The following is a 72,089-nucleotide window of genomic DNA, read 5'->3' on the forward strand; positions in this document are numbered from 1 at the left end:
CCAATACAAGCTGATTAGAAGTTTCCATAACAGAAAAACTAGCCAAATTTGACCTCCAACATATCATAATGCCACCTGATAAACCATTAGATGTAAATAAATAAAAATCCAACATATCTCCTATGAATCTTTTAAACTCCAAAGAATCAATAAACGAAATTTTGGTCTCAAGAAGGCCAACAAAAATTGCATCATTCTCTTTTATAATTTCCTTCAAATATCGGGAGGCCTCAGCTTTTCTAGCCCCCCTACAATTTCAGAATATGAATGAGCTCATTTTGGATTAGAAGTGGGTAGGGATCCACTACCTTTCCTTTTATTCAATTCACCTTTCCTGGATTTAGAAGTTAAACTGACATTCCCCAATGATTTTAGTTCTTTTTGAAGTTTAAATTTGATATCATTAGTAGCTGGAATCTTAGCTGTAACAGGGGAAGTAGATAATTTATTGCCTTCTTCAATAATCTCCTTCTTATTAGAATCTGTGCTCACAATAATTCCTGGATCATCTATAGTGATTTCCAATTCCAGCTGTCTTTCTTCATTATCATGCAATCAAAGAATTTGTTTGAGTAGAATTAACAAATTCCTCTTCATTCACATTTTGAAGCAATGAGAACCTATTTTTACTCTCAAGAATAACAGGAGCTTTCATATTCATAATATTTTCTGTTAAAAATTCAGCAGAATTGCTAACAGAACCTGATTTCATCAAACCAACTTCCATGTTTTTAAGATTTGATATATGATACGGAATACCTGAGTTCGCAAGTAATCCACTAGGATTTATTTGAGTTTGCAAGCAACCCTTCCCCTCTGAAATAGTTGAAATGGAAGGAGATTTATCCTTCTTCAAATAATCATCCTGAGAACATTCCTGGATGTTGAAATTGCTATTCAAAGAAGAAACAGAATTCTGAATTTCAGAATTATTATGTGATTCAATGATTTCACCTTCTTCTATGATGGAATGTAACAAAGCTGGAGGCTCATTTCGCAGAGCATTTTCCTGTCTGGGATTATACTTTCCGAAAGATTTCTTCTTCTTGAATTTAACATGTACCCAAGGTCCTAATTCATCATGTTGATTGGCATATCCTTCTTCTTGAATCAATTTTTTATCACCACCATTTGAATTGGTAACAAATATATTTAAAGAAGGACATTTGTTCTTCAAGTGTCCAATTTTACTACAGTGGTAGCAAAGAGAAGTAATCTTCTCATATTCTACTTTTTGGAATGATCTACCACGTATTCCTTCAATCCAAACACCTCTTGGTAGCTTTTTGTCAAGGTCAATGCGAACACATACACGAGCATATTCCCTCTTTCCCCATTTAAAAGAATTGCCATCTAGATACAAAGGAACTCCTATCATAGATGCAATTCTATAAATATTATGCTCATCCCAGCAGTGTAGAGGTAAACACGGCATACGAATCCAAATAGGTGCTGTAAGACCTTTAAGAGATTTGGGGGAAAAAGAAGGGGACCATCTATCCACTCCAATAATATTTCTTCCAATATACCAAGGACATCCTTCTAGTACTTCTTCAACAGCATCAGGATTGGTGAAAGAACAAAGTATCCAATCAAGACCCAAGGTTGTAAGATGAAATTTCCCAAATATGGACCATTGCCTCTGGAGCTCTTTACTGCAGATCGAAAATGGTATATTGCTACCCAGGACTTTGATAACCAAAGAGTTTCTCAAAACTTGTGAATTAACACTTTTAAGTTATGGATTCATAATAACAGCAATCCCGTCGTCAATAATGGGAGTTGAACTCAAATTATAATTGAGTTTGATGTGTTGTGTTTTCTCCACGCATTAGAAAAATCATTTTTAGGACCAGAATTAGAAATCTTAGTCAAAACCTTTTCACCAACAATAGCTTGGATAAAATTCTTAACAAGTAGATTAGTGCAAAGATCAGATGATTGCTTTTCATTAGAATGTGAAGAATTGTTAACTTTATTATGGTTATTCGCATTTATCTCTGGCAACAGGTCAAAGATTGCATTTGAACAACTGAATTTATTAACAAAAATCTTCACATCTGATGAAGAAGCTTCCACATTGTTAGAATTTCGATTTAAATTTGCACTATCTTTGTTAAGACACGGAGTAATACAAGCAGGCTGATTCATAATACCTCTACCTTTGCCTTCCACAAAATCAGCAGTCTTCTTCATAGGTGAATCACTTACCTCTCTGATAATCAGAGGTCTTGCGGAATTATTAGTTTGAACAAAATCTTTGATCGAGTGCAGGAACGAAATATCTTCTACTCTAATATTCCCATCTGAACCTCCATTCATGTTAGACGTGCCGACCGATGATCGGCGGTCTTCCTCCATCATCGCCAAAAGCTGGCGACGGTGATAGCAGAAAAAACAGGAAGACTTGAAAGTCAGCAGTAGTTTATTGTTAGCAAGCATATTTCCTTGTGGGTTAGACACTCTATTATATTACTTGATTTAACATGTATACTTGTATATATTCAGTGGTGTTTTATTATTATTTATATCAAAGAAAATCTAAGCATGATTTAGGGGTGATAGAGGCCCAAAATTTTATATAATTCAAAGTTTACTCCATAGGTTCCCTTAAGTTATTTGCACCATTGCTGGGGAGGTATTTTGCATTTTGTAATTTTAACTATACTATTAAATTAATTTCTTAGTTAGACTTACTTATATCTAATCTTTTCTTTTTTATTTGATGATTGCATATTCATTGTTGCATGCTTTATAAACATAAAAAAGAACCTTTGTTGTTTGACACGAAAATAGAAAGAACACTTTCAAAAATTCAATAAAACTAAAGAGATTATAAAAATGGCAAAACTTGTATTAGATCAAGATCATTTTAAATCTCTTAAGAATTATGCTAACCCTTTAATAGATAAAATTCATCAAAGCATTAATGGACCTATGATCCAAGCTAATAATTTTGAATTAAAACTCGGCATAGTTCAAATGATTCAAAATTCTCAATTTGTGAGAAATCCTTTTAAAGATCCCAATTTACACTTCGCTGGGTTTTTAGAAATTTGTGTAATATGTAACGATAATGGTGTTAGTGATGATGCTATTAGACTTATATTTTTCCTATTTTCTCTAAGAGATAAAGTTAAGATGTGGTTGAATTCTTTACCCCTAGACAATATAACTACTTAGAATGAGTTGGGTCAGAAGTTTCTTGCTAAGTTTTTCCCACCTTCAAAGACTTCAAAACTTAAAAATAATACCACTTCTTTTACCTCGTTTGAAGGAGAATCAATTTATGAGAGTTTGAAGAGATTTAAGAAAATGCTTATGAAATGCCCTCACCATACTTTACTTGATTGATTAGTTATTCAAATATTTAATAGTAGATTAAAAGGATCTCTTAGAAAAATCAAAGATATTGTACTTGGAGGATTGTTAATATCTAAGCCATTTTAGGAAGCATATGAATTAATAGAGAAAATTTCTACTAAAATTTTCCACTGACCTACTGATAGGATAAATCTCAAGAGAGTGGCAGGATCATATGAATTTTAGGCTTTGTCAATTTCAACTGCACAAGTTGTAACATTTTTAAGAATTTGAGCACAATAAAAGAAAATACATAATTCAGAATTGAGTTATCTATGCAATTAGAGGATCAAAAGTTAATTAAAAAATAGTAATATGTAATGGATGGAAAATATTCATTTGATTTGATGATAAAATAATCTCTACTCCAATACATAAAATTCAGGTTTAATGAACCATCCAAAATTTGATTGGTCAAATAATGTTACTGGGAATAAACAATGGAATTCTAGTCAAAATAATCAATGTGTAACTTGGAACAATCCTCAGCTACATACTGTTGATTCTAGACCTACATATAATCCATGATTTATTCAAAGTAATTAGTTTGGAAGAAGAAAATCACCATTGGAAGATATAGTGATGCAGTTATGAACTCAACTACAAAATTAAGCTACTTTAATTTAAAATTTAAAAAACATAATTAAGTCAGTTTGTAATTTTAGCCATTAGTAGACCACTGGATCATTGCCCATCAATATTGAAGTTAACCCAAAGAAAAAAGAAAAAGATCTAAGTGATAATCATTTGAAGATTGGTAGTAATATACCCAAGCCAAATTAATAAATCTAGTCAAGTATAGCTGAAGACTATAAACTTAACATTGTATGGTAGGCAACCTAGCGTTTGATGTGTTATGTACTTGGTAGATTAAATTTAGCATTAATACTAATTAGTTTAAAAAAACTAAGGGAGTGAAAGGAGCACCATAGTGCTGATTACAGCGTCATTACACTTGGTTATGCTACAGTGGTTTAATATTTAAATTTTGGCTCTTCTGTGCTTGTAAAATTTTTAAAAAGGGTAAGTTAAGCATTTAATTTTGTATCCATATCAATCCCTTTTTAGTGTAGTATTTAGGAGTATTTTCCTTTCCTTTATAGAATTTTTAAATTAATGGGTGGAAAGAAATGAAAAAATATAATTCATCCTAAAAAAGAAGTGAAGTACCCTTAAAGAATGAAGATTCCTTCTCTAGTCTAAACATTCAGAATTCTGTAATAGTTGACAAACTTTATGAATTCAGAAATGATGTTTATGAATATATAAAAATCTATAATTCATAGATGAAAAGATGCAAGCATTACCATGAAAAACCTAAATCTAGATGGACTAGACCTTTTACTATAATTAAAATATATCCTAATGGTGCCATAAATATTTAGGATAAATTGAATTTTCATATCTTCAAGGTTAATGGCCATATATTAAAATCTTATGGATGAGAAGAATTACGAATAAGAAAAATTTTGAATATGCATATAAAGAGTTTTTATTTTCTATGTATTTTAATATACATGTGAATGCGACTCTTTTTTTTAATCTTTTATGTGTGAAGGATTAAGTGATGTAATGATCGGAGTTTTAGCTTTGAAAGTCAATAGATTATGATGGTAAGAGTGGTGCCTTATATACTAGTTATCTTATCCTTTGTGTTATAGTTTTATATGTATCACATATTTTGTATATTTCTATCATTCATATGAAAATATATGCATTTATTATTAATATTTTTGTGTGTTGTTGTTTACATTTGATTAAATTCTCCTTATGCTTAAATTTTTATATTATATTCTATTAATATCTTTGCATTCTAATTATTTAATTAAACCTAATAAAAATAAAAATTAAAAAGTTAAGAAAAATTAAACTAATAATAAAATCATAGATCTTAGTTCAAATGAATACTGTTTTATAATTCATAAATTGGAAAAATTAATAATTAAATAACTTAGATCATTTAAATTACTGACCTAACTTGAATTTATAAGTTATACAATTATACACTGATCTTTGAATCGAAGAAGAATAATTAAGGTTAAAGAATAGATATGCATAGATTAAAATTGAAAATCATAAGCAACCTAAATTTGGAATTAGCAATCTTATTAAATCTTTACATTAAACTCATTAAGATTATAAAAAGATTTTAAGTAAAATCGATATTCAATTTCATTAACTCTGTACTCCACAAAATAAAAGTGAAAAGAGTTAAAAAAAAGAAAAGAAAAAGAAAAGAATAGAGAAAGTAAATACAATCAAAATTTGGTATAAGATAAAAGCTTAGAGTTTGACTGCAATCTTATACTTAAATTCACAAATGATAGGATAGAAGAACTAGTATAAATGCTGGTGAACTTATGAAATTTTAATTTTAACTATAAACACATCTAATCTTTAAGCTACATTATTCAATTCAGAATTTAAAAGTCAATAATTACATTCATAACATATAAATTTAAATTAAGCAATAATAAGGATGACTATTAGGATAATTACTAGTATTTTTTTAACTAGAATTATAATTCTATTCATTTCTACTACTTCTAGACCATGATATATTATTTTATATTTTAGTAATATCAATTTTTATTTTAGTTATTTGATTAATCATAATTATAGATTTTTTTATTTGATTGAGGATAAGCAAGAGTCTAAGTTGGAAATAATTTGATAAGTATAAATTATATATTATTTTATATTTTTTATTTTTAATAAAAATGTGATATTATAGTTATTTTTTTGTAAAAAAATAAAAAAAATGGCAGAAAATTCTAAATAGTCAATAGCAACTAGGTGTTCGATGAAATAACACCACAACGCCTTCTTTAATACCATTGAGGCTTCCCAATTATGACATTGTGGCACTAAGTTCTCTGTTTGTAAGTGCTACGACAACAACATAGGCAATTCCATAGCATTATAAACATCATAGCATCAGAAAGTCATATTGGCAGTGTTATTTCAATTTTTGAATGTCGTGGTGCCATAATTTCTCATATCTTGATGATATTTTTGCTACGTGGGCACCACAACATTCGAACATCAATAGAACCACAACATTATAGTCGTAACTTCCAAGGCTATGATCTCTCAAAGAAATGATGCAATTGTTTACTAAATAACTGATTCACATTAGTAAGTGCAACGGTGGTGTAGAAGTTTTAGTGTTGAGCCGCTAGTTCACTTTAAGGGCATCGCGGTGCAATTATTTCAAGCACCGTAGCACCATATGTCTTTTTTATATATTTTTTATAAAAAGTTCTGATGTTATGTTTGTCAGAGAGTTCATCCACTTGTATAAAATTTAGTACTTTTTAGAGTACTTCTCTAATTCACTCTAAGAGTAAAATCTAAGGCTAGGGAAGTATAAGATATAATTATTTTGAGTAATTAGACTATGTTTCTTGAAGCAACTCTACAAGTTAAAGGAGAAATAATGTAGAGGAGATATTCTGATTCTTCCTAGTGATATCACTCTCTTATATTTTAATTCTCCCATGAGTTTAATGAAATTGAGTTTGTTAGTGATTCATGTTATGTTTGGTTGATTATCTTATTTTGGATTTATACAGTAAAATACATGTGAAGTATTAATGAAGGCTCTTATTCTATAACTATTAAAAGATGTTGTTTGCTCTTTATTTAATGCACATAGTGGTCATAAAAATTCAATGTGCTGCATAGCCACGATGGAGGAATAAAAGAATAACTAAGAGTTTTGAGATAGTATGTTTGTATGCCTTGACATAATATGTATAATGATTTAGGTTCTTAAGGAGATACTTTAACTGTAGAAGGTCAGCAAATATCCTTTTCACCTCTACAAGCTCGAAAGAGATCTAGGGATGTATTTCTTTGAATCACATTACCATGAAGAATTTTATTAGAATATATATGCAATTTAAATTCATCAATCCAAAATACTTTAATAAAATATTAGATCCAATATTTTTACTATTTTATTCAGTTAGAATATTCAAAAATTGTTATTTTTATTTTGGTAGGATAATTATTATAATTAGAGTAAACAGTAAGAGTTTGTTGTAAGCAAGCATACTTCATCATGGGTTTAACACTACTCTATCACTTTATTACTTGATTCGACATGTATACTTGTGTATATTAAGTGGGGTTATGTTATTTTTTATATCAAAAAAAAAAAAAAAAACTAAGCATTATTTAGGGGTGATAGAGCTCTAAATTTTTATATAATTAAAAATTTCACTCCATTTCCCCCATCATTATCCAAGCTACATAGCTTTTCTACACAAATTTAGATGATTTGCTAGGGCAACCGACTCTAGCCTAGGCAAAGCCAGTGGTGCGTTTTACTTTTTAGGTGCTTTTCTTGGAGAGTACCTTATATATTTATTTATTTTTGGCAATCTAAATGCCATACATACTAAATTCCCATTGGTGCACTCAAGCTCTTTAAGGATTACATTAGAAGCATTAGGTTATTACACATCTACTTTGCACCTTATATGCTTTTATATTACTTTAAACTCTTGTAACTCCTATAAGAGTTAAAGTTGAATGTACCTAGGAATAATGTAAACATGTATAAGTTATCATAAAATTAAAATATATATAGATCGAGTTGTACAACATCTTGAGTTATAAAAAATTTAAATATACATGCTTATACATATATAAATTGGGCTCCAAAATATGATATCCTTTTCTTTGGAGGATACTCTCTTTTAGAATTCCATAGAATATTTAGTGCTTGAAGATCATAAGCAAGTATATTTGAATATATATATATATATATATATATATAGTAGGATTAGAAATTGAGGTTTGTTGTATTAGAGCCTGACCACTGTTCTTTCTTGCATGGTTTGAGTATATTCCAAATTATCAAATCAATGAATAAAAAAATTAATTTTTATATTCAATATTTTATTATTTATATTTCTTTATACATTACATTCATATGGGTGATAATTTGCATTAGTGGGTAGAAATTTTCTTAGGTTTCTTTTGGTGTACATATTCCAAACTTTGTAGCAACATGTATATTTGTTCTAAGATGATACAGTATTGGATACTATATACACAACCCTTTTATCCAATCATAAATATATGCACACATTTTAATTTTTATAATGATTGTTAAACCAAACTTTTATACCCATCGTAGGTAAGGTAGCACTATCCTCATTGCACTCAGGGGATGCTACGCTTTTCCTTTGGATAGGGTAGTTATGTTGTCAAAATTTCTAAGAAATTTTTTTGGTTGGAAAATTTAACTAGGAAAATTAAATAAGATAAAATTTAGAATTCTCAGCGAGTCTTCTCGCTAGTGTTATTAAAATTAAAAGTTAAAACTACTCATCTTGTGTCATAAATTTGATATTCTTATTAATCATTTTATCTCTTAGGATAGAGCTTAGCCTATCACACATTCCATCAAATGTGATTGATTGTGCATTAGGATTGTTAACTGACAACTTACTCCAAGCAAGTATAAGTTCATATTGTAACCACCTCTTTAGTCTTGCATATATCTATTCAATTATTTTAAAATAAAAGGGTCTAAATCTAAATTTTGAGGATATCTAGAGAAATTATAATCTAAATCTTATATATTAAATCTTGTTAGCTCAAATATTTCTTTAGATCAATACGTCTTTGAAAATCTTTAGTCTTCACTTTAATCGAGAGTATTCTCTTAGGAGATATAATTAACCATAAAAGTTTGCCCCTATAGGGAGTATATAACTTAGAATAAAATAAATTCTATCTTAGCTTCTTTCTAATGTAGGGGAAAGATTTATGAAATGAAGACCTAAACTTTAAACATTGAATTAATTTCATAATTGAAATATTAGTGAATGTTTCTTTTATCCTTTGAGACTAATTGATTATTATCTATATATTATTCAATCATGAATAAAAAGTTTCTCTTCTCAAATCGATAGTGAAAATATTTGTCGATCCTTATAGATTGTACAATGTCAATCTATGCAGATTTGATTAAAGACTCAAAATATAAATTTAAAGCAAATATTGTGTTACATTGTATTTGGACGTTAAATTAAATTTGTCCACAACTCCTTGGGAGAAGATTCTCCACTAAGATAGGAAACTTAAGTGCTAAGAGTGCCCAAGGAGAGAAAGTCAACCTTAATAAAAAATGAGGTTAGCAATTCCAAAAGTATAATTTTTCCTCTTTGATAGCACTTTAACTAAAATTATGAAACATAACTCATGCAATCCGATATGTATGATTGAAATTTTCTTTTCTCATTTTTGTGGGGTTCAATATCTCTTGCACTAGAATGAGGATAACAGTGTAATTCATAACTTAAACCTATACATTATGAATCTTTGAAATATCCTACTAAATGGAAATATCCAAAAATGGGATGAAGCTGGAAGTTTTTCTTTCTAACTAGATGGCATTATGATAGTTGCCATTCTCGTTTATGTGATGGCACATTTAACGCTTCTTTAAATTTAGCCATTTATAATATTATTTGGCCAATCTGGTGTGGGCTACCAGAAATGATAATTCATACTCAACCTAAAAGCTACTTGATTGCCTCGATCCAAATCTCCTCTATAGATAGTTTCATTTTGTTGATGTTAGAAAAAAGTACATGTATCATTTTTTGGGAATGATTAATTTTGTTTCACTTTCACTCCACTCCAATGACAATTAATTTTTGGTTTTCATTTTGAGTTAGAACTGAACTTGCATATATTAAAGATTTAATTATTGCTCCTTGTTTCTCTCATACTTATAATTTTTTATGTTATTTTTTAACCAAAAAGATCAAATATTTACTTAGAAACAATGATATCATACATCAACAAAATTCCAAAAAAATTTATAAACAAGACTCAAAAGGAAAAAGATGAGAGAAAGAACAGAATGGGATATTAGTTTAAGAGTCCGCCAGCTTCTACTCGACCCAATTTATATCTAAATTTTTAAGTTTCGTGAGCCATTTTTGTGTATCTTGCGAAATAATTGGCTTATGTGATGTCGTTCTTTGGTCCACGGTCTCCTTAGAAGATTTAGAATCTAGTTGGTTATCTCCATCACAATCAGCCTTTCTTCTGGAATGCCTAATCTCAAGAGACAGAAGGCGTGAGACTTCTTGCAAACCGCCCCATTTCTCCAGTGCTCGGGCAATGTCATAACGCCCTGCACGCTCAAAAGATTTTCTACTGGGCATGTAGGTAGGATCCATTCCCTGTTGGAAAATAAGAGGCTATAGAAAGAGGAAGAATTTTAGAAGAGAAGAGGAACACTTATAAAACTCACTTTTATTTCACTCTTGAACTCTTGATTATACTTCTTACATAAACACAAAGACTCCACACCTATTTATACTAGTGACTTCCCCCTTAGGATTGTGCCAACACATTTTAATCCAATGGCTAATATTGACTCTCTAGATTATTCTCCTATCTTCTTTTACAAAAGTCATTAATTGCATATTCTAGAATACTCTAAACAACTCTTTTTAGAATATATTTCTAGAATCCTCTAAAACATTCACCATAAAGTAGAATTCTAGAGTTTTCTAAAGACTTTTCTAGGCTATGGGCTCAATTAGAAAGCCCACTCAATCAAAGGCCCAATTAATCAAGTTTAATTTTCAACATTCCCCAATTTCGCTGGAATCGACCTATCTCTTCTTGCAGATTTTCAAGGCTATCCCAGTAGCCTTTAGGTTTCCTTTGTTTGTAAACTAAGGAAAGGTTCATAAAACTCGCAATCTTCCTAAATCCACCCAACCGAGTGACTGCTTTCTCTATATCCACTCTTCCATGCAAGCGAAGGTGTTTCCTCATGGGCATGAAACCTTCTTGACCATATTTTGATATAAATCTAACAATTTCAGCTTTAAGGATATTTAAATCCTTCTGCAATTCTGGAACCTTAGGCCTGCGCTTCAATGCATTAGAAGAAGTAATTCTAGAAATATTCTCTTTTAGCAAATTTTCATTCAGATACACATCATCCTCAGCTGGGGATACTGCTTTATTTGGAGTATCACTCATAACAGTTACTCTATTTTCAACAAAATCACGTATAGCACATAAATTTGATGGAAGATCTTCATACACAACCGCTTCCACAATTGCCTCTGACAGAAAAGTATCATTGTACATTTTTGACTCTACACTGTATTTGAGCAAAGTGTGCTGATCCCCAAGTTGTTCCAATATCCATTTTCCTTGGAATGAATCAAAATCTCCTTCAACCTGCTCAAACTTGATCTCCTCCTCATGCTTTTCATGCAAATCCAAAACAACGCGTGCATGAAAGACCATATAGAGTAGACCTTTGCAACCTTCCCGAAGAATGCGAACTTTGCTATTATCGCGGAGGAGAATCTTACTGATAGCTAAATTTGGAACAATCTCTGGTAGTGTCTCATAGGCAGTTAAAACGTTCCAAACTTCATGAACTGGCGCCTTGACAGTAATGCTAGCAACCACACAACGATGAGAACCACCATTTTCCAATAGGCCATCAAATCTACGCAAATGGACTTCATCTGCCATGCATGACCTACTATCTAATATACAGACTTTTCCAAACACGCCACATTTGCTGTTGAAATCATTATTACTTGAAGAACGAACAGAAACAAAGGCATGACCCGCATAAGTTTCCTTTAGCATTGCCGAAGGCAGGATATCTGTCTCCCATAGATCATCAGAAAAATTCATGGTTCGTGAAGGAATGGTAGGTGGGAGACTTGAACCCACACCATTTTCTAGCGAAGGAGAAATTTGGCCATCCTCAATACATTTTTCAGCCCTACAAGCCACGGCCCGAAGGTTAACTGGAAGATCAGACCTGATAATTCTCTCAAGAAATATGGCCGGTAAGTTAAATCTTGGGATCACACTAACTTCATATGTCAAAATTGTTGTTGACGACCTTGGGCCAGTTTTGATAGACCATTTCCCTTCAAATTTCATAAAATCTCCATCAACCATAGTGAATTGTAGCTCCCTTCCATTATCCAATTTAGTAAACTCCTGAAGATCCAAGACCACTCTAACCTCGATGTGCCAGTACAAAGCCCTTTGCAGGCCTCTCTGCTCCAGCCATATTCTACCTCGATGCGGGCAGGGAATTCTTCCACTATAGATGAGATTTGGGATGAAATCGGCAAGCCGCTCATAATCAGTGAGCACCGTCCACACCGTGTCCACATCGGCATGGACGAGAACTTTAGCCCTAATCCGACGCTCTCTCCATGAGACTACATCCACCTTGTAGGGGACCGGACGCTCCTCTTCCTCGTCCTTATCGTGCTCCGTCCTCTTCGCGTGGGACTGAAGCCTCCATTGCAGCTGCTGATAGGATTGAGGGGGTCCTCCGCTGACGGAGGCGGAAACGAACACCCTAGGGCAGGCGGAGAGTGTCCATGAAGGTGACGGTATGATCGCCGGAGCTTTTTGTTGGCGTAGGTGAGGAGAGAGGAGGCGACAGGATGGATTTGGAGAGCCACAGGCTCTCATAGGAAGGAGTAAGAATGGAGAGCGAGGGTCATTCGGAAATGCCAAAACAAATTAATTCCTTCTCTCATACTTATAATTGCATCTCTTTTTGATAGAATTAGGGCTTATAAATTCACAAATAAAGTATCATTTATAACCTACACAATCAAGTAAAGCTATACCATCCGAGCATTATATAATACAAAATTACTAGGTAGCATAAACCTTAGGCCCTATGCATCAACCACACCGCACGTGCGATCACTGGGCAAAGTAGAAAAGAAGTTGGAAATGCTGAGAGGGAGAAAGCAAACAATCACCCACAAAGCTATGCTTGAGTCGATGGACCCTTCCCCTGCCTCATACTCATTTTGATAAAAATTACCGCATTTATCTATTTTATCTAAATAAATCCTCGTTCAATCTTCGCTTCTCTCGAAAGAAGAATATTTCTATATGTTCATCTGTTTTATTTTTTTCAAAGGCTGGCATTCTTTGTGGATTTAAATATGGGAGAAATATTTTTCAACCAATTTCTTTATGAATACGGGTCGCCTAATTTATTGAATGATAAATACACAAGGACAGGAAGTTCTTGCGATGTTGGGAAAACCAGTAAATTTTATGAAATTTGTAGATTCTAGATTTTTTTTTACATGTTTGAATGTTGTGTGTTCATTTTGAGTTATTCTTGAAACCAATTAGATGGCCTGTTTGAGTTTCGAGTAGGCATTGTGTGCCTTGCTAACTTTCGTTGATGGAACACCTATTTATTTATCCACATTTTAAACCTGGATGGTTATGAAATTTGTTAGAAAGTATTATTTATCATGGATTATTCAGCTTATGTCATGACTTGACTATCAGACATATGACAAACCTGGATGACTCTGAAATTTGTTATCAACTATCCTTTCCATGGATTGCTTATTTAATGTCAAGATAAGGAAGAAATAATAGCTCTTAGGGTCTGTTTGGCAACTAGCAAGATTTAGCTATTTAGAATTTAATAAATAATGGAGTTGTTAAATCTTGAAACTGTTTGTTAAGTTAAGTGATGAATCCTATTAAATTCTTTGAAAATATTTGACAACATAATAAAGGATTTACGGTGGTTAGTTCATTTAAAAATTACATTTGTTATGTTTTCAATTTAATTTACATATTAAGAGTTATTTATTAATTTTAATTTAAATTATCATAAATAAGTTATAATGATAAATTAATAATATAATTACAAACTAGTTAAATTATTATATAATTTAATAAGTAATTCAAATTAAATTAATCAGTTCATTATTTTTTGAAATAAGTAATTATTTAAGTAATACTCCTAAAAATTCTTTAATTATTTAAGTGTTCTTTAATTAGTTTTAGTGATTAACTGTACTATTAAGTACCTCATTATTGGTTTAAATATTCTACAACTCATTAATTATTTAATTATTATTTACATTGTTAATTATTTAATTAATAATATCTACTTAAATTTTAAGTGCAAATTACCTATTAATTTCAATTTTAATTATCATTAATAAATTACAATTGCAAAAATAAAATAATTAAAGAATAATTTTTATGAAATTACTTTTTAATTTCGATATAACTATAATTTTAATTATTTCTAATTTAATTATTAATTTCAATTATGATTATCATTAATAACTAATCATTATAAATAGTTTAATTAGAATTTAAATTATTTATTAATTAATGAATAATTAATTATTAATTATATATATATTTTAATTAATTTTAATTTAATTACGTCCTATGATATCTCCGCCGATTTCAGCCGTAGGCCGTAGGGTTTGCTTTTACAATTTCCTCTTCTCTGGTTGTTCCCTGTTCGACTAAGCCTGCTTGGCGCGTGAGATAAAATTTTGAACGAATCGATAAAAGATTTCGGCTTTGTTCGGGACGGCTTTCTGACTGCCGTTCCTTCAAATTGGATCGGAAGTAACGACGACGACGGAAGGGAGCTCGCTCATTGCGAAGGTAACCATATTCTCCCTTTAGCGCGTTTCTTCGGCCAAATCTCGTAAATCCGCCGAACTCCCGGATTTTGTAATCCGGGATTTACCGCAAACAGTGGTAATGGAGGATTTATTCCGTTATGCCAAGTCGAAATCCTTTTTGGCAGAATTTATTGGCGGGATTTTCGCTAATCCTGCTCAAATCTTCCGTAAGTCCTATTGCCAAACAGCCCTTTGGTGTTTGGATGAAGCAGATAATTAATTGGAGGATACGAATTTTCTTATTTGAGTATATTTTTCATGTTATTTCTTGATTCAAATACCCCCTTCTGATAAATTCTTAATCCTGTTTCCATGTCTAAGCAGCTTATGCAGGAAGGCAAGATGTGGGGTATTACATATGCTGGGAACTCAGTTTTTCTAACAGCTCTAGGATCTTTTGAACGCCACACAGGCTTCTTTATCTACAGATAGTTGGCCTCCAATGACATGCAAAGAGGTCTATTCCTCTGAACAGTAGAGACTTCCTTTCGAGTGCCTATGCTCTCCGAATCGTTCATGGATAACCTTCCTGTGGAAGTTGTTGGTAACATTCTATCCCATCTAGGAAGTGCAAGGAAAGTTGTGGTTGCCTCTTCAACTTGCCGCAAATGGAGAGAATCCTTTAGGAAGCACCTCCACACCCTTTGCTTTTCCTCTGATGATTTCCCTGCTTACCGTGATCTCACTACCAGGCGGCTTGAAATAATCATAACGCAGACTATATTCCAAACAATCGGCCTTCAGTGCCTTTCGATCCGTATGGATCATGTACAGGAATTCTCGGCTGCACCTGTGATTGCTTGGCTCATGTATACGAGGGAAACCCTGAGGAGTCTATCTTTCAATGTTTGCACCGTGCCTACTGTGAACATTTTGGAGAAATGTGGTCGACAGAAACTTGAGGTGTTAGATTTGGACCACAATTCCGTCTTTGGGGTTGAACCAAGCTACCAGAGATTTAATTCACTGAGATCTTTTTCCCTTAGACATGCTAGTGTCTCCGCTTTAGATTTGAGCCTGCTATTAGCTGCCTGTCCAAAGATAGAGACTCTCACACTTGTATCGCTGGAAATCGTGACATCAGATTCACTATCATCAATGGAACTAAGCAGCCTAACATTGAGGAGCTTATATGCCAAAGCATTAGCTGTCGATAAAATAATTTTGGAGGCTGATAATTTGGAGAATTTGCAATTAGATACATTAAATCTTGACCTGTTTGAGCTAATTGGAAAAGGTGCCTTGAAAATTTTTAAGCTTGATGATGTCAGTATCACACATTTGGATATTGGTGAGAGCATGGACCACTTGGAGGTCATAGATGTCAGCACCTTTACAATCACCTGGTCAAAGTTCTACCAGATGCTTTCCAGGTCATCTAAACTTAGAAAACTCCGGCTTTGGGGTGTAGTTTTTGACGATGAGGATGAGATGATGGATTCAGAGACTGTTGCTATTTGCTTCCCTCACCTTAAGCATCTTTGCTTAAGCTATGACACAAGGGATAGCTTGTTTAATAATGGTTTACATGGCTCATTATCTCTTAAAAATGTTACAACATTGGAACTGGGATGGTCGGTAATAGGTGAGCACTTTGGTCAATGGGTTTTCGGGATGGTTGATAGGTGTCCTAACCTTAATAAGTTAGTCATTCACGGTGTTCTATCTGAGGCAAAGACTCGAGAAGAATGCCAAATGCTTGCAAATTTTACCTCATCTGTATTTTCGGTCATGAGGAAATACGTACATGTTGATGTGCTTTTTGAATATGAATGAGTATATTCCTGCAAAGGTTCATATCTTCGTTCTTCATCATTTGTACAAAGATGCACATCGTACTCAAGGTAGAGTGCCAACCTTTTTGTCTTTTACTGTTTGATGCAACTTACCTGGTCAGATCTGGTGCTTATAGTCTTTTAATTTTAAAATCTTTCTCGTATAACGTCGTTTGGAATTTATATAATTTAATTATTACCTTCATTTACATTTTTCATTTTATGCTACATAAATTAATGTTTCACCTGCTTTACATTATCTCTTTTTGTTGATTAACGGTCATTTTATTTTTGCACTATTCATGCTGTTTTTAGGCGTCTTATGATCCATGACTCTTAAGATGCTTAGCTAGCCAGAATATTAAGAAAAATAGTGCTGTTAATTTTCTGTTTAGCTATAAATTTAACATCTTGTACTTGGTGCCCTCTCTTGTTAATACTTGACACAGCGGTGCAGTTCGACAATTTAGAAAAACAAAAAACATGATCACAGGTTTTTTCAGTGTGCTACAAGCCACCAAGTTGTTGTATATTATTTTTTAAGGAGCTTTTTCATTAATGCTACTTGGCTATCACGTTGGTAAGTTGGAGCAGTATATTTTTGTTTATAGGTTAGTTCTAGGCAGCTCTGAAATTCTTTCAAAATAAAACAGTTGTGCGTTCCTAAGGCTTTAAAATAGACAATATCTTGGGCTTGTTTCAAAATATGATAATCGAACACCTGCTAAGTGTATTTTGATATTTGTGTTGATGGATCTAGTATATAATCATTATCAACAAATGTACATAGCTTTATTTTTTTTAATATCTTATTGAATTTAAACTTCAGCAAAATAGTGTTTCAATTATTCTAGACAGGTGCAAGAAGGTTGAAATATATGTAATCTTTGTGTCTTTTATTTGTTCTATTTTTGGAAGAGAAAAAATTATTTTTGTTGGGTTTGTTTATATTATCTTTAATTTTATCATGCATGTAAGCAAGCGCTCTGCAATCAGGCCATTTGCAATCTAAAATGTGATGTGAAAACTGACTTGACTCAGAAACGGGCATTTTTCAGTGCTCCACATAGGTACTTCATTCAATATAATCTGCGAACAACCTGGCTTGATCTCCATACCATTGGGATCAAGGACTCACAGTTTTTGAATTGCAATTTGTTTAAGAATTTCTGCCATCTGAGTATCTGATTTACATGTGCATTGAAAATTACGCATCACTTTGCATTTAAAGATGATGCTTGACCTGAAATTTTTTTCATTAGTTAGTTACCCAAACTCAAAACTAGTGAGATTCTAGGAAAGTATATGCGTCTGATGAATATACAAATACAAGCTTCTGGTAACTTGTAGATTCCAACGTAATATATTCAAGGACTTTATGTTGATTCTAACGTTCAATTGATAACTTGGATTAGTTGAATGCACGCATCAATTTATTTGGAAACTACCAAGTTTTTGTTGTAATTTGCTTATGTTTGACAACATGGAGATGCATGCAGAAATATCTGAAACATTTTGACTTGGAACTGCTTTGTTTGTGTCTTGAAATTGACATAATCATTGTGAGTTCTGCATTTCATTTCATGCATTTTGACATAAGTTCTATGATCGACAACAACAATAAAAATAACATCAAGCCTTTGTCCCACTATGTGGCGTTGGCTACATGAATCCTTTTTCTCTATTGTGTCCTGTTAAAAGTCAAATTCTCGTTTAAATCTAATAAAGAAAGATCATTTCTAATATTTTCTAACCAAATCTTTTTAGGTATACATCTACCTTTCTTAATATAAGTCAAATCTAATACCTCTACTTTCCTAACCGGGTCATTGGAAGGCCGTCATTTTATGTAACCAAACCATCTAAGACGACTGTCTCTAATTTTATCTTCCACTGGAGCTACTTCCACCTTTTCACATATATGCTCATTTTGTATCCTGTCTCTAAGGGCAAAACCATCATCCACCTGAGCATCCTTATCTCTACAACACTTAACTTAGTACTATGCTTTTCTTTTAATGACCAATATTCTGCACCATAGAGCATTGTAGGTCTCACCACCATTTTATAGAATTTTCCCTCAAGTTTGATGGGGACTTTTCTATCACACAATAAGCTTGATGCATTCTACTTCAACCATCCAACTTGAATTCTACTAATAATATCCCCATTTATTTCACCATCACTCTCATTAATAGATCCAAGATACCTAAAATGTGTACTCTTATTAAAATTCTGTATATGAAAAGGAGTCGTCCCTTTTGAAGGGCTATAAAGAGGAGTCAAGTCGACCTTGCGTGCAAGAGGTTGTATCATTTTGAATCTACAAGTTGCAGAGGAGGTTAAGTCATCACTAGGTGCAAAGAACTTTAAAGAGGAGCCAAGCCAAGTGCGTTACTGTGACGGTTGATATGAGCGAGTATTAAAATTCTAATTAAAAATAATATTAATATATTATAAAAATTAAGTAATGTTTATAATAGTTTTAAACAATAAAATAGAGAAACAAAATTGGATGTGTTGAATATGCTTTGTGTTGTAGCCCAAAAATAGCGAAATAGTTCACATCATTTTGATACCTTGTACCGTGCTATACAAATAGCACAAGGGGTTCACTTTGTCGCATTATAGGCAATAGTAAGTACTATGGGTATTCTTGTTTTAATGGTCCCAATCGTGCTCATATTCATCGCAAAGAGAGGGAGAGATGAGCATCATACCAAAGAGGCTCTCCAACTGAATGAAGATCTTATGTATCTTGGAAGCTAATGATACATCGATACTTCTCTTCAAAATGTATGCAGTGTTCAACACGTATGAGATACGACACATATTTGATTCATGTTAGATATGCTAAAGATATGTTTGATTAGACAAATATTAAAATTAAATTGGACCCGGATGTCTTAAATATTTCATAATTTTTTTTAAATATAATTTCTTGTATTTTAAATTTTTATTTATTAATAAAAAAATAAAATTCTTATTTCCTCTCCTTAATCTCAAAACAATCACCCACACTCAATACTTCATTTTTTGAACATTCTCATCTTCATTTTTTACTGGCAGGTTATGGCTAGAGTTTCACAATAATACACTATATCTTCTCAACATCAGCGTCCCACACTGTCATAATATCAACCTTTCAAAATCATCTCAATATCGATTTATGAAATTATCTTGGCATTAATGCTTAATGCTAGCAAATTTTAAACTCACAATCATGCATACGCGCCATCTTGACATCTTGTCTTTGTCCAACATCATCTCAACATCGACGTCAATCATTCAAAATAATCTCAATATTGATTTTTGAAATAGTCTTGGCATTGATGCTTAATGCTAGCAATTTTTAAACTCACAATCATGCTTACGCGCCATCTCGACATCTCGTGTTTGCCCAACGCCATCTCAACATCTATGACATATGCCGTCTTGATATCGAAGGCAACGTCATCTCAACATTGATGCCTGATGCCCATTGCACAACATCGATGCCAAACTCTCAATAGTATTGTTGTCTTTCTCCCTCGATTCCTAACACACGAAATCTATGCTCGACTCTCGTAATCCTAATATTAATTATTTTAAGTATAAATATTAATTAAATTATTTATTATTTCTTAATTATTAGTAACATTCTACTTATTTTAAATGTTATTTTTAAGATATAAAAATGATAATATCATGTTTAATGTATCAGTGTCTTATATTTTCAATAATTGATGTGTCCCATGTCTGTGTCACTATCTCTGTATCCGTGCATCATAGTTAGAAGATTGATAATAAATGATCATGTCATGGTTTATTCATTCCATGACTAATGAAATAGAATTAAACATTTTCCTATCCAATCAATTGAGAAAATATAATCAACATCAAACAAGAAATATTTCTACATTGAAAATGCATCTAAGATATCTGAGATTGAGTGCATCCTTTATGATTGAAGAGCAGGGAATATTTCTTTCACTCGATACTTAAAAAGTCTCAATTGACTCTGGGAACAATTAGATATATTTGAAGAACATACATGGGATTGTCTTGAAGATGGATTTAAATATAGAAGGATTGTTGAAAAGAAATGTCTATTTAAACTTCTTAATTGGTTTTAATAAGAAGTTTGATAATGTTCAAGGAATAATTTTTGCTCAAAGGCTTCCTTAGTTCCTTTGTGCCTTTACGAAGCATTTGCCGATATAAGAAGACAATAATGTCATGGTGAGTGCTTAATGGTTTCCCATGGATATAAGTATATAACACAACACTTCTTGTTCGTGAAGGTTAATGCCTAAAGAGCTACATGCTAAAGTGATATAATCTTTGGTGTGATCATTGTGGTAGATCCGATCGCCCAAAGGATACTTTAGTCAACTAGAAACCCTCCAAACCAAGAGAAGAAATAGGTAAAAAAAAAAGCTTCGGTGAAAGAAAAAAAAAAAAAAAACTCTGATGGAATCGAGCCATTATTCTTAAACAAAGAACAAATTGAGTTTATCCGAAAATTGTTGGGATAAACTCAAAAATTTTTTACTTACAACTTTGCTATTGGCTTTATTGAAATAAAATAATAAAAAAACATAATTTCTCTATTTTTCTCAAAGTTAAAATAAACCTTGAATGTCTAGATTTTAAACTTAGATTACTCATATCATATGATTAGAAATCATAGTTGTTCTCTTAGATCAGACCAACAAGAACAAGAACAACAACAAACCTTTATCCCACTTTGTAGGGTCGACTACATGAATCTTTTTTTTCTCCATTGTGTCTTAATGAGAATCAAATTCTCATTTAAATATAAGAAAAAGTTTATTTTTTAAGACTTTCTAAACAAGTCTTTTTTAATCTACCTCTCCCTTTCTTATAATAGGCCGGATCTAAAACATCTACTCTCTTAACAGGGTCATCACATGGCTGAAGTTTTATGTGACATTACCCATGGTTTAAAATTGCGAAATAAAAGGCACGCCTCAAGTAGTGCCTCAACGCAATATTGTCCCTTTAAGCCTCAAAGCCGACGCAATAAGTTCAGATTTTGAGGCTTACGCCTCAAGTTTACTGAGGCGCGGGCGCCTCGCCTCATATTTTTGAAGCGCCACCTCTAAAACAAATTAACCTAATATATTTTTATTCAGTTCGGCCCCCCCAATTGCCGACGTGGATTGCCTAGTGAGATGTTGACGTGGCATTAATATTTAAACCCTGGTAAAGGTAAAATGACAGAAAAATTTCATAGTTCACGCGGCGTTTCAGTTTTCAACTTTCGGAATATGTTTCAAGCATTCACTCCCGAGCAATTTCAAGCATTCACTTCTTTCTCAGATATCACCCCCAAAGAGAAAGGTAATTTGCTGGTATGTTTTCTGTTCAAGTTCTGCGTATTTTATGCTTATGCTATGCGTAGGTGTTCAGGGTTTTGAAGTTCTTTGTATTTTCTGCTTACGTTATGCGTATGCGTTCCATCTCAAAACATTTTAAATGTTTGATACTTTGATGCCATCGTATTTTCTCTGTATTTAGAGTTTATGACTTTATGTTGAAATTTGAAACCTAAGCCCTAACTAAATTTTAAGTTTTTAACAATTAAACCCTAAACTTTTAAAATAGAGTAGTTTGTGCTAATTTTGCGTGTAGGAAATACGTACGTTGTGCATAAACACTGAGTACTCTATGCGTATGTTGTGCGTATACTGCGCATACTTGTGCGTATACTGCGCATACTTGTGCGTATGTTGTGAGTACTCTATGCTTATGTTGTGCATCTTTTGTGTGTATCTTTTTTTACTTATTTTATATGTTTTTAATTTTTATTTTTCAGATATATGTTCGTTCTATTACATATTGATGCTATGTTTTGATTTTTCGAACAATCTGTGATAATTTTGCTCAGCAAATTTCTCTTGAAGTCGTGGACACATTAAAACGTTTAAAAATTATACAATTTTTGTAATTTCCTAGGTTTGAACAAAATGTCCCACTTATGGTACTGTGTTTTTAAGGTCAATTGAAGAATCTGATCAGGTCAAAGATGCTGAGTTCATATTTAGATTATTAGATAGCATTGTTGATGAGGTTGGAGAACATTTGGTTGTACAAGTTGTAATAGATAATGCAAGTTCTTATAAGGCTGCAGGTAAAAATTTATGGAGAAGAGGAATCTGTACTGGACTCTTGTAGGTGGAATTTTTTTAAAAAAGTTTTGAAAAATATTAGTTCTCTTTGAGAATTTTGAAATTGAGATTGAATTCTGATTCTAAAATCGAATTATCCCATTAAAAAAAAATTATATCACCTCGGAAAGTGAAAATATAATTTCAGGGCGGGTTTCAGATTTAGAATTATGAATCTCATCTTGAGTATTGTGACTGGATGCTAAAGAGAACTTCATATGGCCCCGAAGGGTCAAAATGAGGTTCAACTGAATATCCAGCTATAATATTCAAGAAGTGTGATCGTGAAGTTCACATCCAAAGCCTTATCAAAGAAAGATGTATCTTTCCAAAGGGAAATAATACCATTCAATGATAATTCTTTGAATGTGCTAATAACGATCATCTTTTGATCTTTCCCAAAGGAATTCAATATAAATTTTAATTTTTTTTTAAATCAGGTGCGTGTGTAGTTCTAAATCTCATACGAGCCAAGCCTTTGTAGTTAATTACATCGTAGGGATACAGTCCCCTACGAAAACTCTCAATTAAAATAGCGACAAAATTTCGTTAGATTTTCTAGGAGTTATATCAAAAAGAGGTGAATTTTGGAATCACATAAGTGAGTGGATCAAAATTGAGCAGTTATTATCAGAATCAAGGGAAGAAAAGTAGGGGACACTTTGAGATTCCTGAACCATCCGGAAGTGTCCCAACTTTATCTAAGTGTTGGGCTTTACATTTTGGACTGAGAGAGGATTTATTTAAAGTTGAGTTTTTTATTAGAAATTTGAGATTATATTCTCGGAGGTTGGGGTCTTATAATCAAAGATCTGCCCCGGATCTTAAATCTAAATTTGGACGCTGGGCCACAGTCGTCCGAACCTAACTAATGCAGTGCAAGATCTAGACTTACCCCAGCCTGGATTGAGGAGCCAGCTAACCACCTAATCAATTTAAAGTACATGAGTCCAATCTTTTATGAAAGATTGACAGGGACGTTTTATTTAAAGTTTTAAAGAGCTGGGGCCAACATCTAAAGATTTTTTCTAATTGGTCTCTTTGACTTATGTTGGGTGCAAAATGCTAAAGACTAATGCAATCAGAATTTTGACACTTTTAATTTGTTTATAATGCGATGCATACTTGTCAACAACTTCAAATCAGATATGCTTGAAAGTTAAAAAACAGGCTTAGAAAATAATTTTTTTAGAAGATTGGGCTTCCGTAGGTTTGGCACCTCGTCCTCATAGGTCAGACTATCCGGACTCTACCCGCAGTGGGGAAGAGTCTAAAGCAAAGAAAGGAAGAGTGCAGAAATATGCATGCGACCCTGGGGTCGATCCCCGTCTAATTCCTTAAATTCTTTATCTTTCTATGTTATTTAGACTCGTTAAAATTTTAAACTTTTAAATTATGAGTATAAAACTTTTACACCCTTACGAGTCTTACATATTCAGGCGAAAACAAAAGCGGTACAAATGGATAAGAGGGCTATTCCTTTAAGGGGAAGGCCACTCTTTCCTCTTTGGATAGGGAAGAAGTGATTCAAATTTGGATTTCTAATTAGAAAATGACTACTCCCCTAAAAGTCATCATTTTCTCTTTGGAATCCAACATTTGGATTTATGTATCCCAACTCAGAATTCCACTTTCATAACACTTAACTCTTGCACAAATTATATTTGATATGAAATAAAATTCTAGACTCTCCTACAGGGTTTTCCTAAGCAGTTAATAAATCAAAAATATTCCCAAACAGTTATATATATGCAGAAAAGTAAATAAACACACTAGCCACGCTCTTTTATTATTTGGGGGCTTAGCAGCTGAAGCACCTGTGCAAGCTTTTTTATAATTGATTTTTATTAATTTAGCCCCTTCTTTATTGCCCTGTATGAGCGTGACTACCTGCAACAAACTATGTGAACATCCAGATCGTTCCTATCCTAAGGATAACCTAGTCACCAAATACATAAATAACTTACAGAGTGCAGTAAAAGTAAGCAAACAAAGCAAATATAGTCATCCATAAAATGCATTAAACCACGAAAAATCTGGCACACAACAGGAAAGTAAACACTGGCTTAACCTAGATCTAGAGTTGGTTGTCCTAGCAAACCATCTAAAGTGTCTATAGAAGGTCGTGTGGCTGGAGTAGATCCTAAGCTGGGTAGTTGATTAAAGTTATCTAAAGATTTCAGTTTTTTAAGGCTTAAGGGAAGATTTAGATTAGAGTTTAGATATTAGTATGTTAAGAACTTATTTAAATATATTTTAAAAGTTGAATGATTATTACCTTTGTTTCACATTGAGGCCGTGAAATTTATTTTACCTTCCTTGGGGCTAAGCTAATAGCCTCGTAGGCCTGGGTTAACTAGTAGTAATCGGGGTTGATTAGGTTAATTTAAATTGGTTGAAATTAAAGGAATGGATTAATATTAAAAAGAATTAATTACTGATTTTAAAAGATTTGTTGAGCATTTTATTAACCAACTTATGAAATTCTGGAATTCAAATGAATTAATGAATTTAGGGATCATCTAAATGCACTAAGGGGTCAAAAGTTGACTTTTAAAATTAGAAAGAAATTTGAAAGTTTCAGATTTTTAAAAGAAAGTAGACCTTATTATGAGTTGTTAGACTAGTAGCACACTCAATTTGGAGTTTTGTATGAAAAGTTATGAATTATCGAAGTTCTGACTCGATTTTGACTTGAGTTGACCAAAATGTTGACTTTTTGACTTTGACTTAATTTTAAAAATTTGGCACTTAGAAAATACTAGACCCTAAATGGAGTTGAAAGACACTAAGTTTGACCAATTTGAATTTTTTCTGTAATTAGTTATGAATTTTGGAAGTTTGATATTTATTGGAATTTTAAAATCTATTCAATTAGAAAGGTTTTGAAAGTTTTAATTCAAATCAACTCCAAACTTGATGGAATCACCTTCAAAGGTCAAGAATGACCCAAGGACGTGTTTCCAAGTGTTTAGAATTTATTTGGATTTTTTTAATAATTTTAATTAATTAATTATTTATTTTCATTAGAAATTCAATTAAGGACAAATTAGGGGTTCAGTCAAGGGGCTTTTATTATTCCTAGGTAGAGGATTATGTTCTAGTCAATTTGAGGTATTATTTGTATTTTTTTGAGTTAATATGCATTTATTATACTTTTTTGAATTTTCTGGGTCCTTTAAGGTGCTGAATTTTGATGAAGCTAATTTTCTAACTTAATGACCTCTAAATTCAGTGAAATTTAAACCTTTGGTTCAAAATATCACTAGGTTTACTCTGTTCAAGTTTCACCCCTATTGGTGTGTGTACAATTCCATAGGAATTTTTTAAGTTTTCTATACATTTTCTTAATTATTTTCCCTAGATGTCTCTACTGTTCAAATGGGCATGAAATTTGGTGTGTGTAACCCTGGTACATATGCATTCACATCACAGGAATTTCACAGCAAAATATTAAAAAATTAGGGAGTTATGAATTTTTAAAGTTTAGGGTCCAAAATTGACCCTTTTCCTTAAAAATTCACTTCATATAAATCGATTGGGTAAAATTTGACCCTAGAAATTAAAGTTTAGGGTCCAAATCTGACCCTAGAAAAATTACTGAACATGCTTAAGATACCCAATAATCTTTCATCAAAGTTTGGGCTCCAGTTGATCACTGGATTGTGAGAAAAGTACAAAAAATATATTTCAAACATGCTTAAATATCTCACAATATAGTGTATAAATCAACTCAAACTTAATTTTATTAAATACTAGATAAAATGCCCTTCTAACGAGCCCAAAAATGTCCTATTTGGTAAAACATTCGATTTACTGTAAATTTTAGAATATTTGGGACATTTAAAACATTTTTTATTCAATTCTGGGTCAAATCAGCCGTCAGCCAATCATTGGCTGCGGTGACGTGGCGACGAAGCATGGTGCCATGTGTCGGGTCCTGAACGTACCACTTAACCATGTTGGATCAATAGATCCAACTGTCCGATTATAAAGAGGAGCGATCGACGGCTAGATGGCCGCCACGTGGCCCTTGTGATCGCGGAAGTACTCGCATTCGAGCCTTGGGGAGAACCGCGCGGGTTGGGAGTGGCTACGTGGAAGATTCTGGGACATTCGATCGCGCTAAAGGCGCGATCGGATGACTCTGGTCGAACCAGAGTTAAAAAATTTCAAATGTCCATATCTTTCAAAATACTCGACGAAATAGCATGAAATTTGAACGTAGCTAGAGGGCAACGTGTTCTAATAATGCATGGAGTTTGAAGGCTCCATGCATTGTAGATTTGCTGCAGTTTCAAATTTAATTTTAAACTAAAAATGAAGATATCATACAATCTATCTGGTGGAAATTCACTATCTTGGGCTTGTTGGAAAGCTACAGTGATCATCTTCAACTTTGATGAAGACACAAAGAGTTGGATCTACCCGGATCAAGAGTTATATCCTAAAATCTTCTCTCTCTAGAATGCTCTCTCCTCACTAAACTAGTGATTTGAGGCTTGAAAATGATGGGGGAGGCTTGAGAAGGCCTTGGAAAGTGCTGGAATGTGTGGGAGGAGCTCTTGAAAGTTTAAGGGCTGCTGGAGCTTTGGAACTTAAGAGAAATGAGTCCAATGTCATGGGTTAGGGCAAGTTCTCCCACCTTAAGCTCTTGTTTGTGAATTGGATGGCTAGGATTCAATTGGGAAAGGATTAGATGAGTGACATATGTCCCATGAGCAGCCCAAAACAAGGAAAGGCTGGTGGTTTGAAGGAAGTTTGCCTTGAGCCAAGAGAGGGGGCCCACACTCCTTTTTTCTCATTTGGCTAAACCAAGCCATGGCATGGTTAATAGAGCTAGATTAGGGATCAATTAGGGAGGGAAAAAGTAGATTTCCATCAGTCAAAAGCAAATTTTAGCTTGGAGAAGGGGTTTGCATTATGGGATGATGAGGTGGCCATGTCATGGTCTCATTTCAAAGGTTATTTTTTACCCATTGACTTTTGACCAGTCAATGGTGACTAGGATGTGCATGAGGGAGGTCAAGAGTGCTATAAGACACATGCCAAGGGTTTTGAAGTCAAGGGTTTAGAATTTAGAGCAAATACATGACATTTGAGGAGTTTTCACCACCCCCCCAATGGGTTGACCAAGTCAACCCAAGGAGGTTTAACTTGGAGAAATTTTGGTTATGTCAAGGGTGTATAGTTGACTGATTTTGATGGGTTAAATTTATTCAAAGTGGCTTGAATGGTTAAAATTGACAAGTGTTGGGTTAAAGGGTTGATTTGGTCAATTATAGTTGACTTAGTCAGCCTGGTCAAATCATGAGTTGAGTTTAGGTCGAATAGGTTCAAATGAGTATTTTGAGGTTGATGGAAGTGATTTGATGTATTAAGAAAAGTCATTTGGGTTGAAAATGAATGTCTAAATCTATTAAGGGTATTTTGGTCAACCATGATTAACTTGGTCAACTAGGTTGACCCAGGGATTATGATTGGGATCAACAAGTTTGAAATGATATTTTGAACATGTTGGAAGAGGTTCTAAGGCAAGGCGAGGTCATTATGGTCAAAATGACCATTTGGACCCTTAAGGGGCCTTTAGGTCAAAATAGGTTGACTCGATCAACCAACTTGACCCAAAGTTGGAATTGGGTTCAAAAGGTCTCAAAAATTATTTGAAAATACTTGGAGAAGATTTTAAAGATTGATGGTTAAATCAAGTTGAGTTTAGGCCAAAAAGTCCAAGAATTTTTCTTTAAAGGCATTTTGGTCATTTTGGTTTCAGGTCAATTCTGGGTCAAATTAAATCTAGAAAGATGTGGATTATTGCTTAACAAGTCAATATTAAAGTCTTGGGAGTGATCAAAGGATTTGGAGGGGGCTCCAAGGTCAAATTCCACTGGGTAAAAGGTCCAGTGGCATGGATTGTAAATATTTGAAGGTTTTGCAATATTTGAAATTGAATTTAGTTTATAGTGTTAAATTCCTCCAAATGAGTTTAAATTTGGAGGGTTGGCACTAGAGACCTGTCACATCAATATGAAATTGACAGATTCTGAATCAGATGTCAATTGACTGGGTTTCAAGGTGATGGAAAAATCACCTAGAAAGGATTTTAAGACCTAAGTCTAGATTTTGAATTTAGAATGAATCAAGATTTAAATTGAGCCTAAGGTTTGAGGACTAGGAAGATTCTAGGATCTAGAGTCCAAAGAAACCTAAGGTCTAAAGCTCATAAAGGGGTCAAAAGTGACCTCATACAAAAATGAGGTCAACAACTCTATGTGCTGCACATTGCATAGATCTGATTCTTGAGAAGCTTGGGGAGCTACCTCAACATAAAAATGCACTTACTAAAAAAAAATCAAATTTATTTACAACCACTCTTGGGTTCTAGCTCTTTTTAGAAAATTTTCAAAAAAGAAATTCTAAGGCCAGCAGCAACAAGATTTGCCACCGCTTGACCTTAGAGAGCATGCTGGATGCTATAGAACCTTTAGAGGCTATGTTCACATATACACAGTGATTGAGTTGTGCTTGGGCAAAAAAAAACTGAGGGAAAAGAGATTAGAAAGATTATTTTAAATGATAGATTTTGACAAAGTGTCTTATATGTCATTACAACCACTAGACCTTTAGTTCATATTTTAAGGATGATGGATACTAAGAGAAGACTGCAATGAGTTTCATCTACAATGCCATGGATGAAGCCAAAGAGATGGTTGCCTCCAACTTAGGAGGTAATGAGGGAAGCTTTAGGAAAATTTGTAATATTATTGATGATAGGTGGGAGCAACAGCTTCACCGACACTTGCATGCAGTGGCTATTATCTAAACCCTCAGTGTTAATATGCAGAGAACAAGTCTACAAATTCTGAAATATAGTTGAGATTGTATCATTGCATGGATCATCTAATAAGTGATGTAACTGAAAAATTAAATGCTGCATGCAATTGGTACCTTTTAGAAATAAAGAAAGCTTTTTTGGATTACAACAAGCAAAAGATATAATTGTCAAACGATCTCCAGTTGAGTGGTGGATTCAATTTGGTGATGGGACTCCAGAATTGCAGCGTTTTGCTGTTAAAGTTTTGGGCTTGACGTGTTCTTCATCTGGCTGTGAAAGAAGTTGAAGTACCTACAACCAAGTACATACAAAGAGAAGAAATCGTTTGTCAACATTGAGGATGAATTCATTGGTGTACATTAATTATAATAGGAGACTCAGAGATAGGAATTTGAAGAAAAAAAGATTAATGGATGATGAAGATCCTTTGTTTTGCGAGGATGTGGCATCTGATGATGAGTGATTTGTAGATGATAAAGTTGAAGTGATGCCGTCTGATTACAAGATGAAGATTTAAATGTTGATTTCTTTGATGGTCTTAAAGCATCTACATCCACCACAACTCAATAACAAATAAAAAAAGATATATAAATAATATAATTTTCTTAGACTTTTATTAATGTATTACATTATTATTCATTATGATATTGTTCAAAAATATTTAGGGAAGAGAAAGATAACTGATAATGAGGAACAATGAGCTGATTGGGAGACATTGGACTCTATAGGAGAGGAGGAAGAGGAGAGAGCAGTTCATCATAATGATGATTCAAATGAAGACCCCCTTAGTGATGACTGATGACAATGCTCATAACTAGTGAGTTCTTATGTGATATGTCAATGTCATTGATATTTATCTTGTGCATTTTTATGTTTTTATATATTATTTACTCATTAGTATAAACAAAATTTATCATTTTATGTTTACTAAATTTTTGATTTTGAGGCTTACGCCTCAAAATGCCTTGAGGCTTACGCCTCGCCTCACGAACGAAAAACACCTCAATACCCTATTACGCAATTTTAAACATTGACATTACCATCTAAGAAGAATATCTCTCATCTTATTTTCCATTGGAACTAATCCAATTTTTTCACGTATGTACTCATTTCACATTCTGCCTCTAAAGTAACATATGAGGTTATTTACTTGTGCAATCATGTAACAAAAAATTGCAGTTCCCACCATCATCTTATTAGATTTTCCCTTAAGTTTAAGGGCTATTTTTCTATCACACTACAGACCTGATGCATTTTTCTACTTCAATCACCAAATTGAATTCTACTAATAATATCATAATTTATTTCACTATTGTTTTGAACAATAGATTTGAGATATCTAAAACATGCATTTTTTTAATGGATTATTAGGATTGCTGATGGAACTCAATCTCAAGAATTGGGGACCAAAAACATTAAACTAATCTAGAGTCTTATTCTAAACTTAGTTTTCTTTGTTCCTGATCTGGACTATAAGTTACTTTTTGTTAGTAAAATAACTCGGGATTATAATTGCATCACTAAGTTTTAAAAAAATGTGTGAATTTCAAGTTTAGAATTGGAGAGGATGATTTAGATTGCTAATCAATAGGCAGAATTGCACCTACTATTAAGCAATAATACTTATAGTATACTACTCTAAATGTTGGTAGCTCAAAATTCTTCCATTTTAATAGTTATATAATGCCTTGGAATTACAGGTTAGGACATTCCAGCTTTATATTTAAAAATTATTTCCTACCTCATCTAAAAGTAAAGCTCTTGACCTATTTTAATGTAAAGTTTATTTGCTCATAAAACATTCCAAAAACTCGTTTTCTTAATAACCCTACAAAGAAACTCATCTTTACCATATTTCAAGGTGATGTGTGGGCACTGGGCAGCATCTTGTATCAAACATTTCACTGGTTCTCATTCGTGTCTTATTTATTGATGACCTTACTAGATTAATTGGGTTTTTCTACTAGAAGAATATTTTAAAATTGATTTAGTATTACAAATTTTCAGCAATATGGTTCGAGGTCATTTAAAAACAAGAAAAAAAATCTAATTTTAAGAAATGAAAATGCTAAAGATTATTTTAGAAACACATTGGGAGATTGTCTCTTAAGGGATTTTTTATCAAACCTCGTATGCTAATACTCGTCGGCAAATTGGCATTACAAAAGATAAAATTAACATATTCTTGAGATTGCTGAATCTTTCATGCTTTCCACTAATGTTTCAAAATATTTCTAGAGAGATATCGATTCAATTTATCATGTCCCCTAGAATATATAAGTTTTAATTCTATCCACAAACTTTTACAAGCATATCCTCAAATTAGGCTCTTGTCTATGATTCTGAAATTTTTTTTTGGATGCTTTGAATTTACTCATATTCACTCTGAAAGTTTGATCCTATGTTGCACCGGTACGGATACGACGATACGAATACGGGACACGACAATTCTTAAAAATACAGGATACGGATACTGTGCGGATACGGCATTATAATATATAAATAATACATAAAAATTAATAAAGTAATCAAAGTGTAATATTTGAAATGACAAAAAAATTGAAATAAAAGTAAGCATTAAATATTGATATGTCTAGTACAATAACAAAAATAAGAAGATAAATTGCCCATCACATGAAATTTCAACTATTCAATAGAAGGAATGATAGGATTAACTTCTTCAGTGGTTTGTCTTTGAGTTTCTATATCATCTTCAATAAATATCATAGCTTCTAATTCAGGCTCATCAAGTGAAAGATTAGCAATTTCTAATATTCCCATATCCTCAAGAGATTCAAATCCATCTCCAGCAACATCCCACATCCTATTGTCTCCTTCCATATAAGTTGAAGTTTTCCTTGAGAGAAGTCGAAGGTTTGTATGCACGTAAACTAAATCTTCAGTCCGTTGTGGAGTAATTTTATTTCTCTTCATTGATTGGATGAACGAGTATGTGCTCCAATTTCTTTCACAACAGGATGAGGATGAAACTTGAATAAGCAATTTTATGGCGATTGTTTGAAGTAGAGGTGCTGAAGCTCCATGTATAATCCACCACATTTTCGGATCAATTCTCCACCTATCACACAATGACTCTTGGTCATCAAAGTCCTCTAAATAACCAAAAAAATTAGCAAGCTCAATATTCACACTTCTTCTCTCCTCCTCATTTGGAAAATAACGCTTCAAACATGTCTTTCTCATATTTGAAATTTCTAAATCTTTCTGTGGAGAAACTCTTTGAGGATCCTCTTGAAGCCATTCTTTAGTTGAATATCTTCAAATAACATTAAAATGAAATAATGAAAAAATGTTGAAATTTATCTGATTTTAGTAAGTGAGCAAACAATGTAAAGGTGTATTACTTTTGCTCCACCTATCTTCTAGAATAACATAAATAACATCTCAAAAGCTTGAGTCTTCATGAATTGCCTTCCTCTCATATCTATATATAAATTCTTTTACTTTGGCTAGCATTGAATCTCACATCTCATAAAGTGAGATGTAAACAGACTTATCCGTATCAGCTACTCTCAATATCTCATAATTGGGTCTGTGAAATTTATGATGTATTCAATTCATCGCACCATAAATTATCTAAAAGCTTCTCTTTTACATACCTAGCCTTTCCAACATCATCTTCCCTATAACATGATCATTTGCACTGATCACTATAGTTGAAGAATATTTTTTATTTTTTGAATCTTCTCAACAACATTATTACTAGAGGCAAATCGAGTTTCAGCAACTGCAAACATCTTTAAATTAGAGAAATCATTGAACATAGAGAGTCTCATGGAATAATAAAATTTCTAATTACAATTGCATCTCCAGCAATTACCGTGATCCAATGACATCATATAGGTGAATTTCATTTGCCTAGGTATTTAGCTGCACAAATGTTCTTCACAGCAAGATTAAGCGTATGCACAACACATGATGTCTAGAAAATATGAGGATATGCTTGCTCTATAAGTAGACCTGCAGCTCTACAAACAGGTGCATTATCAGTAATGACCTGAATGATGTTTGAAGGCCCCACCATCATGATAATTCTTTGATTAAATTAGAAATGAAGAACTTATCCTTGTACTGTCCTTCACAGTTTACAACTTTGATAAACATAGGATAGCTCTCTGTTACAGCCATGAAGTTGATAAGTGGTCTTCTTTGTGGATCTGTCCACCCATCACAAACCAAAGTAACTCCTTTTTTCCTTCCAAACTCCTCTAGTAGGCTTGAGCAACTTCTCAATATTGTCCCTCTCTCTTCGCAACAACTTCGTTCTAATGACATTATATCTTGGTGGCACGTATCCTGCAAGATTGTTATTGCATGCATATGTAAAGACATTCTTGTAATGTGGATTCCTTGCTAGGTTAAAAGGAAGTCCAGCTGAGTAAAACATTCTAGCTATTTCCCCGTCTAGTTGTTCTCTCATTTGTAAATTAAATGCTTTATCCAAAGCACTATTTTCAACATGTTTTCTTTTTTTTTTGGTTCAAATCCCTCCATTCGAAAAGGCCCTTTGTTTACAATACTGTCATCACATCTAATTGAAGAAGATGATGAAGGATATGAAGCATGAGTGCTTGGAAGTGGAATATATTTTGGAAGCTCTTTTTTACTTCTTTGCTCAGCTTCACTGATTTTTCTTTATAATTCAGCCATTTGTGATGAGCTTATCTTTGGGCAAACTTTGATTCCATGACCACTAATCTTCAACAAATGAGCTTATATGATCCTTTGTATGTTGCATTACAAAAATTGCATTTGAATATAATATTGCCTCCCCTTTTGATGTTTTACTTATTTTTGTAACATAACCCCATAAAGATTTATTATCTTCAATATTAATTTCTAATGGACTATCATTAGAACCAATTCTTATTCCACTAGAGCTCATTATCCTACAAAGGATCTATACAAATTAAAACATATGAATTTGAAACATGAAAAAATTTAAGTGAAAGTGTAGATATGTTGCGACTCTACCGAGGATCCAAGGGGGTGCTGCCCCCTCGCGGGGTTCAACCTGCCCAGTCAGGTCGCGGGGTCAAGGGGCAGCGCTTTTGCGGAGGTTTTAGGGGGCAGCGCCCCCGAAACTAATTTTTTTTGTAAGAGTAATTTTGAAGTGCTGTTTATTTTTAAAGTTATTTTTTATGGAAAGATACCGAGCGATACCGAGCATGTTTTAGCTTCTCAGTGCCGCTTGGTACCATTCGGTACCCCTCTATACCGAGCAATACCGAGCGGTACCGAGTAATATCGAGTTACAGTACCGAGCGATACTGAGTTCCAATACCGAGCGGTACCGAGTTTCAATACCGAGCAGTACTGAGTTCCAATACCGCTCGGTACCGAGTAGTACCGAGCAATACCGAGTTCCAATACCGAGCGGTACTGAGTTCCAATACCGAGCAATACTGAGTTCCAATTCCGCTCGGTACCGAGTAGTACCAAGCAATATCGAGCGGTACCGAGTTCCAATGCCGAGTGGTACTGAGTTCTAGTACCGCTCGGTATCGAGCAGTACCAAGCAATACTGAGTTCCAGTAACGTTCGGTACCAAGCTGTACCAAGTTTCCATATCGAGCCTATGATTAAGAAAACGAAGAACGAAGAAGAAAACGAACCTTCACTGCTCACGTCGCCTTCACTGTTCGCGTTATCGAGCCGCTTCGTCGACGAAGGATGATCCTATCGACTTTAATGCTCGCGTCGTCAAGCCTCTTTGTCGACAAAGGAGGATCCTGTTTGCTTCTATGCTCGCATCATCGAGCCACTCCTTCAACTATAACGAAGAAGATGAACACTTGTGTGGAAACGAAAAACCTAGCTCTTTGAAATGTCTCAGTCGCATAAATGAATATGAATATTGAGCGGAAATGGTGGAAAGTCGAAAAGAATAGGGTAAATCGCGGCTCTGTGTTTTTTTTTAATAGGGCACGTGTATCCGATACGCGTGTCCAGTCAAATTTAAATAATATTTTAATCGGTCACGGCAAAGCCGTATCCGACACGTATCCGTGCCGTATCGGAGGCGTATCCCTATCCGACACGTGTCTGATACAACACGCCTCGTAAATAGGAGTATCCGTGCAACATAGGTTTGATCTTTAAAAGATAGTCTATTTGTTTGGGATTTGCTTTAAAAAAATGATAATAATCTCTCTTTCACAGCCCAAAAATACCACAATTTCATTGGCATTACATTATCTATATATCTTTCTCCCTCCTTAATATCTAATCTATATAAATCATTAAAACTAAGTTGTTTGTTTTACAAATAGCTTTCTTAGATTCCTTACGAGCATCTTTATAACATTCCCAATTATCATAATTTTTACATCTAAACCAATTTTTATTACAAATCTTCTTATTTTTTATATTTTCTTGCACATTTGAATTTCACTACAAACTATTTTTTTTATTAGGAGCTTTTCCTTTCGAAACTCTAAGCATAACTTTTATAATATTCTTAATAACACAAGTCACTTTTTTTACATAACATTAGCATCCTCATGCATAGACAAAATTTTAAGATCTAAAATTTTACTCTAAAAAATACTTTTGTTAATATTCTTTAAACCCCCTCATCTAATCCTAGAAAATTATTTTACTTTATTTTTTATTTTCTACCCATTTATCTTAAAGTCCAAAACTAATAAACGATGTTGGGTACATAAATTTTTATTTGGAATAACTTTATAATCTAAACGTTCTAATTTTCTTATAAGAAATAATCAATATGTATTTTACTATATCCATTTTTATAAGTGATAAGATGCTCAATTCTTTTCTTAAATAAGCTATTAGTTATTAAAAAATTATAAGCTGAAGAAAAATCTAATATGATATTACCACATTTATTTATCGTTTCAAATCCATGACTATCATGAATGTTTTTAAAATTATTTACATCTCTACCATGTCCATTTCAATCTTCTTTAATAAAAACTCTTTCTTTAAGAGGTATTTTTTTGTGGGCTCTAAAAATTCGGCCCTAGCCTCCGCCCGCTCGATGTTTGATTTTTTTTTCGGCGGGGGAGTTTTAACGGATTTAATTTCCGGGGTAAATTTTAGAAGGCAGATGAGTTTGTAGATAAGACACTACCCAGAGATTTCTCCCTCATTTTGCGGGACTTTATGATCTGAGTTCTGGTTTCCTATAGGCGCAAGCCCCCATAGTTAATTATCCCTCCCGATCACGAGAGAGAACTTTCGATTAAGGCTAGTCGTCAATTAGATACATAGAGATGTATTATCTGGCATATAGTAGCAGCATGAGCGTGGAATTGAAAATTTAAGGGTTAGGATGTTGGAGATTCAAGGTTTAATATTTAAAATAGAAATTTTCACCATCTTACACTTAAAGCGGATTGTGGGAGAATGGATAATGGACCCGATCAAGATCCCATGGTTCTGTCGTCCTGGGCAATCATGGTTCCTGGTCTACTTAGTCAGAGGAGGTAGTCGACCCAACCTGACAGGAGGATCTTTATCGGCAGCCATGAGTTGCTTCGTCCAAGGGTACCTTATAAACCTGTGATGAGTGTTTGTCTAATGGGACAAATTTGTATCCACCTTAGCTAATAGAGGGTTTTATGCCCTATCGATTATATTCTATTGATTCATGTCTCAAGGATTTGATGCCACTAAGGAGCGTATTGGCTCTGGCCATAACCGGTATTTCGTGGTGCCATTTGGTGACAAAACCACTAGGTTCAGAGGGCCCCGGGTCATAACCGTTTATCCTGCGGTGCCATTTGGCGGCAAAATTGCTGGTTAGAGGACACGTATCACGTCCTTATTGGCAGGTGACTTTTTGAGAATGGATCCTAGTGATATTTTCGACTAGGCATTAATTCTTTGTGAGCTGAAGTAATTTTTAATTTGTCCATTTCGATAAACTGTAGCGGAGGGTGAATGGATATCTGCTTTAAGTGGTTGGATGGTTGTATTTCAATTTTAAATATTTAGAAATTAGAATTTGGGATTTGTTGGGTTTTGGACTTTCTGGAGTTTTTGGAATTTGAATGGACTTTTGGGAGGCATTTAAAAATGCCTGAAATTAACCCCTCCGGTTGAGATCTTCAATCAACGCGGCCATCATCGGGGTGTTAGGATCATTTCCATTTGTAGCTTGAACCATGTCAACTCAGCCGAGCTATTGACTGAGGATCAGGTTTCTTAGGCTTCATGCCTTTGTTTGTGAATTTTCTTTGTTAAAGGCCTAATATGAATGCATAAAATAAATATTCCGGTCAATTTCGTAACCGTATATTTATCCGATGGTTTGAACCCTGTCTACTCCTATTTACATGCTTAGGAGGATTGGGTTTTGTAGGCTTTATGCTTTTGTTAGTGAATTATCTTGATTATAGGCTTTCAAGGCCTAATATGAATGTATTAAAATAAATACACCGGTCGGCACAATCGTGTATTTATTTGAAGATTCGAACCTTGTCAACTCCTATTGATCCATATAGAAGGATCGGGTTCGAACCTGAATTTACTTGTTGACCCGTGCAGCATCCCTAGACGTCACGTGTATACCAGTAACATGCTCGCCGGGGCTCATGCAGGTGTTTGATTGTACTTACCCCTTTGTGTACTTATGTGCATACATATTAAGGTGCATGTGCAGGGGTACACTGAAATAATTGTAGTTGTGTAGGTAATTGACATTTGAACACACAACACTTCATTTGAGATTTTTTACACGCATTCTGTTCGCTAATACAAGTGTTACGGATTTGGTGGCGACGCGTTGTAAATTGTAGACGCCTTCTGTCTGCTTGTATAAGTATTGCAGATCTGGTGGTGGTATGGTCTTGATGTTAGGAGGCATCTCCTCATCTTGATGTTGACTCCCCTTTCTCGTTCACCGGGGAGGGTTCTTCTTGAAGTCCGTGGTCATTGCTTTGAAATGGACTCTTTTCAAGCTCTTTAGCATAGTAGATTTATTACTTCCGGTGCACTACAGGAAAATCACTTATTACCGGCGGAATTTTCCGGCGGCTTTCCGACGGATTACCGGCGGCTTCCCGACGGCTAATTTTCCCGCAAAATTTTGCCACGGCTAATTTCCCGCAAAATTTTCCCGCGGACTTTTCCGGCGGCTTTCCGGCGGATTACCGGCGGCTTTCCGTAAAATAGAGTATCTGATTGTAGGGGGAGCCTGGCTGGAGCGCCACCCGCGCCTGGCGGGAGGGCGGGGTAGCCTGGCGGGAGCGCGGAGCCTGGCCGGTGGCGGGGTTCGGGCGCGGGGTGGCTGGCCGGAGCGGTTTTTTTTTTTTTTTTTTAATTTGACCGGCGGTTTAAGACCCGCCGGTAAGCCGCCGGATAAACTTGCCGCCGGAAAAAACCGCCGGAATTTATTTTCCTACGCGGTTTTTTCCGGCGGCATTTAAACCGCCGGAAAACCGCCGCTAAATTGCAAAACCGCCGGAAAATGCCCAATTTCCGCTGGAAATTGCCGCCGGAAATGAGTGATTTTCTTGTAGTGGTGTTTGTGGACAGCATAACCATTTTGTTCTTAAATATAGGACTAAGAAGATGCTTTGGAATACCAGGAAGTTTAGTTCTAATTTGTTCAAACATCTCTTTCATTCTACAGGAGGTGTCCTTTTTCGTTCATCGATTTGCCCTTGTACCCGACGTACTTGAAGATTTTAATCACCATTGTCGTAGGTGATATATATACTTGTGCCCATAGTGGTTTATTATACCAACGATATATCCACTGTTGTTATCCACAAGCTGCTCGTGTTTGTTTGTAGGGATCTGTTGTATCCACTATGACCTCTTGGAAATGTTCGTAGAAGACCCATTATTTCTACTTCATATTCACCTTTCACCAATCTCAGGTGGTTTGTTGATTGTATTTGTTTGTAAGGATGGGTATTTCACTATCAAGTAGTATTGTTGCATTCTTCAATCAACAGGCATAGTTGCTTGTGTTTTGAGTTCTTCATTGTCATATGTGGAAGACACTTGCACTCTTTGTAGATTGACACAATATTTTACAATGGATTCAATATCAGAATAGAGTTTTGAAAATTGATATTTCTATAATCAAACATAGTTCAAAGAATAACATATCATCTCAAAAGATGAACATGAAATTCTATAGAATATGTTTAAAGATAGAAATACGTTTTTGAAAAAGTTTATTCATTCTTTTATTTAGATATGACAAGAAAAATATTGTATCATCTTAAAAGACGAACATAACATTCTTCAAGATATCCAAAAGTGAGAATGAGTTTTATAAAATTCATCATTTCTAAAGTTGAATATAACAAGTATAATATTATATTATCTGAAAAGATAATAATAATATTCTACAAGTCTATTCAAAATTAGAAATGAAATAATAAAAATATCTACGTTCCTAAAGATAATAATAATATTCTACAAGTCTATTCAAGTCTATTCATCATTTCTCCAATTATGTGCTTACTGTTGAGCTCGCTCTTTGGACCAAGTTGAGTTAACGAGGCTCTGCTCAATATAGCCCTCAACTTTATGGGAAATGTATCGAGGAACGTGAATGACTTTACTACCCACAACGGTCTCCATGGGGCCTTGACTCTCAAGACCTAGTGGGGCACCTATATTATAGGATAAGGAGGCACATTCACTAGCTCGTGGTTTTATGAAGGAGTCGTATAGTGAAGGTATAGAAGATTTGTTAGTCGGATATGAGATGCTAGCAAGGAAGTTTAAATAGGTTAGAATTTGATTTGGGCTCAAAGGGTTCAAATAGGGTCAACATGGGTTGACCTGGTCAACCAGGTTGACCCAGGGTATAGTTCTGGGCCCAGTAGGTTGGGACTAACTCACTAGGTCTAGTGAATAAGGGGTTTAGGTCAATCTGGGTCAACCCAGGTTGAACTAGTCAACCAGGTTGATTCAAGGCTTGGGCCTGGGCTTAAAAGATTTGATTTGACCCAGGGAACCCAATGGGAATGGGTCTTGGGATCTGGTTTGGTCAAATTGACCAAGTCAAACTCTTTGACCAAGAGTTTGGGGTAAAGAGAGGTCAACTTCAGTCTTCTAAAAAATTTGGCTTTTCTAGTTTTCTACCCGTGGCAGTAACAACAAAGAACAAATCTTATATTGTCGATTTGTTTTCTTTATCATCTTTAATTTTTTAGTGTGTTTTTTGTAATTAAGATTGATTATTGTGTTAAAAAGTTTGAAATTAGTTAAGAAATAGTTAGTTAATTATTAATAACTAGAAATGTTGTAAGACAAAATGAGTTTTCATGATCATGAATTAAGAACCTGCATTTTTTAAAAAGATATTATGTATAATGATAAAACATGATTAAGCTTGCATTGCAGGATTGACTAAAGCATTGCTATGTTGATGTTACTGTTTTTTATAAGTTCTTTATCAATAATATGATAAAATGACTATGAATATGTCTCACACCATTACACTATTAATAATTATATACACATCTACTTTGATACATTCCTTAACATACCCAATAATGAAGATTGGTCACCACATAACCCAAATATGGGTTTGATCCCAATCATGCCTCCTACTTACAGGGGATACTCGAGAAGACCTCATGCTAATTACTTTTAAAATACAATGGATGAGCATCCAATCAATCATACGAGGATGTGCAGCATATGCAAAAGACAAGTCACAACAAAGTAATTGTTCCCTTAGTAGGTATCAGCTATTTTAATAATTAAAAAATTATTAAAAAACCTAAATTTGATTACTAATGTTGGGTTTAATATATACATAATGAAGTTAACGTCGAAGCGGATGACACATCAAAGATTTCAAATTTGCATTAAATATAGTTTTTGTAGAACCTAAATTATATGGGAATTTGTTATTCATAATGGAAATTTTTAAATTTGTAAACTTGTTGTCCAACTATTTTGTTGATTATACTCACCAAATTTTATAATGAATTGTTATGATGTTATGTAATTATTGTTATATACGTTATTGTTAAGAATTACATTATTATTAATTCAATTCAATCTTACAATGCATTGCCAGACCAATGAGAAGTCTCATGGTAGCTTGACTAAGGATTTTGTTAATATTTGTAGTGCATGAATTCATGAATATGTTATAAGGGCAACTGAGAGTTCTCTTGAGCAACATGCCTAGGCTAACGAGATTTTAAATTTTGCACGCAGTGTGGATGAAAAATAATGATCCTATACTTTGGTATTTTTATGCAGATGAAATGAAAATAGAGGAAAATATGAGTACGAATTTCTTAAACTCCATGGTATGGAAGCATATAGTTGAAAAGTAGTTTGAACAACATTGTTACCTTGTTAGTGCTCACTTCTTATAAATGCATTTTCATGAGGTCCGTCATGAGAGGTTAGGGGATGCGTTAATTATTCCTTATACATCATATTGTGATCTTGAACATCTCATTTTTTATCGACCATGGATCTAGCTGTGGAAGCTTTCATTTCAGATTTATATAAGAAAATAATAATGAAGTTATTTCTTGGAAGTAAATGCAAGAAGTTTTTCTACCTTACTGGTTGGTAAGACTTGCAGTACGAGTTTTAGTTCTACTTTGGTTATTGCCCATCAAAAACTCAACTCCAATCTCATATACATAAATTGTTAAAGGAGGAGTAGTGTAATCTTATACACGTAACATGTTTGATTTACTTGTTCCAAATTTTAAACATACTATTATTAACTTGAGCCTCAGGACACTAGGTCGAGTCAGGGAGGTTTCATAGGGTACAATGAAGGATTTATGAAGTCCCATAGGCTTGGATTCACCTGAGTTACAAGGGCTAGCTCAACCCATCATGTCACATGGATAGATTCTTAAATTATGGTTGGACGCAACCACCACCTGAGGGAAATAAAGGTGGCAAAGCTTATGGAGAATTCTTGAACTCAATTCATGTACCACTTGGGCTTGGGCAGGTCAAACATATAATGTGTCTTAGTTTTGGCATTTTGGGTGTCATTGAGCTAGCTCAAATGAGATAAATCATGTTAACCCAAAGGTTGGGCTAACCAAGATTGATACCATGCAGCATAGGAAACACAAAGAAGTGTTAACTTGGGTCAATTGGATCTAGTTTAAAGTTTGTTCAATGTAAGGTCATTTTTACCATTTTTGTTAAATCAAGTGGTTAACCTAGTGGACTAAAGGCATGGGTTACCTTGGGTTAGATCCTAAGCATTCTATGGATAGCCCTATAGATTCAAATGGAATTAATCAAGCCTTGGTTAATGGATTTACAAAGAGTTTCAATGTATGCAAGCTTGGTCAACCTTGGTTATTGGTTAAGCAAGTTGACTCATTGGTCGGGTTTGGTTCATCACATTCCAAATGATGTGTTTAAAACTTTGGAGGAGGTTTCAAGTATTAGGAAAGCTTACATGTATGAGATGCATGTTAAAACCCTTAAATATTCATTTGGCCAACTTACGTTGACTTGTTTAACTAGGTGAACCTATGGGCTAAGGTTGGGCTCAACCCATTTTAAATGATATGTTGAACACATTGGAAAGGATTTCATGTAATGGTAAGGTTTATATATATGAAATATGGCTTTAGGGTTCAACGGTTCCATATGTTCAACCTAGGTTGACTTGGTAAACTAAGATTGATCATGGCTTGAGCTAGTGTTTAATGCATGGCAAATGCTATTTTGAAAATATTTGGAGAAGGATGGATGGCAATCCTAAGGTTTAAGGAAAATTCAATTTCCAAGGTTTAGTATTTTAGGGTTTTGTGGCCAACCATGGTAAACCAAGGTCCAATGTAGGTTTAATGTATCATGCCAATGTTGATTAGCATGATCAATGAGTTTGGAGAGGCCTCCAAGGTTAAAATCACAAGTTGTCATGTTCAGTTGCATAGGCTCTAAATATTTTACAATTTTGTATCCTATGGAAATACTTTGGGTTTTAAGGGTTTGGGGTCATAAAATTCCTTTAAATTGATGTGGTTGACCCTAGAGATAAGAAAAATCAATATGCAAGTGAGCTCAAGAATCTAAGGTTATTTGTTCATGTTTCAAGACAAAGTAAATTTGTCCAAAAATAGGTTATGGATCAAGGGGTTTTAGGTTTGGTTCTGACACTGAATTCTAGAGTTTGGAATTGATCAATGAGTTTAGTCACTATATTGGATTTAGATTTGATTTAGTTAATGATTTGGGATTATTTAAGGTATTAAATACTCAAATCATTGATAATCATTACTAATCATTAGTGATTGAATAGGTAATTAGCTGACTATCAATGGATACTATCAAATAATGGATTTAGGGCTAGATATTGATTTAGATTTTGAAGAGATCAATGTAGATCAATTATTGTGAAATTTTTATTCTTTAGAATGATCAAACCACTAACAATCAAGGGTGATTTGCAAGTGGTATATTAGATCATCAATTGACAGTCAAGGTTTATTGTCAAGAGATGGTTTCAAGGGTCAATGATGAATTCAACAAGAAAAACATGGTGATAAGTTAGATTTAGGATTTGAAATGTGTTTTAATGATTTTAGTTTAATAATGTGTGTTTATTATGGAGATATTTTACCTCATTCAAAAATGGGTTCAATACATATCATTAGAGCAGGGCTCCTTCGACAACTTTCGTTAAGCAATTGCCTTCCCCAATAGAGGAAACCTCATAAGTTCCTCTCTACGTCAAAGAAATCCTTATTTATCTCAACCAAAATTATGTCTCCCCCATGAGATATACAACAAAAATTAACTAAACATAGACATCTCTCCTAGAAGACTTCCCTTATGATAGTAATCACCAATCTCAAAGATCAATGTCAAATCATCACTGACCCCCCTCTCGTTCGAGTGAATGAGCTCATATAGGCTTTCTACCTCATGCCAATAATATCTTTAGACACTCACAGGTACACCTCACCCTTATCAGCTCCTACAAGATCGACACTGCTGCTAGTAGAGCAATATTAAAGACATAGTATAACTATTGTAATTCATGCACATTTTACTATAACCCTTCAAGCCCTATAAATAGATGGAAGGTGATATAGAAAAGAGGAGGATACAAGATGATAAGAGAAGGATAATAAATGACACCACAAAAATATTGAGAGAGAGAGAGAGATAGGGTGATGTTTTTTCTTTGATAATTTACCATATGCTATGTAGAATAGAGCTTTCATTCCCTTTCATTATATTATTTTTGGCTGAATTAATAAAGATCTTGTCCAAATCCACTCTTTATCTTCTTCCTTTTCTATTTTATCTTCATCATCCTAGCAGTCATGTCCTCATGCTTATCAATTGGTATCATTCACTAGAAGAATAAGGATTCAATAATCATGTTAATGTTAAACCAATACAATATAAAATCACATATTTTTTGGTTGGGTACATCAACTAATATAAGTAAATTTTTTGTAATGATGCATGTTTTTAATTTCTCCTAAATTTACGTTGAAGTTTTGACTTATTATAGAAGAAAGAGAACTTTATGGTTGGTTTTAAAACTATGGCACTGAAGTTTCAATCCAACATTATCCTTAGATTTAACTAATTGAAGCAATACATACTATAGTATTCTAGATAAAAAATATGTTATGGAAATAGTCAAGATGCAATAGCCACATTTTATCCTAATCAAAAAGTTCAAAAGTACTTAATATTTGGATTTGATTTGCATCATAATGTTAGGTAATGTGATAATAATAATTCATCTCTAAAACCAAAATGGAGGTCTACTAAGGGTTTTGAATGGATCTATCAATTTTTATTGAGTCTTATAAAAATAATTTTTTTTTTTGCTAGAATTTTTGTATCATAATGGGGTGCATTATTAAGTGTAAATTTTATACTATTTTCTAAGTTAAAATTTACTAAAATATTTTATTTTAGTTATGTTTGTGTATAAACTATTTAGGAAAATGAAAAAAAAAATCATAAGTATTGAAGGAATAGGACAATGCCAAAATTTTCTGTGCCACAATATTGGTATCTACAGAATCATAGCGCCTAATTCAGACATTACAACATTGGCTACTTTAAAATTTTGGGAATATCAGCACCGAGCTGAAACCAAGGTTAGCTCCAAAGCAAAACCACAGCCTTGTTGCACCATAATTTAGCACTGCAGCATTGGAGCCTCACCAATTTGAATGTCTGAGCAACAATCATCATTATATCATGGTGCCAGAGTATAGTTTCAAGAACCATAGTGTTAAAATTTTAGAAATGCCACGGTGAAGCAATTGAAAAAATGAGGATCCACACTAACTCTAACAAAATATACACTTGTTCAACAAGTAACTATGCTAGGTCATCCCAACATCACAACGAAGCATATATTATAGCGTTGAGGTGCTAATTCAATTAACAACATCGTGGTGCAAGCTTGTTGAGCTCCATAGGACATGAGTCCATTTCTACACTTGTATAAATAGTTTTTTAGTTATTTTATTTAAAATGCTCTATCAGTTTCGTGGAGTGTTATACTTTATAGTGTCTTCTTCTAATTACTCCTTAGAGTAAAATTTAAGGGAGTTTAAGGAATTGTAATATACGGTCATTTTGGTGATCGTAGCCTCTATTTTATAAGCAATTCTATTATGTAAAGAAGAATGAGCCTGCAAAATATTTATTAATCCTTCTGTGTGACATTTATCTTATTCTTTCTTTTGTACCTTTTTTCTTATGAATGAAATAAACATGACTTTGCTTCCTTTTTTATCCATGTCTGGAAAATTCTTGAAGTTTTAGGCTAATGATTTAAATATATAGTGACTTTTGTGCTTTAAATTATTTCATAGATGTTTTCAATATATCTTATTCTTTTTGAAATGCACATAATAGTCATGTATGTAGTCTATATCTAGTATGATGTATAGCCTCAATGAAGAAATAAAGGAATAAATATGATTATTGAAATGGAATGTTGGCATACCTAGACATAAAATGTTTTACCTTAAACCTCTCTTTTCACCCCTACAAGCTTGATAGCATTCTAGGGATGCATATGATCTAATTCACATCTAAAATAAAGAGTCTCATTTGGAAAACTATATTGTCTTGCATTCATTAGTCAAAAAATTTTTTATTTCCAATAGTATCAAATTTTCTTGTGAGTCTTGATTTTGTAGAAAAATAAAACATAAAAACATCCATTTTTATATTAAGTAGAATAAAATTTGCATTTAAATTAAATAATAATAGTTTATTTGTAATTAAGTTGAACATTTTGTTGTGGGATCAAAATTCTTCTCTATCATGTTTTTACTTGATTTGACACATATATTTACATATTTTGCTGGCTTTTATAAATTTTATATCAAAGAAAATCTATGCATAAATCAAAATCAAAATAAAAAAGTAATTCACATAGAGACCATTCATCAAGTTTTTGGCATCATTATTGGGGAAGTACCTTGCATACTAAAATTCTTACTAATTATTGAATCCTACTTGAATCTTGTATCTTTATTTTTGCTATGGTAAAAAATTAAAAAAATATAAAAAAAATAAAAAAGAATTTTATTGATTATTTAGTTCATAATTTTAATTTTTAGTTTTTTTATCATTGTTGATTGCTTAGTAAAACTAGTAAGGATCCCTTATTATTTGATTCTAGATAAAAATAACTCTTACCAAAATTCAATATATATATAGTAGTTCGACAAACATTAATCTTCCCCTGAGATAAAAATTAAATTATATTATTTTAAGCTGCATGTGATTTTGTTCCTCCCTAGACTAAAACAAGTCTTACTTTAGGTCCAACCTGACACGAATATTGTCGGGTTGCCCGGCAGCTGCCTCTTGCTCACTTTGTAACCAACTAAATTATCTCAATTGCTTAACATCTGGACTATTGCTTCTGAAGTAAAGGTAAGGTGTGTTTGAAATAGGGCAGTTACTTTGATGAATTCTTCCGTTGAATAAAGAAGAGTTAGCTTTGAGTACTCAATTCTGCTGGCTTTTCAGGTAAGCATACGTTAATGGATTGAATTTTTGGCCCATGCTCATTTTTTAAAAATTTTAAATATTGTTTTATCCATCTCGTTGAATATTAATATATCTAAAAGTATTTTATGTCAAAAAATGTTAAATAAACTAGCTGATGAGCTGATGAGCTGATGAGTGACTGACTCGAAGTCGACTTATTAACTCATCAAGTTAAGATAACGAGTTATTTATGCAGTTGAGCTTAAGAAGCTCACAAATATATTTAACTCATGACAGCCGTAATCCTTGTGTTAAATGCACAACATCCTTCCTTTTTCAATATTATGAATATCCATCCCATTTCAATATTTATTTGCAGTTGAAACTGTTTGGAAAGAATTTGACGCCTTGTTTGACAGTTATGTTGTACTTAGTTGTTCATATTGAACCATCTGCTAAGTCTACCAATTCCACAACTTCTCAAATTAGGTATGAGAACCTTGCTTTTTGGTGTAACCCCTCCCCTAGTGCAGCTCTGGTTTACCTTTTTAATGCATCCTTCCGAACTAAACTTCAGTAGGTAAGCTCTCAATTGTTTTGATTTGATTTAAAATATTAATTATTATAAGAAAAAAAAAAAGAATAAAATTTATATCCGAATATTTCAATACAAATTATCTTAGAACCAACAAAAAATTAATGAATTTGCTAAGGGATTAACTATGTAAAAAAAGAGAGAATCCCAATTTCTTAAATTTTGTCTCGTTCCACACTTTTGGCAGCACTCATGGCTGCAGCGCCGGCGGTAGGCTCTTTTGCTCGCTGGATTCCTCTTGGATTGTCTTCTTCTTCCTCCCGAAACCTAGATGTCTCTAAATTTAGGCAAGGTGGTGGTATCTCTCAATAGAAATATGTCTCAAATGCTCCACTGGTAATTAAATAACCTTTGTCTCATATTTTGAAATCGTTGTCCCCGGTTGCAGGCAAAGGCAAGAGCATTGAAATGGATAATGGTTTGCCGCCTCATTATACTCCTACTTATGGAGGTAAGATGCGTGTAGATAGACCTAATGATTTTGAAGCTTCTTCTTCCTCAGGAATGAAGTTTTTTGTGAATAGTTTGGTAATATTATTTACAAATCTTATATGGTGTATGTTGAGGTTTTGCCTGTGAAAGTTAATTGTGATAAGGTTTCAGCCAATTGTTTTAATTTCAAGAAAGGTATATTGATTCAGTAACTAATGTTAAACTGGTGGATGAGGGTATAGCAGTGAAGGGAAATGCAAATACGTCTAATAAGGTTCCTTTGAAAGCTTTGGCTAGACTCCCGAATATAAATATTCAATGCTCTAATATTGAATATTTCCTTTCAGATGTTGGAAAATCAGTCAAGATACATAAGCCTAGTGTAGCAGCCAATTATAAAAAATTAAAACTTTCAGTTGTTGTTAATGTTTTGGGAAATTTTTCCTAGTTCAGGTGATTGCTGTGGAGCTACGTCGACAATGGGCCAAATTTGAAAAGTTCCACCTTACTATGCTTGGAGGAGGTTGGATATTATGCTCATTTTTTTCAGTGGAATCTATGGAGAATGTGTTATCATGTGGCCCTTAATATGTAAATTGCCACATTGTTGGTATTGATAAGTGCACGCCAAATTTCTCACCTACATCAATGAAGGGGTTGTCATCTCCAATTTAGGTTAGAATGCCTCGTATCTCTTTGCATTGTTGGGATGAGATTAATGTAGCTAGAATTGCTTCTGTAAAGACCATTTTGCTCCCAGGTTCGTCCGGATGAAATTGGATCATCCGGGACGATCGGTATAGGTTGTGCAGGAAAACATGTTTGGCTGCATGGTTCGTCTGGACGAAAGTCGGATCGTCTGGACGAAAATCGTCCCGTGAGCAGATCGTACGGGACGATAATTAATTTCGTTTGGACGAAATTTGTCCAGAGCCCAAGTCGTTCGTGACGATAATTAATTTCGTTTGGACGAAATTCGTCCAGAGCCAATTCGTCCCGGGACGAAGTTGCGATCGTCCGGGACGATCAATTTTGATATATATAGAAATAAGATGTTTTGGAACGAAAAGGACGTCCAGGAGAGAGAAAAATGAAGGAAAAGAAGGAAAAGAGGATTTTTGGGCGACTCCGGTCTGTTTTCGTCCGTTGTTGTAGTTAGAGAAGTTGACCGACTCGAGGTAAGGCACATTCCGTCTTTCTCAATTTTCAGAAACGAGAGTTTTGACGCATTTTCTGTTCCGGATTTTGTTTCCGTTAGCGAATTTCTGGTATTATTTTCTTTTGACGAAAGTTTTATCGCGTAACTTTTGGTATGTCTCTGAGATGATAATTATGCACGTTTTGAGTATTTTCTGAAAGATTTTTACCGGATATTTTGGATTCTGCGGTGTTTTGATTGAACTGCAAATTATCAGGATGTTGAAAAATATTTTGTCAATACAATGAAAGTCTTACAATGTTGTTGTGAATGTTCTGTGGTAATTTGGTAAATTTTTGAATCTGTGAATTGTGTAAATTCCGTATACTGCCGTTATGTCGCTGAATTTTCGTACGATTTCTAAATTTTCTGAAATAAGATGATTTGAATATTTGATGTGTTTGTGCTATCAGAAGGGAGTTATAAGGGGCCAGAATCCTATGTAATTTCCGTTGTCTGGATCATGGAATTCTAAAATCTGAAATGAGCTCTGAAATCTGAAAATAAGTTCTGTTCTGTAACATCTGATATCTGTTCTATTCTGGTGCTACAAGCACAATGGGAGACATAAGGGGCCAGAATCCGTTGAGATTCTGTCTATGTCAGGGAAGGGAGGCATAAGGGGCCAGAATCCGTTGAGATTCTGTCTGTGTCAGGGATATCTGAAATCTGATGTTATCTGAAATCTTTTGTTTGATATTTGACAATCTCTTCTGTAACTTATCTGATCTGTTTTATGAATTATCTGAATATGTTCTGTGAATTATTTGATTTCTGATTTCTGTACGACTCTGATTATTCTGTATGATTCTGTCTGCTCTGTGATTTGAAAGCTTGATGATATTTGTTCTGAACTCCGATTGATATGACTTCAGTCTTTCATATCCGATGTTTGATTTCTGATTGAGCTATTATCTGTTCTGTCTGTAATACTATTTCTGTAAGATTGTTCGTATTCGGTACGGATACTTTTCTGATGTATTTTTTGATGTGGATTTCTGAGGATTTTGATTGGTGAGTGATGTCTTGCTGAGCTGTTAGCTCATCCTTGTTTTCTGCGTGGTTTTCAGGTTCTGGGAAAGGGAAGGAGATCTTGGACTAGACGTTCTAAGTATGATCTGTGATTAGGTACATGATACTTTTGATTTTTGTACAGTCATGGTTTTTCTGTTCTGTTATGTTCTTTCTGTCTGTAGCCATGCACTGTATCTGTATATGATTATTTTAATGAAAGAAAAGATAGATGAACTGCGCTGTGTTTGTATGTTTATAGTAGCTCTGTGTTTTTCTGTCTGTGTTATATTTGGAAGAAAGTTCTGAAGCAAATTCCAAAGTCAGATCCTGGATTTGTTGGCTGTGTCGCGACCCGATGCGAGCGGGATCCGTCTCGGTCGGGTTGGGTCGTGACAGCTTCTTTGTTAGGAACTCCCCTATTAATTGATAGCAATATGTTTCAATGGAGAAGAAGAGAGTTTGCTAGAGTATGTGTTCGGGTCGCAGTAGATAAACAACTTCCTTTGGGAAGTTGGGTGGAATATTCATCTGGACATTTTTTTTTCAAAAATTTGAATACGAGAAGATCTTTACATTTTGTTTAAAATGTGGAAAAAATGGTCATTTAATTAATGAATGTAATTTGAAGGACAGTTGCTAGTGATAGTGAAACAACTAGGTCTAATAGGGAAGATAGGAACCTTAATAAAGCTTTGTCAGATGTAATGGAGACTGGTTCTACTTATGGACCTTGGATACATGTGAATCATGGGAGGAAAAAAAAAGACATTTTATAGCTATTAACAGAAGAAATCAGAGTAAAGTTTGGTGGGGCAAGAAAGATATTATTGTTAAAGGGATTGTTGATGTATTTAGAAATTCACATCATGACTTTGATGTGATTGACAATCAGCATTCTTCAATTGCTGATGTAATGAAACTTGACGTGCCTGTAATATTCGAAGGTGTGGATTTACATGGACTATTCATGATGAAGTTGTTGCTGATCAAGTAGACCTGAAATTGAAGAATACAAGTTCAGGATTTGATAAAAATCTGGTGTATCTGAAAAATTCTGTGGAATTGAATGGTGTTGCTCTCTATGAAGATGTTGCTGATAAACTCAACTTGGAAATGAAGAATTAGTTGCTAAATTGCATCCAAAATCTGGATTAGAAACTATTCCTTGTTCAAAAAATTATTTAATGTGTTGAGTGGAAGATGGTGTGATACAACTGAGGAGGGGGAAATTGTAGTTCATAATCCAGAATTGATGTCTAATTTGGACACTAAGCAGGAGTTATTGACCAATGATTGTTCTGTTGTTGATGATACTCCAACAGGTGGCAAAGTTAAACTTCAGAAGGAGCTGAAATCACTTGGACCTGTCAATATTCTTCCTCGTGTTAGGAGGAATGAAGCGTTCAAGAAAGTAAGGGGTGGGGGCCCTTCCCCTAACATTTCCTAATGACGTCTATTACGTTTTGGAATTGTAGAGGGGCAGATAAAAAGGAATCCTCTCTATATTTAAAAGATTTTGTAAATGATTTTGATGTGTTATTTGTTGGGCTTGTGGAAACAAAATATGCTTCTATTGATCGGATGGAAATCAATAGGTTCATGGAGTGGATTGGGATTATTTTTTATTTCCTTATGATGGCATGTTTTGTGGAATTATGGTGCTCTGGAGATCTTATTGGGCTTCGTTTCATGTTAAGATGGCTAATACTCAAGTTATTAGTGGTGATTTAAATGTAATTAATAAAGGTCCCTTGAAAATTTCTACTAGTAGAGATGTGTATAAAAGGAGAGATTTGTGGAATTTTTTGGAATCGGCTTGTTCTATTGATCTTCCTTCATTGATTAGATCAAGGGGCTTCAATTGTTAATTGTCTCAAGAAGATAAAAGGGGTGGTAAGAAGTTTGTTTCTTCTTAAGGGCTTAAGGAGATGAATATGTTTATGAATGATAATGACTTTCATGAGGTTGGATTTGTGGGACATAAATTTACTTGGTGTAGCAATAAGATTGGAAGTGCTCGTATTTTGGAGAGGCTAGACCGGTGTTTGTTGGCCTTACAGTTTACAGCTATTGAGCATCTTCTGAGAGTGGCATCTGACCACTATCCAATTATGATGGAGGTGTTCAAATCTATTTGTTGATAGAAAAGAAGGCTACTATTTGAAGATGTTTGGATTTCCTATCATGCCTCTACTAGTATTGGTGCTAAATTATGGAATAGATTGGTTAAAGGTAATTCTGTCTAGATTCTAAATAAAAACTTTAGTAGAACTTTAAGAGCTTTATTCTTTTGTAGTAAAGCTAAGTTACAAAACCTATCTTTTTTGAAAAATGATTTTAAAAAAGAAAGTTTGGAGGAATATGAAGGTTGGTCATCAGAAGAAAGGTTGTGGTTATTAAGGGAAAAGGTTCATGAGTTGAATGTCTCTTTCGCTCATTTGAATACTTGGTGGACACAAAGAGCTAAAGCTAAATGGGTGATAGATGGTGATTCCAACACAAAGTTTTTTCACTCATATGCTACGGCTAGAAGGAATACTAACTGGATCAAACAAATTAAACATGGAAATGGAGTTGTTATTGAAGATCAAAAGTTAATAGAAGGATTTTTCTTTGATTTTTCCAAGGAAAAGTGGATAGAGAGGAGATGTGTGCTTCAAGGATGGTCGGATTCTTTATATTCTCTTGGAGATATTGATAGATCAATTTTAGATAGGGACTTCTCTCAAGATGAGCTTCAATTGGTAGTGGATCAGCTTGGGAGTAACATTGCTCCTGGTATTGATGGAATTACTTTCTCATTTATCAAATCATATTGGAGTACCATTAGTATGGATGTTTCGAGAGCTATTAATCATTTTTTTTTCTTCAGACAAAATGCCTCCTACTTGGAAAGAAACTCTTATAGTGCTCATTCCTAAAGTTTCTAATCCATTTTTCCTTATAACAATAGAACAATTAGTATTTGTTTGTCCATTTATAAATTGGTAGCAAAAATGTTGCTTAATAGATTAGAGTTGGTCATTCATAAAATTATATTAGATAAACAAGAAGCTTTCATGAAAGGGCATTCTTTATCTATTGGCTAAAGAAGTGTTCAACAAATTCAGATTTTCTAAAGCAAAAGAAGGGCTTGGTTGCCTAAAGGTAGATATGGAATAAGCTTATGATAGCATGTGGTGGTCTTCTTTATGACAAGTCATGGAGTACATTAATTTTCCTTGTAAATTTTATTACCTTATCTAAGAATGTGTGACGGAACCTAGATTCTCTATATTGGTTAATGGTAATAATTCTAGTTGGATCAAAGCAAGGAGTGAATTTAGACAAGGGTGTCCCTTGTCACCTTATTTGTTCATTATTTGCTCTCAGCATTTTGACAAATGCATTTATCCAAGAAGGAAGTAATATTGGGATTAAAATTTCTCCAAATTCCTCAATTCTTTCACACTTATTATATGTACATGATATTTTGATTTTTTCTGAAGCTAAATATCAGAGTGAAAAAAATAAAATTGATTCTTTCAAAATATTATAAGTGGTCAGGTCAAACCAATATTATGTAAAAGCCTATCATATTATTTGGCAAATCGGTGGGTAGGAAGGAGAAGAAGGCTATTTCTCTTGCTTGGAGGTTCAAAGTTGTCAATGAATTTAATTACTTTGGAGTGAAGATTGCTTTAAAGAGACTCCGGGCTTCAGATTTTAAGATTCTTATGGAAAAGGCATTGAGTAAAGTGAATGCTTGGTTGAACAAGTTTATTTCTTTACAAGGAAGGTTGGTGCTTGTTCAATCAGTATTGCTTTCTCTTCCTATATTTTTAGCTACACACTCTCTGGTTCCTTTGGGAATATTGAATGAATTTGATAAAATGTGTAAAAGGTTTATTTGGCATAAAAAGGATGGAAATTTTGGTATTCATTCTGTTCATTGGGATGTTTTATGCAAACCAATAATTTATGGTGGATGTGGGATTTACTCTACTATTTCAAAAGTAGGGCCTATTTGAGCTAAGTTTGCTTGGAATCTTATTGATAAACCTAATTCTCTTTTTAACCATAATTTGATTGCTTAGTATGGTAATGAAATTCGGAATGCTAAAGCTAAAAGAGGAAATTCTTCCACTTGGAAAATTATTGTCAATGGTGCTCGGTTTCTTCGTCATATAAGGAGATGGGAAGTTGCAAATGGAGAGTTTATTAATACTCTTAATGACACATGGATGTTGATCTTGATTATGTCAAACCCTAGGTCCAAGGGGTTGACCTGGTCAAATTGATCAGGCCAGTCCCCAAGAACTTTCCCACTCGGTCTCTTAGGTCAAACTGAGTCTGCTGAGCCTAAACCTAGGTCCGAGGTCAACCTGGTTGACAAGGTCTGGTCAACCAGGTTGACCCAAATTGACCCAAACTCCTTTTAATTGGTTTCAAATAAATTTCAGAGCTCCTTGGCTAAATCTCTCCCCTCCATTAGACTCATTAGGTCAGACCCAACCCATTTGGTCCAGACCTGAGCCCTAGGTCAACCTGGTTAACCAGGTCAACCCAGGTTGAGCCATTAGGCCCTTTTGAGCCCAAATTAATTTCAAATCATTTCAAACCCTCATTGAGCTCAACCCACTTCTCCCTTGGGCCTATTTGACTAGGTTGACCATGTCAACACTTGACTTGGTTAACCCAAGTCTTAATGAGTCAAATCCATCCATTAAGACAACTTCAAATCATTTTTGAAGATCCAGATTCTTTCCTAATAGGTTTCAATTCAAAACCATGGCTATTCAAGCTGATTTCCCTCTTATTTAGTCCTAGATTAGATCCTAGCCGTTGGTGATAGTGTTAGGGTGTTTAAGTCAAGAAAATTAGAGCTTTGAAAAGGACATTCTTCCCTCTTGCTCTTGCACCAAGCCCTCCTAGCTCGAGAATCCTTGTGTGAGAGCTCTCCCCACCTCCCCCCACCTTTCCTGACCAAAACCCACTGTTAAATCCTTGCCGACGGCAAGGATTCTTGCCAACCAAAGCTACAAACATCCCTAGACGAATTCCCTTTGATCCAAGGTGAATCGAGGTTCAAATTCAACTAGGAAAACGTATGAGGATAGCCTACAAGCTTAATCATGCCAAAGATTTGAAGATCACACGATGAAAACTCCTTAAAACTCTTAGAATAGATCACATCACTCAGGGTTAAATAGCATTTTGAAAAGAGGCTTTTAAGCAAAACTAACACGTCCCATTGGTTTTGTTCATATCATTGATCCATGTTTAAAATTTCATGCAAAATGGATGTCTGGATCGTGAGAACGAAGCAAAATATCGTTCTAGGGTTTAGGTTATGTCTGCCGTTCGCGTTGATACACGGAGAAGGATCAGGTCCGTTGATCCCGTGATTAACGGATGAGATCTAGCCTCTTCGCTGTTCTGATCAACCGCTGGGTTAATTCCTGCAGCTAGTTCTTCCATCCGGTGGGATTTGGACCATCGGTTTCAAACCGTGGATGATCGAACTTACCCGAAGCGCGTCAAACGTGGACCAGTGGGTCTGGCCCGCGGTCGGTGATTGCGGCATGATTGTCGCAATCATTGGTTTACAGCACAATCATCGCGCTGCCACCAATGATTGCCCGCACTTTGGGACACATCCAGAGAGCACCACGTGGCCACTCAGCCGCCGCCCAATTTTAATTAAAAATAATTATTTAAATTATTTTAAAAAAAATTTTAAAATCAGATTTCATATAAAAATTAATTTAAAATTAGTTAAAAAAAGAACATATAAAAATAATATCTTTAATTTAAAATATAATTATTTTAAAATACTGATTATTTTTATTATTTATTATGTATTATTATTATTGTTATTATTATTATTAAATTTTATTGTTATTATTATTATTATTATTATTATTATTATTATTATTATTATTATTATTATTATTATTATTATTATTATTATTATTATTATTATTATTATTATTATTATTATTATTATTATTATATAATTATTTTTAAAAAAAATTAGAAAATTAATTATGTGTTTTTATTATTCAGTTTAAATAAATAATTAATGATTATTTTATTTAAATTATTTCAATTAATTAAATTATATAAATTTAAGTATTTTATAAAAATCTTAAAATTAGTTAATAATTAACTTAAGTACTTTCAAAAATTCATAAAATTATTATTTTACTTTATTAAATTATATGACGAAAATTTGCATACTAATTCATAAAATTATATTTTAAACAACATGGTTAAGTGCTAAGTGACCAACCGTAAGATTTCTCACTTGTTTATCAATTAAACAGTGCAACATTGTCTCTCTTTAATGCTACAACTAAAGTTATGATCCACAACAGTTCTAATCCGTTTAACTCTAGCTTAAAATTGATTTTATGTAAACTAAACCTTGAGTTTAGAATAAGATTAGATTTTGCTTTTGAAACTATTTTGTTGTCGGAGTAGTTATTTTGTTATCATTACATCCATTAGGCATATGTCAACGAATAGACGAATAGGATCAAATTTCACAACTAATTACTAATTCAGCCGCGTTGATTTATATGTTTTAGTATCGGAAAAAATAACCTGAGCTATTTAATTTGATCCAAGGATGCATATCTAAATAGTCAAACCCCAAACATGTTAGTGTTCTCCTCCGTTCTACTTCGTAGAAAAGTTTGAACAATTTTCTTTTGGGAGCATTACAAAGAACAAGATTGGCATTGAAATTGAGCTTAGTATAGAAAAATTTGACTTCAAATGCAATGAAATGTAAAGACTTGAACCTTGCTTTCACTCTCCTCTCTCTTCCATCTCTCCTCCCTTCCCAGGTCAAATGCATGCAAAATTAGGGGTGAAGCATGTCTTAGGGTGCTTTCATTAGATAATAGGAAAATATATTAAAAAAATTAGTGCTCCAACATCACTGCACTTAAGACCACAATGCTGAACCCAACACTTCAAACCCAATAGGCTAGTCCTGCAGCACCCAAATCTAGCTCTTTTGTGCTGCTCATTCAGGAACCCTCATGATATAGAGGGAAGTACTATTGTGCTGGGTAGCACAGTGCCACAGCTCTCCAAGCAAAAAATTTAAGAATTCAAGAAAATTAATTTTATTTATTAACATATTATTATTATTTTTTTCATCAAAAGATAAAATTTTAGTTAATAAAAGGATAATACAAATAAGGCCCAAATGCAGTCAAACCCAAAGTACATCAGTAAAAAAAAGGAAAACATACTCCAAAAACTAAAAAAACCACTGAAGAAGGCAAAGAAGCCAATTGAACTCAAGAAATGGCTAGAGGCTATCACAACCGAACCCGACCAAGATATGTCCTATCATGTTGAGCTGTGATAGGCAAATCCCAATATCTAGTTTTGAAATTATTTCATATTTTTTCTGCCAAAATTCAGTGAAATAAACTACAGACTACAGAGCTACTAAAACATAAAAATACTAAAAATAAACTCATCCACCAAGTTTCTTTCATTTCATCAAAATTAATATCTACACTGCAATACATGGCTATAAGCAAAAGCTATAGAACTAAAAATTAACTGGCCATGATTGTACAAAAAACAAAATAACAAAATACCTATAACCTCAAATTTGATCATGAACTGCTAGTCCTCAATCTATTTCACCTTCCTAGATCATGAAAACCAGAAGTAAAACTATAGTGAGTTACAATAGCCTAGCAAGTCACACAAACCAATCTAATTTTTCAAATATTCTTTTATCAAATAATTTATTAAATATCTAAAGTAGTTAAATACAATTTAAATAAATCACTTAACTGAGAATAATAAAATTATAAAATATAATTAATGCATAATAGTTATTCTCTGATTTAAATAATTGGACAAAATAAATAAATAAATTTAAATTCATATCATATTATAGTTCAAATCATATTTCCTGGACCTAGGTAGAATCTCAAAGTATTTTGGCCCCTTATGACTCCCTTCTTATTTATGCTTATAGCACTAGAGCATATCACATATCCCTATCTCATATAAAATCTCAAAGGATTCTGGCCCCTTATAACTCCTAGCAATTCACTGATACAGACAGAATCTCAAAGAATTTTGGCCTTTATGGCTCCCATCAATATCATTTACTCACATATGCATATATATAATCACATTATAACAATTAAATAATAATTAAGAAAGTATCAGAATTTTACAGAGTTGTATAATAGTAGACAATGCAAAATCCACCAGGCAAAAATGCACATATTAAAAAAATTGCCAAATTATGAGGGATTGTGTAAAATGACATTTGAAGACTTTTATTGTCCTACAATGTTATTTTTCAACATCTAGATAATTTTCTATTAAAAAAAAACCTCACAAATTTCAAAACTCCAAGTGAAAATTTTCCAAAACACTTTAAAATGTGCGTAATCGTACTCCTCACAACAACAACATCAAGCCTTTATCCCACTATGTGGGGTCGGCTATATGAATTTTTTTTTCTGCATTGTGTCCTATTAAAGGTCAAATTATCATTTAAAACTAATAAAGAATGGTCATTCCTAATATTTTCTAACCAAGTTTTTTTAGGTTTGCCTCTACCTTTCTTAACATAAGTCAAATCTAATATCTCTACTTTCCTAATTAGGTCATCGGAAGGTCGCCATTTTATGTGACCAAACCATATAAGGCGACTCTCTCTAATCTTATCTTCTACTGGACCTACTCCAACTTTTTCCCATATATGCTCATTTCGTATCCTATCTCTAAGGGTTTAGCCACTCCTCCACATGAGCATCCTCATTTCTGCCACACTTAACTTAGTATTATGTTTCTCTTTTAATGGCTAACACTTGACACCATAAAGCATTATAGGCCTCACCACCATCTTATAAAAATTTTCCTTGAGTTTTAGGTGTACTTTTCTATCACACAACAAGCCCGAAGCATTCTTCCATTTCAACCATCCAACTTGAATTTTGCTGATAATATCCCCATCTATTTCACCATCACTCTGAATAATAGAACCAAGATATCTAAAATGTATACTCTTATTAATGACTTGATGGTCCAAATTCACAATAACCTCACTAGGTCTATTACTACTAAAATTACACTCCGTATAGTCTATTTTAGATCTACTCAAGCAAAAACCTATATTCTCTAAGGTTGACCACCATAATTCAAGTTTACCTTCAACTCCCTCTCTAGTCTTATCAATAAAAAGAATATCATCAACAAAAAGCATACACTAAGGTACATCCTCTTACAAATGTCTAGTGAGAACATCCATGACTAAAGCAAAAAGATATGGACTTAAGGCTGATCCTTGATGTAACTCAACCAAAAAGGGAAATACTTGGTCAAACCACCTTGTGTTTGAACACAAGTAATAGCTCTTACATACATATCTTTAATGATTTGAATATAAGCTTTATTAACTATTTTCTTTTCAATAGCTCTCCATAGCACTTCTCTTATAACTTTATTATATGCTTTTTCTAAATCAATAAATATCATATGTAGATCCTCCTTATTTTCTCTATATTTCTCAATCAAAATAAATGTATATCTTCCATAGTCGACCTACCTGGCATGAATCTAAATTGATTTTGAGAAACATTAGAATTATGCCTCAACCTATGCTCCATAACTTGCTCCTATAGTTTTAAAGTATGATACATTAACTTAATTCCTCTATAATTCGCGCAATCTTATGCATCACCTTTATTCTTAAAAATAGGAATTAACACACTCATTCTCCACTTATCTGACATCTTTTTAGTCTTCAAAACAGTATTAAAAAGTTTAGTAAGCTAAGAAATTCCTTCATCTCCTAAGCATTTCAACACCTCTATTGGAATATCATCAGGTCCAACTGCTTTTCCACCCTTAATTTTTTTAAAGGCTCTTTAACTTCAATTTTACTAATACACCGATAAAAATAGAAATCTTTATTTTCAATTAGGGTGCTAAGGTCAGTACAGTCAATCATATTTTTATAATCTTCATTAAAAAGTTTAGCAAAATATCTCATCCAACTTTGTTGAATATCATATTATAAGAAAAGTATTTTTTTATCTTCATCCTTAATACACTTCACTTGAACAAAATCCTTACTATTCCTATCTCTTTGTTTAGCTAACTTATACAGATATCTTTCTCCCTCCTTAGTATCTAATATATTATATAAATCATTAAAAGCTAAGGTCTTTGCATCGCATATTGCTTTCTTAGATTTCTTACGAGCCTCTTATATATTTCCCAAATATCAGAGCATTAAAAATTAAACCAATTTTTGTAATAAATCTTCTTACTTTTATACATTTGGATTCCACCACCAACTATTTCTATTATTAGGAATTTTTCCCTTTGATACTCCAATCACATATTTTACAATTTTTATAATATCGCTAGCCACTTTTTCCTACAAAACATTAGCATCATCATGCACAAACAAAATCTTAAGATCTAAAATCTTACTCTCAAATGTATTATTATTAATATTCTTTAAATGTCACCATTTAATCATATAATATCATTTTACTTTATTTTATATTTTATTTTCCTTTATCTTAAAGTTCAAAACTAATAATCGATGTTGGCTACATAAATTTTCACTCAGAAAAATTTTACAATCTTTATATAATTGTAATCTCCATAATATATAAAAAGTTATGCAGTGAAAATATTACGAGTGTAAATTTATCCCCATTTTTTGCTAATGGGTGTAAAATTTTAATCAAAAAATTTGCCAAAACATGTACTTTTTTTTTAAAATTGAGATAGGCATAGTGTACCTTATGTGGAGATGAATAAGTTTCCCAACTGGACTGCTGGATGAAAATAGCCCGAAATTGTCCAAAATTGGATTTTTATTTTCTCTCTCCTTACATTTTCCCTTAATCTCTCTAATCAATCTCTATTAGGAAAAGACATGAAAAAAATCTTATCATTTTATATACTAGTGGAATGAGATATTATATTAAAATATTAATTATTAATATCATTATTTAATGAAAATAAATTAATTTAATACACAATCTTTTATAACTTTAAACAAAACAATTTGAAAAAAATTAAAAAAATATTATTAAATTAACTAATTTTTTTAAAAATATTCTAGTGAAATTGATTTGCGAAACGGACACCTAACAGTCCCACTAACCCAATTTATGCCTACAAGTGCCGATTTCTTAAAAAATTTTGAGAGTGCCCAAAAATTATAAATAAATTATGGAAGGTAAAACACAATATTATAAATGTTCTTGCAAAAAAAATTTATGATTTTGACTTAAAATGACGCCAAAAATAAATATTGACTGTTCTAGATCAAAAAATTTTATAAGAATATTTTCGGAGTTTCACAATCTACCCACCTTAAGAAAAAAATCATCCTCAACATTCCCAAAGTAGCATGAGTTATAATAAACCTTGATATAGCTACCTCATATCAAATTTCTTCTCCCACGTAGCGTCTCTAGCAGTTCTATGCTTCCACTGTACTTTGACCATAGGAATATGTTTGCTTCTTAATTTTCTCATATTATATGTCAAAATCCTTCAGGCTCTTTCCTATACTGTAGATTTAAACGAACCTCGACATCCTCAATAGATAATTGAAAGTTTGTTAGGGATGTTAAGCCCTATAGAACTGGCCCGAGGCTAACCAAGAGGGGGTGGGGGGGGGGGGGGGGATGGTAATTGGGGGGGTGAATTGGTATTAAAAAAATTGTTTAAGCAAAAAGAATGATTATCACAAACCAAATCACCACAAAAATAAGTGAGGAAGAAAATAAATGCGGAAGCAGTAAAAACAAGAACACAAGGGTTTATAGTGGTTTGGTCAACTCGACCTATGTCCACTCCCCGGAGGAGCCGTCCGAGTATTGCACTACCAAGGTGACTCTCATTTAGCCCCCACAGTTAGGCGGAGAATCCCTCATAAAAACATCTGCTTTTTACCACACCCGGCAAGGAAGAGAACCCAACTCCTTTTGCTTCCTCCTGAAGCAGGCAGAGAACCACGATCACTTGCTGAAACATACCTCTCCCAACCCTTCCGAGGATAAGAGACTCTAGGGAAGAAGAAGTGGAACAATGCTTGGAGTAACCCTTGTGAATCCCCTCACAAGCTCCCCCTCACAAGATCCTCTCTCTCTCTCTCTCCCTCTCTCTCTCCTTTAGGTTTTCTCATGTCAAGTCAGCAGCCAAGGATGTTCAAAAACGTTGAACAAGAGCTCTTTCTTTGCCGACTTTATCATCCAGGACGATATTGAAATCCTCCTAGCCGATCAGTACATATCTCATAAGATCAGCCAGAGCATCGCCCTGAATGCAAACTGGACGATTGAAAATTTGCTTGATCATCCCGGACGATCTCACGATCATCCCGGTCAATCAGTTCAAATTAGAGGAAAATCGTCCAGAGCATTGCCCTGAATTTGATCTAGCCGATATTTATCGTCCAGAAGCAATTAAGAGTTTTTGAATAGATCATCCTGGCCGATCCTGCAATCGTCCAGGACGATCTGATCATATCAATCATCCTTAATTACTTCCTTGATTCCTGGATCAATTTAGGCATAATTGTGTGATATCGTCCAGGCCGATCTCATGATCGTCCTGGCCGATCTCATGATCGTCCTGGCCGATTTCTAAAAATACAGATTACCTAAATTGATCATGGCGGCAAATTCTTTCTGTATTGAGCATATCGTCCTGGCTAATACAGGTATCGTCCAGACCGATCGTTTAATTACAACTGCCTTAATTAAGAAATCCTGATTAGATCTTCTATTTTAAACTCGATCGTTCAGGGGACGATATAAAATATCGTCCGGGACAATGTGAGTAAAAACACAAGTTCTAAATCTCTCAAGTATCTGTGTGTATGGTTACTTAACATCAGTCACTTTAAGCAATTATAATTGACTCAAAAAAGCAAAAAAATACAAACTGACTCAATCTTAATCTACCCAGTCTTGAGCTGATTCCAATTTCCGTCCGATCTTTGAGTCCTGAAAAGTCAGTAGAAAAAAGGCAGTCATAGTGAAATAAGATTTGTTTGCTATTATGAAAATCATAATCCAAAAAATATGTTTGTAACAATCTCCCCCTTTTTAATGATGGAAAATATATCGATAATCAATTCTAAAACAGTAATACAAAACTAAACAAGCTTTCAAATTTTTGAATAGAACAAATACAAACATAGTACAAGAGCAAGTACAAACATACTACTCCCCCTTTTGACATCTCAAAAAGGAGAAGAAAACTACAAACTAAAGCAACTAAAAATACAATACATAAAAAGAAAGCAATCCACAAAAAATAGAAACTAAAATTATATAAATGAGGGATCCTGATCATCAGATGGAGGTGGAGGTGATGGAGCACGCTGAAAGTAGCTAGCTAGCGTAGTAAACTGAGCATTGAACCAGGCTATATCGTGGTCATGCTACTGCTGGTGGTGAGAAATATAGCTGTCAAAACTGGCTAAGTACTCTGTGCGGTGCTACTCGTAGCGGACAATGTCCTCAGAATGTTGCTGCTCCTGTGCAACAACGTAAGAGTCGAAACGGGTCTCCCAATGATCAAATCTCTCCACTAACTGGTCAAACTGTGAGTTCTAGCGAAGAGGAGCAGGATCAGGAATGGGAGCGGGAGCCTCCTCCTCCTCGGCCCCTTGAGGTTCCCCATCCCCTGGGTGGAGACGAGTACTGTGAAGGATATTGAAAGAGCTGTTTGAGTAGCAAGGAGGCTGAAGGTCGTGACGAGCAGGATATTGAAGATTGTATTTGGCTTCAAGAATATAGGCTATGAGATGTCCTAAAGCAAGGTTGGGTTTCCTCCTATGGCCTGGATCACGAATAGTTGTTAAATGATCAATGTATCAAAAAATTAAGTTAGTAGCATTAAAATCTCTCCAGGCCATGATGAAAAAGGTAGTAAGAGAAATCAGAGGAGTGATGTGGACTCAGTCTCCGGCTTTTGAAATAATGTAGGTGTGAAGGACATGCTGTATTATCCTAGCATCTTTGACAAAAGAGCTAGTCTCTCCAACTTGAAGGAGTGTGTTGGTCTGGCGAAGAAAATGATTTGTCGTAGACCATTCAAAATTAGGATCTGAGATAATTATTTGTAGCTTATCCCCGGTGGTGGATAGCTGTAATAGTTCAACACAGTCCTGATATGTGATCTCGATCGGGCGTCGATTCACATAGGAGGTCAGGGCTGTGAAAGTAGAATTTATACGAAGATTTGCATAAAATTCTAACAGAAGTTCTGAGGAAAAAGGGACAGTGAGGGTAAGAATGAAACAGAGAGAAGTGTGAGCAAAGAGATCCATTACCAGATATGAAAGGTGGACATGATTGATGGTTCCGAAAAGGGTGATGCCACATTCTTTGTAGACAGGGTAAGCTGCTTGATCCTCTACTTCCCTGAATCGAGGGTCTAGAGTGGCCCTCGCGGAACTTGCTGAAGCCTGTCGGACTCGCTTCCTACCAGCCATAGCAAAAAATCAACAAGGAAAAATGAGATAAGAAGAAGCTTTGAGGTGAAAATAGTGGTTGGAATGGCCTGTATTTAAAGAAACGGCCATATCGTCTAGGACGATCGCAGAATCGTCCAAGATGATTTGGTTTAATTATTGCGTACAGGCCGATTGGTCAAAAAGGCGGTCCGATCGGCCGGACCAATCAGATATCGGCCAGGACGATTAGACACAGGCGATCATCCAGAGGAGTCAAGCCGGACGACGGTTGAAAAAGCAGATCATTGGGGCCGATTAGGTGTATCGTCCAGGACGATGCACAATGATTGATCGTACCGGCTGAAGTTAAAATGTTTTAAATCTGTGCCACGTGTATCATCTAGGACGAACAGTGGATCGGCCAGGACGATTGTCCAATAATGGATCGTCCAGGGCCGGATTTAAGGATTTAAACGTACTAACACGTGGATCATCCGGGACGATCTAGTGTATCGGCCATGACGATGATCATAAATGCATCGGCCAGGATGAAAATTATATCGACCAAGACAATCAAGATGATTGTAAGTGAGTTCGATCGGATCGTTCAAGATGATAATGTATCGTCCGGGATGATGAGTTACAGAAGGCTCAGAAAAGTTCAGCATATAGAATTTTGTAGAGAAATTATTATATCGTCAAGGACGATAAAGGTATCTGCCAGGACGATGTGACAAGAATTTAAAAATCAAGAAAAGATGGAGATGATAAGAGAAAACCCCAAACAAAAATAAATACAAAATAAAAACAACAAAAATAGATAAAAACAAGAAAAGAAAAAAAATGAAGTTTTTGTTTTTTAATTTTTCTATAATTTTTTTATTTTTAGCAAAGCAAGCATATGACAAATTCTCCAAATAATTAAATTTAAAAGATTTGAAAGATCAATGAGTTAACAATGTCACAATCTGAAAATGGTAGAAAATCCGATCCTGTTTACCCTAGCTTGGACTTCTTTCCGGATAAAAATTATCTTTTTAAAACAAGAGGTCTAACTCAGAATAAATTGGATAAAAGGAAGATCCGTTCAAAACTTGGTTACAAATAAAATATCTTATAAAATAGTATACCAAAGTAATTTGTCTCTATCATGAAATTTGAAACCAAGCCTTTGAAAACAACAAATAACTCATGAGTTCTTCTAAGTTTTTAAAAGTTTTGAAAAGAGAGCATAGCTTGCATTTAGTGGGCTCATTTTATGCCTCTTGTCACTTTGATTGGCTATTTGAGCATCTTTGATTTTTGATACACTTTCGTGTATATACTTTTCTTTTCAATTTGGCGTCATTGGCTTTTTTTTTTTGCAAGCTAAAAACTCTTTAACAAACCCTTAAAAAGGTTTTTAGTTGTGATTATATCTTCTAGATATTAGAGAAGAGGAGCTCTCTCTTTAACATAGGGAAGAACAAATCACAAAATGAAAATTAAAATCATATGATAAGTGCAACGACAAGATTTCATTTAACTTGAAAGATATATAAGAACTTTGGATCATATATATAAGATAGACTATTGTAGCAAGGTAAAAATAATCTTAATTTCAAAAACTATTTGTTAAAATGAGATAGACTTTTTGTTTAGAAAAGAAAATTATATCACCAAAAGAGATTAGAGGGAGGGAAACCATCAACGGTGTTTTCCCCCTTTAACCGATTTAGAAATACTAATCATTGGCCATAAATCTCCAAAGTTTAAGAATAAAGAAAATCATCATAAAGAAAATAAAAGAAAAAGAAAAAAAAGTCTAGAACAACAAAAAAACTATCACAAAATAAAACATAACAATAATCAAAATGCAATTCAAGAATTTGTTAAGCAGCAAGTTTAAGCAGTTATGAGCTGTGAGCCTCCGTTTGTCCAAGTATCCTATGCTCTCACGAGGTCTTTGGTGAGAGCAATCCTGCAAGAATAAACAACTGTCAGACTTATGAACCTAAACAGGTTTGGGTCTCTTCTCATAAAAAGTAGAGTGTAATGCATGTATGCTATGCTGTGAATCATGCAATTTTGGTCTCCACAATCAATGTGTATTACGGTGAATAGTGCACGTGTGTGAGATGTGTCCTAGCATGCCACATAAAAAATATCTAACTCCAGGAAAAGGATTTCTTAAATGATTAGTATTATAACGCCTATTCCTAGGTTTTGACCTTAGATCAAAAGTGGGTATCATCCAATTTCCTTTAAGTGAATTCAATTCATTTTTAAGCCTCAAGTTTGTACTTTTTAAGATATCATTTTCAATCCTTAAATTTTGCTTTCTCTCTTCAGATTTCTTAAAACTAAATTCAAGTGAGGTGTGTGAAACTTTAATGCATCATGCTCATCAATTAATTCCGAATGCTTTTTGTTTAAATCATCAAATTCATCAAGTAGAGCAATGTGATTTGAATCAATCGTAGAATGACCTTTGAGAATAATTTCATATTCTTTTTGTAAATTCTAAAGTTCCAACTTTAAACTAGCATGAGTCTTTTTAAGTTTTTTGTATGATGCATGAATTTTCTCACAAATTTCAAATAATTGATCATAAGTTAGTTTACATACCTCTTCTTCATCACTTTGATCAAGAATATCTTTCACCATTAAGCACAAGTTTGTTGTTTCATCTTCAGGTTCAGTCTCCGATAAATCAGATGTAGAATCCACCCAAAACGCCTTTTGAAGCCTCTTTTTATCCTTTTTGAGCTTGGATTTTTCTTTGTTGCAAATCTATTTTTCATGTCTTATATTTTGATGATTGACAAACACTTTTAACTCTCTTGAACTGCCTGCTACTTCTAACTTTTCAAGAATCAAAGATCGGAAAAACAAACGAAGCTAGTTCAAGATTTCATAGGTTTAGGGTTGAGTTAATTTGTACTTTAGTTTTTCTCTTCTTGAGTCTATTTGTAATGATCAAAGAGGCTGATGCTAAGTAACCCTACACACACACACACACTTGAGAGACTTAGAATTTCTTTTTTTACTCATATCGGCCAGGATGATATTTACATCGTCCTGGATGATCGGGCTTAAAATAGAAATCTAAATAAGGATTCTTAATTAAGACAGCCGTCTTTAACAGATCGTCCTGAACGATACGTGTATCGGCCAGGACGATAAGCTCAAAATAGAAAGAAGTTACCGCCATAGACAATTAAGGTATTCTGTATTTTTTAATAATCGGCCAGGATGATCATTGATCGACCTGGACGATATTCACAAATTATACCTTAATTGATCAGGAAATCAAGAGAGTAATTAAAGATGATTGATGCGATCATATCGTCTTAGACGATCGCAGAAATGGCCAGGACGATCTATTCAAAAAACCTTAGTTACTTCAGGACGATAAATACCGGCCAGCTCGAATTTAGGGCGATGCTCTGAACGATTTTCCTCTGATTTGAACTGATCGGCCGGGACGATCGTGAGATTGGCCTGGACGATCAAGCCAATTTTAAATCATCCAGTTTGCATTCAAGGAGATGCTCTGGCCGATCTTCTGAGATTTGTACTGATCGGCCAGGCCGATGTCCATATCGGCTTGGACGATATAGTCGGCAACTTGCAATTAATGAGCTCCTTTGAAGCTCTTCTATTTAAGAACTCTTGTTCATCGTTTTGAACAAATCTTTTGCTGCTGCCTTGACCTGAGAAGGCCTTGAGGAGAGAAAGAGAGAGAGGGAGAGAGAGAGGATCTTGTGAGAGGATTCACAAGGGTTGCTTTAAGGATCGCTCTGCTTCTTCTTCGTCTAGAGTTTCTCATCCGTGGAAGAGTCGGTAGAGGTAAGGAGTCAGCATCTGATTGTGGTTCTCTGCCAGCTTCAGGAGGAAGCAAAATGAGATAGGTTCTCTGTCTTGCTAGGGTGGCAAAAAGAGGTTCGTTGTAAAGACTTCTCCGCCTAGCTGTGGGGTTAAAGGAGAATCACGATTGTAGTGCAATACTCGAAGGGCACCTCCGGGGAGTGGATGTAGGTCGAGTTGACCGAACCACTATAAATCTATGTTCTTGTTTTTTGCTTCCGCATTTTAATTTTCTCGTGGGGTGATTTTAGTTTATGTGATCTTTTGTTCTTTGTGAATTTTTTTTTTAAATACCAATTCATCCCCCCTCTTGGTTAGCTTGGGCCAGTTCTATAGGGCTTAACATCCCTAACGAACTTTCAAGTGGTATCACAGCGGGATTCAAAAATTTTAAGTTTGAAAACTTCTTGATTTTGATCCATGGCTAATCTTGGGAATCGTAACACTACGGAAGGATATTCTATTACCCGACCTCCCCTGTTCGATAACCTACCTTTTGATTTCTAGAAAACCGGCATGTCAATGTTTTTACAATCTACTGATTATCGCATGTGGATGCTTATCAAAGAAGGTTATTCTCCACCTTCTCGTGAAATTAATTGTGTTAAAACTGAAGTTGTTTTTACTGAATGGACTTTCGATGAACGAGATTTAGCTCAATTAAATGCAAAATATTTGAACTGTTTTTCTTGTGCTTTAAAATCTGAGGATTACATGCGTGTCTCCACTTGCAAAACTGGTAAAGAAATTTGGGACAAATTATGTATCACCTATGAAGGCACTAATGAAATTAAACTATCTCGTTTGAATATTCTCTTGCATGACTACGAACTTTTTCGCGTGAAACCTCATGAATCAATTTCTGACATGTATACTAGGTTTACTCAGATAGTTACTTCATTGCATGTATTAGGAAAAGAACTTTCAAACTATGAAAAAGTAAACAAGGTTTTGAGATGCTTGCCTTCGTCATATGATGTTAAAATCACTACAATCACTGAATCTATGGATTTGAACACTTATTCTATTAATAACTTACTTGGCTCACTCATTTCTTACGAGCAAGGGGTGATCAAAGAAATCTTGATGCAGATGAGAAAAAGAAGGAGAAACAATTGCATTGATGGCGCAAAAATCAGATTATGAATATCTTCTTGGTCTTAAAGCGATGAAGTTGCCTTCATCACAAGACAATTCAAAAGCTTTGTAAAGAAGAAGCAAAAGCATCATTGGAGAAAAGGTAGGGATCATAAACATTCTAAAAGATCTTCTGATGTTGTTTGTTATGAATGCAGGAAGCCTAGACATGTGAAAGTCGATTTTCCTACACTTCAAGATCACTCGAGCAAAGAAAAGGAGAAAGGTGAGGAGAAACTCAAGTTTAAAAAAGACAAGAAGAGAGTCCAAAAGGCGTTCTGGGCAGAATCTGGTACTGATTCCTCTGAGACTGAACCAGAGGAAGAGACTACAAACCTGTGCTTAATGGGGGAAGATCATCTTGAGCAAAGTGATGAGGAAGAGGTATATAAACCCACCTATGATGAATTGTTTTAAAATTTGTGAGAAAATTCATGCATCATACAAAAAACTTAAAAAGACTTATGTTATTTTAAAGTTAGAATTTTCCAATTTACAAAAAAAGTATGCAATTATTCTCAAAGATCATTCTACGATTGATTCAAATCACATGAATTTACTTGCCGAATTTGATGATTTAAATAAAAAGAATTTGGAATTAATTGATGAGCATGTTGCATTGGAAGCTTCACACACCTCACTTGAGTCTAGGTTTAAGAAATCTAAAGACAAAAGAAAAAAACTTGAGGGTTGAGAATGATATTTTAAAAAATACAAACTTGAGGATTAAAAATGAATTGGATACACTTAAGGGAAATTGGAAGACTCTACTTTGAATCCAAAACCAAAACCTAGGAAGAGGCATTATAACTCAAATCATTTAAGAAATCTTTTTTCTGGAGTTAGATGTCTTTTTTGTAGCATGCTAGGACACATCTCACACACTTGCACCGTTCACCATAGTACGCATTGGGTATGGAGACCTAAGGTGTATGATTCACAGCATACCTGCATTGTATTCTACCTTTCCTAAGAAGGGACCCAAATTAGGTTGGGTTCCTAAATCTGACTGTTGTTGAGTTTTACAGGTGTGCTCTCACCAAAGACCTCGTGGGAGCATAGGATAATTGGACATATGGAGGCTCGCAGCTCATAAATGCTTAAATTTGCTGCTTCAATAAATTCTTGAAATGCGTTTTTGATTAGTGTTGTTTTATGTTTTTTTTTATTTTTGAGTTGATTGTGTGCTAGTTTTTTATTATTTTAGATTATTTTGTTCACAGCCCTGACCTCCTATGTGAATCGACGCCCTGTCGAAATCACATATCAGGACTGCGTTGAACTCTTACAACTATCCACCACCGGGGATAAGCTGCACTTAATCGCTTCAAATCCTGACTTTGACTAGTCCACGGCAAATCACTTCCTTCACCAGACCAGTGCACCTTTTCATGTTGGAGAGACTAGCTCTTTAGTCAAAGATGCTAGGACAATCCAACATGTCCTTCGCACCTCCATAATTCTAAAAGCCGGGTACCGAATCCACATCACTCATTTACTTTCCCTAACTACTTTCTACATCATGGCACATAGAGAAATTAATACTACAGACTTAATTTTTTGGTACATTGATCACTTAATCACAATCTGCGATCCAGGTCATAAGAGAAAACCCAATCTAGCTTTAGGACACCTCATATCCTATATCCTTGAAACCAAATACCAACTTCAGTATCCTATTCCACTCAACCTCCCAACTCTCTTCTACTCAAATAATTCCTTCAGTACCCTTCATAGTATTCGTCTCTACCTTGGGGATGAGGAACCTCGGGGGGTTGAAGAGGAGGAGGCTCCCGCTCCCGCTCCCGCTCCCGTT

General features: G+C 34.0%; 2 protein-coding genes across 4 annotated transcripts; one reads left to right on the plus strand and one right to left on the minus strand.

The window, feature by feature from the left end:
- Positions 1–10,632: 10,632 nt before the first annotated feature.
- Positions 10,633–12,961, minus strand: LOC110094187. The gene has a single exon (XM_028700836.1). It carries the CDS (start codon positions 12,862–12,864, stop codon positions 10,966–10,968), a length of 1,899 nt encoding a protein of 632 aa, XP_028556669.1. The 5' UTR covers positions 12,865–12,961; the 3' UTR covers positions 10,633–10,965.
- Positions 12,962–14,633: 1,672 nt separating this feature from the next.
- On the plus strand, positions 14,634–48,786 carry LOC110094181 (F-box/LRR-repeat protein At1g67190). 3 transcript variants are annotated; one of them, XR_003703076.1, is made up of 4 exons: positions 14,634–14,841; positions 15,186–16,705; positions 47,414–48,474; positions 48,568–48,786. XR_003703076.1 is itself a non-coding variant. In XM_020819343.2 (2 exons), the coding sequence occupies exon 2, from the start codon at positions 15,360–15,362 to the stop codon at positions 16,635–16,637; it is 1,278 nt and encodes a 425-aa protein (XP_020675002.1). In that variant the 5' UTR covers positions 14,634–14,841; positions 15,186–15,359; the 3' UTR covers positions 16,638–16,845. The 3 variants fall into 3 exon arrangements, 1 of the variants encoding a protein (XP_020675002.1); XR_002302844.2 differs by having other exon boundaries at positions 47,414–48,786; XM_020819343.2 differs by lacking the exons at positions 47,414–48,474; positions 48,568–48,786 and having other exon boundaries at positions 15,186–16,845.
- Positions 48,787–72,089: the final 23,303 nt, after the last annotated feature.

Source organism: Dendrobium catenatum, unplaced genomic scaffold, assembly GCF_001605985.2.
Source record: "Dendrobium catenatum unplaced genomic scaffold, ASM160598v2 fragScaff_scaffold_1598, whole genome shotgun sequence".
NCBI lineage: Eukaryota > Viridiplantae > Streptophyta > Magnoliopsida > Asparagales > Orchidaceae > Dendrobium > Dendrobium catenatum.

What these genes read in the sequence shown, in the direction of transcription:
- LOC110094181 (XM_020819343.2), top strand. Translation starts at nt 15,360, where the DNA reads ATGCTCTCCGAATCGTTCATGGATAACCTTCCTGTGGAAGTTGTTGGT.
- LOC110094187 (XM_028700836.1), bottom strand. Translation starts at nt 12,864, where the DNA reads ATGAGAGCCTGTGGCTCTCCAAATCCATCCTGTCGCCTCCTCTCTCCT.